The sequence below is a fragment of the Orussus abietinus genome, unplaced genomic scaffold (assembly GCF_000612105.2).
Source record: "Orussus abietinus isolate OABI.00-Male unplaced genomic scaffold, Oabi_2.0 scaffold78, whole genome shotgun sequence".
NCBI classification, from domain to species: Eukaryota; Metazoa; Arthropoda; class Insecta; order Hymenoptera; family Orussidae; genus Orussus; species Orussus abietinus.
In genome coordinates this window covers 278,004-344,965 of record NW_019394353.1, presented here as the reverse complement: position 1 = coordinate 344,965, position 66,962 = coordinate 278,004, and the positions used below count along the sequence as shown (strand labels likewise).

At 42.8% G+C, this 66,962-nt stretch overlaps 9 protein-coding genes across 18 annotated transcripts; 3 read left to right on the top strand and 6 right to left on the bottom strand.

The window, feature by feature from the left end:
* Positions 1 to 20,720: 20,720 nt before the first annotated feature.
* Positions 20,721 to 25,431, bottom strand: LOC105703523 (venom carboxylesterase-6-like). Of its 2 annotated transcripts, XM_012431977.2 has the most exons (9): positions 25,291 to 25,431; positions 24,907 to 25,189; positions 23,768 to 23,953; positions 23,491 to 23,690; positions 23,096 to 23,252; positions 22,412 to 22,726; positions 21,984 to 22,122; positions 21,470 to 21,667; positions 20,721 to 21,359 (listed from the first exon to the last, which is right to left on the bottom strand). In XM_012431977.2, the coding sequence occupies exons 1-8, from the start codon at positions 25,420 to 25,422 to the stop codon at positions 21,514 to 21,516; spliced, it is 1,566 nt and encodes a 521-aa protein (XP_012287400.1). In that variant the 5' UTR covers positions 25,423 to 25,431; the 3' UTR covers positions 20,721 to 21,359; positions 21,470 to 21,513. The 2 variants fall into 2 exon arrangements, with proteins under 2 accessions (XP_012287400.1, XP_012287399.1); XM_012431976.2 differs by lacking the exon at positions 20,721 to 21,359 and having other exon boundaries at positions 21,427 to 21,667.
* Positions 25,432 to 25,495: 64 nt separating this feature from the next.
* LOC105703522 (esterase FE4-like) lies at positions 25,496 to 28,779 on the bottom strand. Its single transcript, XM_012431974.1, has 8 exons — positions 28,605 to 28,779; positions 28,012 to 28,300; positions 27,654 to 27,839; positions 27,362 to 27,561; positions 26,997 to 27,153; positions 26,528 to 26,848; positions 26,196 to 26,340; positions 25,496 to 26,126 (listed from the first exon to the last, which is right to left on the bottom strand). The coding sequence occupies exons 1-8, from the start codon at positions 28,737 to 28,739 to the stop codon at positions 25,955 to 25,957; spliced, it is 1,605 nt and encodes a 534-aa protein (XP_012287397.1). The 5' UTR covers positions 28,740 to 28,779; the 3' UTR covers positions 25,496 to 25,954.
* A 987-nt stretch (positions 28,780 to 29,766) lies between these two features.
* LOC105703521 (peptide transporter family 1) lies at positions 29,767 to 37,392 on the bottom strand. The gene is made up of 10 exons (XM_012431972.2): positions 37,046 to 37,392; positions 35,490 to 36,545; positions 33,931 to 34,009; positions 33,464 to 33,692; positions 32,627 to 32,901; positions 32,372 to 32,454; positions 31,601 to 32,014; positions 31,272 to 31,497; positions 30,521 to 31,110; positions 29,767 to 30,345 (listed from the first exon to the last, which is right to left on the bottom strand). The coding sequence occupies exons 2-10, from the start codon at positions 35,514 to 35,516 to the stop codon at positions 30,160 to 30,162; spliced, it is 2,109 nt and encodes a 702-aa protein (XP_012287395.1). The 5' UTR covers positions 35,517 to 36,545; positions 37,046 to 37,392; the 3' UTR covers positions 29,767 to 30,159.
* LOC105703524 (E3 ubiquitin-protein ligase NRDP1) lies at positions 30,310 to 45,321 on the top strand. Of its 3 annotated transcripts, none has more exons than XM_012431981.2 (4): positions 30,310 to 30,370; positions 43,090 to 43,409; positions 43,806 to 44,393; positions 44,572 to 45,321. In XM_012431981.2, the coding sequence occupies exons 2-4, from the start codon at positions 43,320 to 43,322 to the stop codon at positions 44,839 to 44,841; spliced, it is 948 nt and encodes a 315-aa protein (XP_012287404.1). In that variant the 5' UTR covers positions 30,310 to 30,370; positions 43,090 to 43,319; the 3' UTR covers positions 44,842 to 45,321. The 3 variants fall into 3 exon arrangements, with proteins under 3 accessions (XP_012287404.1, XP_012287403.1, XP_012287401.1); XM_012431980.2 differs by having other exon boundaries at positions 43,806 to 44,396; XM_012431978.2 differs by lacking the exon at positions 30,310 to 30,370 and having other exon boundaries at positions 42,710 to 43,409; positions 43,788 to 44,396.
* On the bottom strand, positions 37,515 to 42,685 carry LOC105703519 (solute carrier family 15 member 1). 2 transcript variants are annotated; one of them, XM_012431970.1, is made up of 16 exons: positions 42,433 to 42,685; positions 42,209 to 42,290; positions 41,988 to 42,129; positions 41,819 to 41,905; positions 41,454 to 41,728; positions 41,256 to 41,338; positions 41,014 to 41,187; positions 40,809 to 40,886; positions 40,545 to 40,715; positions 40,025 to 40,302; positions 39,724 to 39,798; positions 39,419 to 39,559; positions 39,231 to 39,348; positions 38,859 to 38,987; positions 38,542 to 38,649; positions 37,515 to 38,121 (listed from the first exon to the last, which is right to left on the bottom strand). In XM_012431970.1, the coding sequence occupies exons 1-16, from the start codon at positions 42,487 to 42,489 to the stop codon at positions 37,870 to 37,872; spliced, it is 2,250 nt and encodes a 749-aa protein (XP_012287393.1). In that variant the 5' UTR covers positions 42,490 to 42,685; the 3' UTR covers positions 37,515 to 37,869. The 2 variants fall into 2 exon arrangements, with proteins under 2 accessions (XP_012287393.1, XP_012287394.1); XM_012431971.1 differs by lacking the exon at positions 38,542 to 38,649.
* Positions 45,322 to 47,045: 1,724 nt separating the features above from the next.
* LOC105703515 (roquin-1) lies at positions 47,046 to 55,074 on the bottom strand. 6 transcript variants are annotated; one of them, XM_012431965.2, is made up of 16 exons: positions 54,968 to 55,074; positions 54,217 to 54,379; positions 53,876 to 54,083; positions 53,561 to 53,773; positions 53,310 to 53,485; positions 52,853 to 53,186; positions 52,438 to 52,678; positions 52,087 to 52,256; positions 51,732 to 51,994; positions 51,523 to 51,630; positions 51,125 to 51,348; positions 50,786 to 50,895; positions 50,563 to 50,704; positions 50,382 to 50,451; positions 50,030 to 50,218; positions 47,046 to 49,828 (listed from the first exon to the last, which is right to left on the bottom strand). In XM_012431965.2, the coding sequence occupies exons 2-16, from the start codon at positions 54,376 to 54,378 to the stop codon at positions 49,712 to 49,714; spliced, it is 2,727 nt and encodes a 908-aa protein (XP_012287388.1). In that variant the 5' UTR covers position 54,379; positions 54,968 to 55,074; the 3' UTR covers positions 47,046 to 49,711. The 6 variants fall into 6 exon arrangements, with proteins under 6 accessions (XP_012287388.1, XP_023287731.1, XP_023287730.1 ...); XM_023431963.1 differs by having other exon boundaries at positions 47,046 to 49,825; XM_023431962.1 differs by having other exon boundaries at positions 51,125 to 51,345.
* A 179-nt stretch (positions 55,075 to 55,253) lies between these two features.
* On the top strand, positions 55,254 to 57,119 carry LOC105703517 (probable DNA primase large subunit). The gene is made up of 4 exons (XM_012431968.2): positions 55,254 to 55,725; positions 55,818 to 56,086; positions 56,185 to 56,753; positions 56,844 to 57,119. The coding sequence occupies exons 1-4, from the start codon at positions 55,547 to 55,549 to the stop codon at positions 57,084 to 57,086; spliced, it is 1,260 nt and encodes a 419-aa protein (XP_012287391.1). The 5' UTR covers positions 55,254 to 55,546; the 3' UTR covers positions 57,087 to 57,119.
* LOC105703518 (magnesium-dependent phosphatase 1) lies at positions 57,089 to 58,232 on the bottom strand. The gene is made up of 4 exons (XM_012431969.2): positions 57,989 to 58,232; positions 57,814 to 57,871; positions 57,477 to 57,698; positions 57,089 to 57,394 (listed from the first exon to the last, which is right to left on the bottom strand). Exons 1-4 carry the CDS (start codon positions 58,029 to 58,031, stop codon positions 57,229 to 57,231), a joined length of 489 nt encoding a protein of 162 aa, XP_012287392.1. The 5' UTR covers positions 58,032 to 58,232; the 3' UTR covers positions 57,089 to 57,228.
* Positions 58,233 to 58,373: 141 nt separating this feature from the next.
* On the top strand, positions 58,374 to 61,612 carry LOC105703516 (G-protein-signaling modulator 2). Its single transcript, XM_012431967.2, has 8 exons — positions 58,374 to 58,829; positions 59,029 to 59,397; positions 59,480 to 59,622; positions 59,693 to 59,932; positions 60,031 to 60,505; positions 60,614 to 60,819; positions 60,881 to 61,064; positions 61,178 to 61,612. Exons 1-8 carry the CDS (start codon positions 58,785 to 58,787, stop codon positions 61,376 to 61,378), a joined length of 1,863 nt encoding a protein of 620 aa, XP_012287390.1. The 5' UTR covers positions 58,374 to 58,784; the 3' UTR covers positions 61,379 to 61,612.
* Positions 61,613 to 66,962: the final 5,350 nt, after the last annotated feature.

Below are 66,962 nucleotides of genomic sequence, written 5' to 3'. Positions count from 1 at the left end.
AAAGCGTAACTACGCGATTATTAAAATCCGCCCTGGAGCGACGTACGTGATGGACAGCTTTGTCCGTCGCCATATTGCGGATATTCGAGGAAAGAATTTCCGCGACGATTTATCGACAAGGAAGACGAACTGGCGCAATATTCATAACCATCGGTGTAACATGCGTAAATGGCGACGAAGGGAAGAGGGATTTAGACGGGATGTTACAAATGGTTCAGCGATTGCGATACATGGCGCGGTATCTCCTTATACTACTTCCTGAGTGGTACTTCATTTTTTCCTTTCTACGGTCTTATTTCTATGTCAGGGAATAACCTCCACAATGACTATTCAGATCATTGCAAACATTATTACTGCCGGGAGTTAGGAACAATGGGAACTTGAAGTTGCTCCTGGGGAATCCTCTGGGGGGTTTTCAATGGTGCCCTTTACCGATTGTGCCGAATGACAACAAAGTGGAAATCTAACAGGAAACCGGAACGGCTCGCTTTACAATTACATCGAGTGGCGGGAAAGTGGAAGAGAGACCCAATAGGAAAGTTGAATGGACCGGTGCACTGTTGGGGATGAATGGAACCACCCTAGGGAATTTAATAGGAAAAAAAGTCGATGGTAATTACCGAGCAATGAAGAGGTATCGATGTTGGGCATAAGAGACCTGGTCTTTCCCTGATGCATCGTAGTTGTTTAAATAAATAATAAACAACACGATGCATCGTGGGAATTTGGGTTTCCTCGTTGTTTGTGGATTATTGCAATATGACAAGCATATATGCATGTGCATATGGAGATGGGCAACGTCACATAAACTGGGGATTTCCAAATGTAGACCTTTGTAGATGCATCGCTCTTCCTGGTCTCAGCCAGGAGAGGATTATGGTTGACATCGAATCCCCATCAATATACATTGTAAGCCCGCAAACTTGATCTAAAGGAGAGACATCGATCCCTTATCATGTCCTTATTTGATGTGCCGGATTACACCACTGTGTCGGATCAGCCCGGCCGAAGTATAGAACTCATGTAGGCCGAGGTACGCGACAAGTTCCTAAACTCTTCTGGTGTGAAAATGCCAAACTATCCATGAAAGAGAAATAGCTTTTCTAGCCTCCATGATCCCTGTCATTAAACACTAAACCACTTGGACTTAAGGTTTACTATTAAACTATAACTAAACTCTAACCATGACACCATCAGGTCCTAAATTGTGCACCAGGAAGGAACGGGATTCCCATCCCGCTAATCCTCGATGTCGATGGATAAAAAATAGAAAGTCAAGACAATTTCGTGGACATTCCACCTTTCATGATGAATGAGTCTATAGAGAAGGTCCTGAATTTCATTCGGCGAGCCCAATTCGGAGGAAGGTTTCATAAACGAAACCCCTTCGACGCCACCTTAAAAAATAGTGTCTTTTTCGAGTCGACTGACTTTGAGGGAGGTTTCAGTTCAGCTTAAGGTATTCATAGTAGTCGGGGGTTGTATTCCCGATTGCTGGATAAGGGTGGAGGTGGATGTTCCACCTTCTAGTAGGTTTTCGCGAAGGTGGAGGGTACCTACCTATGACTCACGAGTACCTTCCCCTTTACGAGGTAGGTGCCGGTTAAACCGAGTCTCGTCGGCCCACCTTAGGGGCGCCAATCTCATATTCAGCTCTCGTAAAATTTTATACGCCTATCCCACTGTACCGCGACCTATCTATTTGCATACACCCTCCACAGTGTGTGATTCCACGGCGACGCACACCCAGGAAACCCACCACACATCAACGTCAACCCTATCAGGGCGATACTTTCGAGTTCCTGGCAAGTTCCTTCAGCCATTCGGTCGTCGTGTAAGACATCGGGATGGTTTTGCGGCCATTCCGCCTCGGATTCCCCGCAAGACGGTAGACGTAACGGCAGGTGCTTCCGTGGAGATTTCCGGAGGAGCTACTAGGTTAGGAGGACCCGTAAACCGAAACTTAGGATGATGAAGCCTCGTCAATGCATTCGGGGATAACTTGGGCTTCAAAGGTGTTTATTTGATGGCCAGCACTTAATTGGAAACTACTCGTAGGAAGTGATGGTGCTCATGGATGGGTTTACTGATGGTGCGAAGGGTTAGGGAGGTTAGGAACCCCTTTAGCTTTGACGAAACTCTTTCCACAAATTGGGTGCGTCGCTTTGAATCTCTTTTCTCCTAGAATTTGTTTACGGAAAAATTGTTTGAAAATATTCTGGATTAAGAGAAATGAAAATCCACGATCCAAGTCCATAGGGACTTTTCTTATGGCCTCCATATTCACGTTGTTAAATTTTAAACAATTCGGTACACCCAGTTGGGAGAAAAGCTTCACGAGCGATTGACTCTTCACATCCCCTTAATTCCTCCCATAACGCTGGCGATCTTTTTATGGTTCCTCTCGCAATCTGCTGTGTAAACTGCGAAGGGCCCATTATTCCGGAAACCTAACCTCACTCATTGTCACGCGGACACATTCGCTTAACGAATGGTTTACGATTATTAATATACCGATCTCCCCTCTCCGACCCTTCAGCATCCCCTCGTAATACCTCGTTCTATTTAATTACCGTTTGCGTTCGCTTCCGAAATTACTTTGCGGCGATAACTCGGCCTTTATGAGGACCTAAAGTCCACCTGTTTCGCATTTTCCAGAGGGCGTCACTAGCCATCCTCAGTGGCGCTACCTAGGTATATAGATCAGTGTCCTTTGCCCGGATTTCCACTGCGGAAAAGCACCGAAAGCTTTGATCTCTCGATCTCGTAAAGCTCGACTGAGTTGGAAACGAACGATTAGAGTTTTACTCATTTCCGCCCGGCAAACGGAAGGGATGTTCGGAGGTGATTTTCAATTACATGCCACGCGGCGCCATCTTTGAGCCGGAGTCGAGAAGCTATCGACGCGGAAATCGTTTCCAACAATTTCCTACCTCCATAACCGATTGCCATTGATTTCATGCCAATAAATAACAATGACTACGTCTTGATAAACAATATTTTGATAACTAATGTCTTTGGGAATATCCGGTTGTAGATGTATTTCAGATGTAGGGCCTCGTTACGCTGGCGAAATAGGGTCGGATTTTTTTTTCCAGCTCCAGTCAAGGGTTAACCGTGCCCGATCCGAAAAACTACTTCCTATGAAAGTTTCGCGAAACGGTCCACGGAAGAACTTTCGTCCCAGCCATTTTTCGATATCGTGCGTCGTAACGACAAGAATTGCAGTTGCAACTGTTGTGCGGAGCGGTGATCGTTCTCGGTACCACTTATACTTTACTGGGCCCTTCAACAGTTATATCTTTTCTCTTTTGCGATCAGTTGCAGCGAGGAAAGCCCATTCGCATGGTAAACAATCGTAACCGAAGCACTTGATTTTTCTCCTCGAGGAGCAAGGGTCGTAACCCTGCGACCTCCTCGCTGCTACCCCCCTGGCGGCGGACATTTGCATTAAGTGCATCAGTGCGCTCTGCAATTTGTCACCGTCTGCTGAACCAGAGTTCCGAAGACGTTAAGTTACGTAAAGAATGACGAGAGATACCCCAAAATTTTTCTCTTCTTTATTTCATAATAAATAAAATTAAATATCCAATAATTATTGGGTTTAAGCAGAAGTAATGGCATTTTGTGCTTCACTTAACCTTAAAATCGCCCGTCGTTTCCCGGCTTCGTGGGGGGTCCCCAGCAGGATGAGACGGTTTTTCCCCGTGCGGAAAGTTCCCCGGCGTTAATTGCGAAACTTTTCACCCCCTTTTTCTTCCACCCTGTGGTCTTTAAGGGAAAACAGGGCCGCCTTTACGCGGACTGAGTGAATCTTAAGCTGGGCATCTTACGTTTTCTTTTTTTTTTTTCCCAGTTTCTCCTCTCCGATTTTCTTACCCCTTTTTTTTCTCGCGGCTTTTCTCTTCCCCACATTGGCCAGTCATTTCCTCGTCGGTGGGGAAAGTTTTCCCCAGGACAGAAAGGGAAGGAGACAGGGCGAAGAGGTCAGCGCTCTCGAATCGACGGCCGCCATTGGACGCCATTGAACGTTGATCGATTTACCGATAATTAGCACTAAAACGGCAAGAAAATCCCCGATTTATTAAGTGCACTTCGAAATACTTAACCGCCTGTGCGATTAAAACTTATAAATTAATTAAACCCTCCTTGGAGAGACGCTGGAGGCTTCGCTTCCTTTGGGATTCCCCTTGGATTTAAATTAACCACTTTCATTTCATTAACTAATATCCGATCAACCGGGAATGAAGGTATCTTCCTTTGGTCGAAGAGACAATTAACGTTAACTTCACGCATGGAATTTTTTTTTATATAACAATTTCCATTTCGTAACACCTGATCTCTATCTTTCGAATCCTTCCCATGAGGACCCATTTATGTACATAATGAAAAAGCGGACAGCAGAGCACCCTTCCGGGCATCAATTTAGAAAGAATTTTCCGCAAAAAGGAAAAACAAATTTAAACAATCGAAATAGCAGGAAAAATTTGGAAAAATCCCAGACCGATGATGGTTTTTATCGCGATAGCGAAGTGTTTGGAAATTCGAAATTTGGAATTTTTTCCCGCCAGGCCGCACTCGGAATCGCGGGGGAAACTGGAAAAATGAAATTTTCGGGAAAGCGTGACGGGCTTGGCGGAAAAAACGGTGGACCGAACGAAGTGGGCAGGTTGACGAGATCGGGGGTGGTTATTGGCACAAGGGGCGAAGGGGTTGTTCGCACGTCGCGTGCCAAAATGCGGACGGCCGGTGCCGCTTTTTTTTTCTCTCTCTCCTTTTTATCTTTTCTATTTTCTTTTTTCTTTGATTTTCCGGGAGAGGGGAGGCGCAGGATTTGTCGGGTTTCGATTCGAAGGCTGTGACGCGACGCGGGATTCCGATAAAGCGGTATTTAATCCTCCACAATATTTGTTTGATACCATTCGGTGGACCCAGTTAGGTGGAAAGTTTCATGAATGATGAACCACTCTGGTGCCACTTTCATATCCCCTTAAGGCAAGGTCTCGGTTCAGCTTTGAAGCCTAGGAAAAATCAATGACCCTGCTCCCCCGTCCATCAATCCACTCCGGCACCAGCACTGAATATGGCGAAGCGACGTCATGGCTTGTAGATGCAGTCACGGTCAATGAAACAGCCGTATGCAAATCCCCTGGCGTAACAGCAGAGCCGGGGACCGTCATTCGCTTTTCCAAATTCGTCCGTTCGGGTCCAACTACGCGGAAGTAGTCCTGGAACTCGTCCTGATTGGGATTCATTGTGATCGGTGGTCACAGTCCAGAAAAAAAAGAGCTACGAAAGGACCCATCAATGGACTTTCGTGATTGTTCCTCATAAATGGTCTTTACGGGGTGATTAAAAAATGATCTGTTTCCTTTTGAAACACACAAACCTGCACCTGTATTTCCAGATTAGGCCAAACTCAGTTCTTGAAGCCCTAATGAGATGGACGTACCTCATTTCTTGGTTTGGCATGATAAATGCTTGTGGTTATTCGCTATTCTTATCAGCTTTCTTAAAGTGGCTGTGCATGTAGATTTCTGAAATAGCAAACCAGTGATGTTGCGCCTGCTACTGAAGTTCCTTCACTCGATTCCTGGATTCGCAATAGCAAACCAGTGATGTTGCGGCTGCTACTGAATTTCCTTCACTCGATTCCTGGATCCGCAATAGCAAACCAGTGATGTTGCGCCTGCTACTGAATTTCCTTCACTCGATTCCTGGATCCGCAACGAAGAGGAGCATCGAAGGATGAAAAACCACCACCAAGTAGGATTCGTGAAATGCTAGAAGAGCCCTTCCGCGTTTTCCCGCCCCCTCCTTTAAGCTCCTTATCGATTCCGTATGAAGCCTTCCGCGAAGACGTACAATGCGGAATTATTCAATCTTCCGCAAAGGGCGCGGTCTCCTTTGACGTTTTAAATCCGCTCTTCTCTCTGTCCCTTCAATTCTAGCGACCTGTACTCGTCTTTCTCCCCCATCTTCCCGGTTTCCATCCCCTTTCGATTTTCTCATCTTCCTCTTCCTTCCCTACCCTTTGTCCGACTTTCCACGACTTCAAGACGCGCTCTGGTACCGCAAAAAAAAAAGAAAAATGCCAAAAAATTTTTTTTTTATTCAGCCTAGACTTAGTCCAGTGGTAGACGAGTCGCATATTTTTTTTCTTTTATGAAAATGAAATTTCTTGAGCATCGCGTTCTTCCTAGGAGCTTCAAATGATCTCATCCATCTCGACCGATAAGAGCGGGGCTTCTTTTTCTTTTTATGGTGAAATCGTTACGGGATGAGATTTCCCTGACACGTCTCTCGTCTCCTTTATATATCTCCGTTTCTTCTAGACTTTCAATGTCCATTGATTTCGTAGCGATTCGCACTCGAGGTGGTGCAGGAAATTAAATTTCTCGAGGCCGGGAGCGAAAGTGGGCGCCATTTCCGGTAGGAAAGACTCAGTGGACGAATCACGACAAATCGCCCGCTTTCTTTTAAAGCTGCCTCTGATAAGAAAGTACAAAGATATACGGAAGTGGAAGAGAAAAGCGAGTAAAGTGAAATTCCCGGCCAGACTTCTCGAAGTCAATTCCCAGGTTACGGCTGATAAGCCTTGAAAATCGATGATAAGGACCCTCATTGATTTTTAACATCATTGTTTATATCCGTAGCATTTCCAGGAATTTAACGCTGATCTCCTTTCTCATCAAGGGCATTTATTGTCGGATTTATTCGGGAATTTAAATATCACCTGGAGAAGAGGTTCTAAAAGCGGAAAAAAGCTCAGGGTCGAATTAGGATTCTGCTGGACCGTCTTCCGGGAGCGAACGGAAAACACACAGAAAGATATCGGGAAAGGTGGAGGCGCCGCTCGCGCCGCGCGGCGGGTTTCGGCGTTACTACTCGGCTGCGCCACCTTTCATCCCGGCTCGCTTCGTTAAACCTGAAAGCTCTCGTCTGAAACACTGAATTTTCAGTGGACCCGGGGAAAAACCAGGAGTTAGGTTAAGGGGTGCCAGCAGCGACCTCCTCGCTTCTCCTCGTTTGCCGAGCTTTCCTTTTCTGCCGTCCGAACGCATCTTGCATTCCCTGATCAAGGCTAATGGTCCGCGTGCACTCTGAAGTCGGCCCCGTTTCTTTTTCTCGGCCCCTCGTGACATATTTACCTCCTACGCTTCCGGAATACTTCCTGAGATTTCATTATTTTCCGCAAGTGTCGCTAACATCGCTGCTTCGCTTAGGTCCCGGGGAAATGGGGATTCATACCATAGTTCTTTTTTTTGTTTGTAGCGTCCTTATATTTTTTGGAGCTTGCCTCTATTTTTTTCTAGCTTCCCTATACTTTTTCCAGTTTCCCTGTATTTTTTCCAGTTTCCCTATATTTTTTGCAGGTTCCCTATATTTTTTTTTCTAACTTCTTGGCATCCTCGTAAGGGGATGTGGAAGTAGCAAGCGTTCAGGATGTCTTTAGAGTTAGGGGTGTAAACTTTGTTGTACAAAGAGGAACTGAAAAAAGTAAATGGTCGCAAGGTGGAATTAATTCTTCCCCTCTTCGAGTCTCCTCTGCCATTTCAGTCGACACTCGAGGCTCAATTATCCGGCCAAGAAGCGCCCTCTTCGTCCCCTTCTCGACACGTTCCAGGATTGCACTTACCCCTTGTCACTTTGGTCCACTCCCAAAACCTACCCCTTATTTTTCTAGCCCCCTGAATTTCCGCGAGAGACGACCCTCCTGGCAAACAAAGAGCAAATGAACATATCCCGAGTATTAGAAAAATATTGGGGCCCGTTCTATCCTCCTTATGGAGGTGACCATTAATTCCCATAAAAACACAAAGGGAGGTAAATGGAAGGAAAGCCACGGGAAAGAGCGCCCCCGGAGTCGGACATAACCTCCAATTCCGGGAATTTATTATTCCCTTAAATATTAAAACAGCGATGTAATGGAATTATTCCATATCTTGGGTTTTTAGGTGCAACGCCTTAATGGGTGTTGCTTAGTTCTTGCTTTTTGTTGTAATGATTACAACAAAAGGACGGGTTAAGGCGGGATAATGTCTCGCTCACTTCAGTGGTCAGTTATTACCTCCTATTTTACGGGAAAGAAGCAGGAGGGATTTATAAAGTTTTAATTATCGCCCCACCGTGACGGGAAACGACGAAAACTTATTAGCACGCTCGACGCGCTTTGTCTTGATTGTCCTAACAATCCCAATGTGGAGGAAACAAAAGGAAGGGACTCGAAATGGCGAAAAGGTAAAAGTTTGAGTGCCTGCATCGGACAGGACTCGGCGACACGTGTAAACCGTGTAATTTCGTGCAAATAGGTCAGGACAATTAAATGTTAAATCTCGGAGAGGCTGGGAAGAGGTGGAGGACGCCGACGGTGGCGCCGCCGGTGGCGCCGACGGGAACAAGATGGCATCTAGGGTGCAAGAGCCCTTTCGTATGCACGCAATTAAGTGCGGACGAACCGCGCTCTTGGCGTTCAACCCTTTCTTCCATCCAGTTCTCATCTGCACCTGGATTTCTCCAGAGATGGTTGTCGTCCCTCAGAAAATCCCCAGCTAGGAGTCCTTCCCCTTAAGGGTCCCTCCGAGTGGTGGTTGTTAATTCCACACCGTGGGGGAATCCTCGGTGGAAATAAATCCCCTTAAACATTTGTCTCACAGAGGGAGTGGACACACGGGACCTTCCTTCTAGCCTCCGCGTTCATATTCTAAAGTTCCAAACGATTCGGGGATTCCAGTTCGAGGAAAAGTTACACAAACGAGGCGTCTTTGACGCCACCTCGCCTTAAAAGTGCCATCAGCTCCCTAACAGGCGTATGAAACGCGAAGTGGCGGGAACTTTGAAATCCGAGCCAGCTGGAATCGCGGAGAGTTTCCGGAGGGCGGAAATGAAAGTTCCCTTTTTTTTTTTTCCCGGCGTCGAAAGCGTTCACCGACGGAGGGACGCCTGACGTCGGGCCGCCCATGGTCAATTTGTTCCCTGGGATTAGCATTTTTGCCTCATTGGATTTATTAAACGGAACGGCTAGGAATTTCTTTCATTAAGCCGCCATCCCTTCCCGGGGCGTCGGCCTGACTAATTGTCGCAGGAGTAAAAACGAACGTCGCCGCAGACGTCGACGTCGCCGTCCAACCTGGGACTTCGACCCGAGTTAACCCTCCGAATTTGTTACCGACCTGGTCGGTGCTGCGGAAAATGCACCACCGAGGTTCACGTCTGGGACAAAACCACTAATTAAGGCCGGCGCTTATGAAAAACTGCAATTAACGGCCGGACGCCATTCTGAAATCGGAAATCCCCTCAACACTCCGGCATGACTCTTCCCAAGGGTGGTAGTTTTTTTTTTCCCTACGCCATTTTGAAACACTGTGAGATCATTTCTCATCTCCTGGATCCTGGAAAACTGGGTAGGTCCCTTTTCCCCCGGGAAATCCACTCCTTCGATCTTTTCCGATTCGCGACACGATAAGCAGAATCGAAGGCAACAGTGCCGCCGGCATCTTCTCTTTTCCAAGATGGCGTCGAACTTTTTTATCGAACTCGTATCGAAAATAAGGCGTCACTGCTATCGAGTTAACTAACTTTCAAGGTGATAGAGTGGACAGTGTCCAGATTCCGGAATTGAATTAAGTTAACACGGACGGATGGAGATCAGTGCTCCAGGGCGAACGAGACAATCCTTGCAGGTACATGTCTTGGCTGATTAATTAATTCATTGATTAGTGGTACATGTACCAAACCGGAAGCAGCTGGTGCTATTGACAATTAGTTGACCACAAGACGATTGCCAAGATCCTCGAGGGCTGTGTCCTATTCCGATTAAGTGGCCAAAGCTCAGATTTTATATACGCAAGCTTATATAGGGTGCAAGCCCGAGCGCCTGGGGCCAGGCTACCCGACGTACACGGCTCCCGCAAGCGAGTGGAGCCGAGCACACTATATAAGGCCGCGAGTTGAAATCCAAAATCGAACTCTTGGAAGAGGAAAATTCCATCAACTGTGCGAAATAAATGCAGAAAAAAATCGTCACAAGAAGACCACACGCATGGACCGCTGCATAGGAACACCAGGATATCTAGGCATCAATTAGGGAATAAAACTAGCCGTGCATTACTCACAATAGTCACTAGTTCATCGTACATCACTAGCGATAGTTACTAGGATACTTTACATATTCACCGCAGACCTAAAGACGTTTTTTTCCGCTTTGTACATATTCCGCATTCATCTGGTCAACCCTACAGTTTCTACATTCGCTTTCCTAGATTTCGTTGATGATACATTGATAGAGGGGGCGCGAAAAAAATAACGTCCGAATGTATTCCCTTGCACGTAGAATTTCCACCAATTTAATCATCATACATTTTAGGCTTTCGCCGTGTTCATCCCTAATCCTGTTTTTTATGGTTCCTTTTACGACGGTCGGAGTTTAGAAGTCTTCGCACGATTCTCGAAATTATTCAGCCCTGATAAAATGCCGGAGACGTGGAAAAATAAAGTGGTCGGATGTAAATCCGCTAAGCAAAAAGACTACAGCATCTAAAAATCAAAATGGTTCATGTCTGATGAAAAATTGTACTCCATTCCAGTCCAAGATTCTTTTTTTACGTGCCGTTTATTTCTTCGGGATATTATATTAAACGTCGAGTTGTTTTATGCAAATTGACCTCGCGGGTATATATAGGTTCTTTTGTATCCCCTTAATGCCCGTAAAATTCAGCATCAGGGAAACATGGCGGCCCTAGAATCGGGAAGAACCGAGGGAACCAGAAAACCGAGTTTATCATTCGCAGGAATTAATTACGACTTTGGATTGACTCGCGGCTCGTAATAGGAACTCCATCGGATCCCGAGTTTCGAGGGGAACTTTATTATCCTGTAAACGCGATATACTCGACGAAGGTCGGTGTATTGGAGGATTGAAACTGTGCAAGGGTGGTGTTTCCACGAGTGGAGGGAGCTGTAGGGATTTCATTGAAACCTGGAATGGACGAATAGGAGGTGCTCTTTATTATTTTTATGCTTTCTACGTCTACGCCGAGAAAAGGCGTTTCACTTTACCGGAGAAATATTCCTTCGAATAGCAGCTAAGGAGTACATTATCAATTGTGGTAATTCTTAATGTATATATATAATAAGTAATATCTACGAAGAGAGGGAACAAGGAGGGTCAAAGGCGTTCCCTTGAGAAGATGAAAGTCGTTTGCCACGGTAATAGGCTCGTGATCAAATTTTGAGGAAGGTCATGGACGCACAATATGACCACTGGTTGACACAATCATCTCATAAGACCTGGCCAAGTATTGGCCATTGGATTTTAATTGGCGACGTTTCTTAGGAATTGTGACGTGAAGGATATCATCGGTTTGGACGTTTTGCTTTTATCGTTATGCAGTAGATAACGCGGTTACTGTCCTTTAGTTCAACATGGCGGAAAATTAAATGTCCTTGAATCGAAATCGCACGTTACACGGGAAACGAGGGTCGGTCGAAATGAGGGAGGCCGATCTAGATAGGTTTTATCTCCTGAAAAGTAATCCCCTTTCTCGAAAAGGGTCAAGCGACCGTCGCCATACTTCCGAATTCCTCGTATTGCGCCGCCATCTTGTTTTGATAGTCTAACAGGAAAAGCGAGATTTCTCGAAAGCGCAGACATTATTTCTGCAGTAATATACGCCTAATAATTCACATTCAACCAATATTCAGAATTATAAAGTCGTAATGAAACGTATAAGCATGAAAAATCACGGAAAAAGAAAAGGCTGATCGAAATAAATCCTGTTTCTAATTCCTCGTATCGCGCCGCCATCTTGCCTAGTCGGGGTTTAACTGGAAAAGGGATTTCCGAGGGAATCGAGCTATCTCCGGCTTAAACGAGTGGTCGAAGTCATCGGCATGGACGAGGGTCGCCATCTTACATAAATAATGGATACTCCGAGAGATTCTAGGAGTTACACAGAGGGGAGCGTTCGGATTAGCATAAAAGGGGCACGAGGGGAAAGAGAGGAATCGAGATAACAGGATTTCAGTTTTCTCTTTCGTTTAGGTGTTTCCAGGGGAAACTTAGGCAACTTTTCCGGTATCGCTTTTCCCTTTTCCTTCGCCATCGGAAGCTGGCTGATGTGTCGTATCTCTTAAGTAACGGTCTCCTCTCTTTCCTCTTCCTCTCTCTCTCTCTCTTCGCGTTCAGAGGCGGAAAAACTTTGGATTAACTCGAAAAGTAAGGAAATCTCGACTCCCAGAGAAACGAGCTTGCAATTTATTTATTCCTCATACCATGCGGAGCTCCGCTTTGTTGGAAGTCCGAGTTCCACTTTGCCGGACTCGTTGTTAATTTACATCGCACTAAGCATGTTCTTATTAAATGCTTAATAGAGACAGGTTAAGGCCTTCTTAATTTAAATTTTAATTCCTCCTGGTACTCATGGAAGGTTACGAATGATGGATTTTAATAACAATTCCACTACAACCTTGTATACTAAAAGTGAATGAATTTTATGAATATTTCTGAGGATGTGTAATGTACAAACACGGCTCATGATTATCCTAAGTACACCTTGGTGTCCTTGGTTCCTGTTTATGATTTTATGATTTATGTTTATACATGAGACTTGTCCATTATTCCATGTTATCCATCATGGTGTCCTTCCTTGGGTCCCTGGTATATTCAGGGATACGATAGTTCTTACTTTAATGGCGATAGAGAGTTCTTATCAACCATTGTACGGACGGTATCGTCTGATTAATGGCCGGGAAGCATTTGTTAAATGGCGCGCATAAATGTAAAGTGCTCACTGCATAATGTAGCCGCTTTTAACAGTGGAAACAAGAGGAAAAATCCACGGGGAAGACGTGACGATGCACGTAATTAACACCTCCGAGGGTTTGTCTCCTTCTCCCCTCCTTTTCGGCGTCTTATCCATTCAAGAAAAGGCGCAGAAGGGACAAGATTAAAATAATAGTCTCTTATTAATCCGGCAATGGCCGCGCAATAAACTCCCTGCATTCTACCTGCAACAATAATGAATATAACTTTTTTAATTAAATTCCCCGATGCCTTAACGACGAGCTACAGTAGGAAAAACGCAAGAGCGAAAAGTACTGATGGTTTTAATCAGAATTCTTCATCACCTTAAGGGGGTACGAAAGGGTCATTCTATACAGAAAGAACCTGAATGTATTTATGAAGCTTTTCGCAAAACTGGGCAAATCTAATTATTGCACTAGGATGCCACTTTCATATCCCCTTAAAGAGGTCCTTATAGAATTTCCAATGAGCTATTTTCATTCCCGCCTTCCCATAGACTCTCGTTGTCAACCATAAACCGATTATCGACGAACCGTCTACTACTAACCCTCTAAGAGACGACCCCCCGTCGACTCCAGTTTGCTGTTTCCGCGCGTTTGCGAAGCTGCAGTTCCCTCCCTCGTATGCAATTAATTACCGACTAAGTGAAACGGGCAGTAACGCAATTCATTGAGCACTTAGGGCCGCCGGAATGAGAACCGCTGACTTCTGTCTTAGGGTTAGTTGGACTTACAATTCGTAATCAAGGATTACTTAAGGGGATGTGTATTGCCATCAGAGCCCTCGCTTATGAACCTTTCCTCTGAATTGAACGCTCTAGAATTAAGATAAACTTTGCGATACAAAAATGGAAGGTACAGGGATGGTCCTGACACCCGTGGAATATTTTTCCAACAATTTAAAAAAAAAATCCATGAACAAGTGACATGAAAATTTGAAATTTTAGGGGCGTCGGGACCTTCCTTGTAGTCTCTATGTTCGTGGGTTAAAGTTTGAAACGATTCGGTACACCCAGTTTGGGGTAAAGTCCTGACGATTCACATCCCCTTAAGACCGCTTTAGAAGGGAGGGCGTCCGCCATTTTGGTTCCGGTCTTTGGGCTAACCCGTAAGGCGGTTACCGGTTAAAACGGCTTCAACCAGGAGGTCCATCCGCTTGCATAGGTTAGGTTAGTCCGTCTGCAAAGAAAGCCCAACTACCGCACCACCAATGGACTGGGGGACTCCAAAGGTGTGCGCCGGTAAAGGCCAGTAAGTTAAGCCAACCGCAAGGCGTCCCAAGCGGCGAACTTGGCTATAGTTAGGAAAGCCAAGTTTCCTTGCCACCCTTCTCGCCACCTTCCCTCGCTCTTTCCCCTGTCTATCAGAGCCTGCATCCACCCATCTATTCCCGTGCACATCTCCGGATCCGCAACCCCGACTGCGCCCTCTTTGTCTCCAAACCGAAGCGGGAGGACTCCCGAAGGTTAATAAGGAATTCACCTAGCAGAGACGTTAGACAAAGGAGCCAGGGCGTGCATTCGAAAGGACTTGTGCATCGTTTGAAGGAAAATGTTTCACGCTACGATGAGTTCTTCCTGGTCCTGGCACCTGATGTTGGTCCTGCAGCGTGGAGGCCCCTGCTAACGCCATTCAACTTGGATTCAAAGTGACTCTATGCGGAAAGCTTGGTGAAATTTGCTTGAAGAATCATTCTGAGATAGGAAAGGCGCTGGGAAATTTAGTCTAGGTCGGTTAATTAATGTTCAGCTACTCCCTTTTTGCTGGGGACGCCGTTTTGGGTACTCCAGTGCCAACGTAAGCTGACCCGCCACTTTACCGGCATTTGTCGCTTATGGTGACGTTGGTTACAGGTTTACGTTCTGATGCTGATGGAAATTATGAATCAGAGAAATAAAAATGATACACCGAAGGCCGCGTCGTAATTCGGAGCTTGTCATGACCCACCTAGGATGCCCAAAGTACACCGTAAAAAGTGCATTATTCGACAATAATGCACCTTTGCGTGCTTCATCTTTTGTTAGACCTGACCCCGTTGAAGTCCATTGGGTACGCGAAATGTCGACAGGTCTTCACAAAAGCATACGTGAACACGGCACGGTGGTTTAATTATCCCTGGCCCAATTGTCTCATTACCTGCAGGCACGAAACGTCATATAGACTTGTATGCGTAAGTTAGATATCTATCTTCGGTATAGCTAGGGTATATGAAGGATATAGACCTCCTATAGATGTAGGGATGTTAGGTAGACCTTTAATATACGTTTGTTGTACCTATCGGTGATCGATGCCTAGAGTGACGACCCAGGGACAAGAAACTTTTGGAAAACCGCCGTCGTCATTATTCCTTCCAAGTTCTACGGCGAGGTCGGCGATAACGAGGGCGGAAAGCGCGAAAGGGGAAGTTCTTGCAGGAACGAAGGGGAAGAACGGCTGCGGAAGAGAGGAAGGCGTGACGCGGCCATTTGTCACGATTCGCGAGAAAAGTTCGATTCATCTCCTCTTTATGCCGGCGTCGGGCGCACGAGTTTGTCAATGTTAAGGACTTTATCGTCATCGGCGTGGCTTTATCGGACTACTGGCTGGAAAGAGCGAGAGTTAGGGGAGATCTCTTCCAGCCCAGAAGTCAGCGGATCCTCTACCCGAGTAGAAATGAAAAGAGAAAAATCCAAACAAATCATACATGTCCAGACTTACCGAGGAAATTCATTTATTCCAAGCTGAGAACAGTTCTCCATTGAAAAACTGTTCTTGTTCGAGAAAAAGGATACACCGTAGCGTCGCACAATACTTTCACTTATTATATTTTAGGCGCGAGACGCTCTCCTGATAACAATGGATGATCAGGACCTGACTTATACAAATGATCGTACCTTCGCCGTGGTATTTTTCAAAATCATCCCAAATTTCGATTCGCCTGACCCCCAAATCGCAATGGGAAGGCCACTTAATCCTCGATCGTTGGGGCCAAAATGCCAAAGTGTTTCGGAACAGGGATGAATTATGAAACGGCGTACACCATCTATCAGCTATCGGTGTCAGGTATTGTTGCGCGTGGAATGCGCGGTCGCGTTACGCGACCAGCGAATTCGCCACGAAATATTGACCCATACGGGGACACGCAACAACGGCTTTGTCGCACTTTTGCGATTGTTAGGATTTTACGAGGGCCGTACGTTACCTGGTCGCGCGTTATGTCCTCAGGCTTGGTTCAACACCTCCCGTTTTCCATCCCTCGTCTGACGCTAATAATCGAAGGCAGTCACTTCACATCCTGAGAAAAAAGAAAAAAATCATCGAACCAAAGAAACATTTTGTTAATACGGAAAATAATTGTTTGACTCAAATCAACTCGAATAGGCTGGACGCAAGATTTATTCGGCAGTGTGACCATTTATTTGAGGGAGAATCCTTGGAATTAACACGATATCTCTTTAATACTAATTAAAGAACTGGGATTGGTATCTTGGATTACTAAGTAACGACCATCGGTTCCCTGCTTCGTCCCAGGGTAAGGGATTTCCGTCCAGGGGGAACCTGGAGCTCTCCCGGAAGCCCGGCACGCCTCTCCCGAGGGACGCGCGGAGTGACGGACCGGCTCTAACTGGCAATGAGGAAACTTCCGGTTTAATATCATCCTCCGGGGGAGTCATCCAAGATCACATCACGGATCCCATCCGACACTTCGTTACGAAGTGGTTCCGCAGCCCAAGTCGAGGAAGAGGTGACGACGGGAAGTTCCCCAACCCCTGGTCGTGTATCTGCCCAACACCTAACGCTCGACACGTAACGCGTCCTTATAGCCAATACCCTTCGACCAGCACCCAACATTTAATACCCAGTACCTAACATTTGATGCTGAACACCCAATACCTAATGCCCAACACCCATGCGTGGTGGATGTTGGGCATTAGGTATCTCCATCGCCCTGTACTGATGATCCCAACATCCAAAACCCAGTATTCAACACCGTCAGTCGTCGACTGCCGTCTACCATTCATGACCTACCACCCACCATCCATCGCCCATCACCACCCACCACCCACCACCCACCGGCATCGAGGAAATGCCAAACTCCCTGCAGCATCCCTTTCAGAATAAGCGAAGCCAACGCTTTGGGGTCGCACCCAACTTCCGGAAGCGAAGGTGTCGCATCCCGGCAAACTTCCGCCTGTACTGCAAGGAGCAACTGCAGGCATCTAAGCGCATTATCCGCCTCCACCGTGTAATAATAGGATCCGAAGGATCATCCTAGGACCGAGGTTCCTGCATCCGCACGTGGCGTCAGCTTCCTTGAAACCGGAAGACGAACTCGCGATATTCGACGGTATCCTCAGACCAAAATAGGCTTAGTGGTAGTTGCTTCGACGTTTCCGTTCATCTGTACACCTGTTCGGGTTTGCGGTGTTCGGGCGACCTGTTGCCGAGGTGGTTCACTGTTCGGTTTGATCAGTGAGTCCATTCTGCCGTGGCGTTTCTGCTGATGAACATTTCTAGATGGGTGCTTCCCATTCGTGTCCCCGTCCCTCCAAAGCTTCTCCAGACCTGGACCGATCAATCAATAGTGCTGGACTCTGCAGAAAATAGCGAAAGGTCATGGACGAACCCTTTCCCGATTTTTCAGAGTCATTAACATTGATCCAAAAGAATCGTAAGGCGGATCATGCTATCGTGGGAATTCACCGAAAAAGCACCATTGCTCGCGCTCCCTATTCTCGTTTTCATCAGGGCGAGTGTTTTTCCATTTCAGTACGCGCATCTTCGTGGACAATGGTGCCTTCCGGTCGGCCGTTCCGCCATCTATCGGCGAATTCGATTCGGAACGCGCGGAACGTGCGGAACGCGCGGACCACTCGCGTCCCGACCGGACACGTGTAAACATCGACCAGCCAATACGACCTAACCCCTTCATCGGACAACTTGTCACGCGTGCGAGGTATCGGTGCCGGTGTAAACAAACGGCGAACTGCGACGACGAAACCAAGGGGGACCAACCCCCACAATTTCGCGTAGCACAATGAAAACCCGTCACCGCCGTTACCACATTTCCCGGCGGCGGTTACATCGCGCTAAATCCCGCGCTCCCTCTCCCGACTAAGTTCCCCGGTCACGTGACACCGCGTTGTAAACCCCGGTAATAAACAGCGCTCGCGAAAATCGAATTACGCCCTTCATCGGGCATGCGAACGAATCCGCTTTGCTCCCTATTAAGCGAAACGAGAGAGTGTACGCGGGTGTTTGAACGACCTCTCCGTGACGAACTGGTCGATGTTTCCACCGGCGTAAACAGCGTCGCCGCCCTTAAAATACCGGGGATTAAGGTGCTCGATTGAATTTAGTGGAAAATATACACGTAGGTGGAGTCGTTCACTCGTATTCATTCGATTTCCGTGGTTTGGGATGAATATTAACTTCATTTTTGATCATTTATTGGGGTCCAAAGTCACGAGGTGGGGCAGCTTAGCTTTAGGGATTCCCAGGGCGTTGTTTCGGGTTTTTATCACTTTGCTGGACGCGGTTGGCTCTCTCTGTTTCATGAAGTTTCATGAACGAATGGTCCCTCGGATGCCACTTTCACATCCCCTTAAGACAGTCAATTTCATCTAGGGATTATCACTAGGATATAGAAACCCGGCGAAAGGATCTTGTCGCTATGCCTGCACCACTGGGTGCTGGCGACAGTCGTGTAAATGCGCCCTAAGTCCGTAAATTTTCCCGGCTGCATTGTTACATACAAAGCCCCGAGGGCCGGGTTTTGGTGCACTGTCGCTCAGTTGCATTATATCACCACCAGGAGCGCTTGCAGCGCGCGGAGCCCTAGTCGTTGGTGGTTTCCGGCGCCTTAGGCCGAGTTTCCAAGACCCGCGGCGGTCCGACCGCCGCGGTCGGCCTAGTTTCCGGTCTGGCCTTTCCGCTCGACTGAAATTTTCATCGGTGCTTTCATGGAAACGGAAGCTTGCCAGAAAGGCCAATGGGAGGGAACCGCAAGCCGGATTTCTAAGGACGAGCGTATTCATTTAGGCGACATTGATTTCTTTGATGCGGTCCAGATGTAAAAGACGTCAGCCTTGTTGAAAGAGCGCTCTGGAATATTAGCTTTGACTTGTTTATTCCCGTTTTTTGAGGTTATAACTATTGCCGTGACCTCGAAATTATGAACAGTCCGTGTTAATAAACTAAGCTGGAATTTCCAACAAACCCCTACGTCAAAAGTTGAACAAGGGTCCCGTGAAATCCGTCTTATCTCTGGTCTTCAAGAACCTAACCTCGAAAAGTTCCGAAGTGGAAACTCATGCTCACCTTCCTTCAAAATGAGGAACCTAGCTCGTGGAATTTTATTTCCCGTGGAAATTAACTCGTACTTGTATGAACATAACCTCTTGTTAAACTTTGTTTCAACGCGTTAACCTAATTGACGAGATTTATGCGTTTGTTTTATAATAGACGTAATGCACGATATATTCGGGGAATGGTTGCATTACTCGTCGTTAAAATTTTCACGGTAATTAGGGCGAGAAAAAAAAAAGCAATACGTCACGGTACTGGAAAAGTAAAATATTAAAACAGATGGCGCCCTCTCGTTGTCAGTCGTGGAGAGTGGTTAACATTTTACTTGTTAGGGGTTTCTGCGTGCCGGAATAATCTTTTAATCAATTCGGAATTCAACCGCTCTCGTGTTTCGACCTCTATCTCTATCCCTGCCAATTACATCGCTTCCATTGGAAATAAAAAAAAGAAAAATAGAGAGAACTTTCCGAATTTCCGGTTCATGGAATACATTCGTTTGAATGGCCCGCCATCATTTTGATTAGGCTGTTCTAGAATGCTTCGTTTAACGGTTTTGTAATGTTCGAATGATTCGTCAAAGCCTTTAATTAATGCCCATGGAAATGGAGCTTAACCTTTTTGTTAGCAAAATCTCTTAAAGTAATATAAAAGGGTCATACTGTGTATGTAAAACCGAGAGTAGATAGTTTTTTTTAGAAATGAAACTTTATGTTACTTTCGGAACACACCCGAGTTGTCGAACGCAATTTGAATGTGGCGCCAATCGGTCGAACGTTTCGTTTAACGTTTCCGTAGAATTTGGGGGAACGAATCGCTCGGGCTTTTTATCGTCGGTCGTGAAACTAAAGAATATAAATCTTGGAAATCAATTGGAGCATGGAAGGGATTCCATTAACAGGATTAAAGAGGAGCTGAATTTTGAAAACGTAACTCTCGGAGGACGTCTAGTGGAATAATCAAGCTTGATTTCAAGATGGCGGCGCTCGGTCCCTACACGCCTCGGCAATTCGTTTAACGTTTCTGTAACGAACCACTCATTCAAACTGCCGTATCGCCCGATATTCGTTTAATAGAAAATGGCAGAATGGAAAATCTCGGCAATATGTAACCGAAAAATACATCCAGTTGAATAGCCACGTTTCTGTTTAGAAGTACTCATCCAGACACTACGAACGTGCTTTGATAAAAATTCCCAGGTAAATTTACATACTTATTGGCTGTTTCGATGCCTGAATAAATTCTGGAATAATTATGTTATTCATGGTGGGAAATCCCGTAAATGGATCCAAGATGGCGCCTCGTCTTTCGGAAGTAACGCCGTGAATTCCCGCGCTCGTACGCTCGTTAAGCATTGCGGAAAGGGTCGCCTTACAATTAGCGTTTCCTAATTATTCTACCAGAGGGCGGCATCTCCATTGCGCTCTTTTTTGCCGGGCTAAATCGTCCATTGAGATCGGTTCTTTGCACCGAAGGAGCTTAAAGGAGATCCGCTTACCTCACCTCCTCTCTTTCCCTCTTAGAGAACGGATTATGAACTTGAACTTGAGCCGCGTCCGACATTTTACACTTCGAGTACTACATATAAAAGTCGCCATAAAAATCCGAACTACTAGTCTGTAAATTTCCAGGAATTATGCGGCAGCGTTCCTCTCTGCTTTTATTGTTTGTCGACGATTAGTATTTCCAAAAAATGGTAGATGATACTCGCGTATAGAACCTTCTTGAAAGATCGACCTTAAGAACGCAAACTACCAGTCTGGAAATTTCCAGGAATTATGCGGCAACTTCGTGAACGTTACCCTGTGCTTTTATCGTCCGTAACGGTTGGTTTTCCCAGAATGTGGCAGACGATATTCCCGTATAGAAGCTTCTTGAAAGATCGGCCTTAAAAATGCGAAACGCTAGTCTGACGGGAAGGTCTGGAAATTTCCAGGAATTATGCGGTAACCTCGTCAACGTTATTTCATCTTAGCGTCATGCCCATCATGGAGTACATGAAAATTCCAGCCGCCTTCTTCGTATGCAGCATCGCTGCAGCCTGCGCGGAAAGAAATCCCGAGAGACCAGCTCTCTCTCTCGCGAGTGTTGGCGCATACGTAGGGTGAATTTTTATCAAGTGAGAAATATTTTTCGAACCCTGCCCTCGGAATCCCGGGAAGAGGGACTCCTTTCTCGAGTAAATCGACTTCCAGCCGCCGCGGGGCGCCACTTGGTTATCCAGGAATCGCGTGCCTGCCAAGCCTTCTACGCGTCTTCGTCGATTTCACCTGAATGATGTATATTATATATTATTTCATACATGCCGACGGTAGGAAATATGGTACACAACCTAGCTCCCAATTTACACGGTACTTTATTTACACGGTGGGTTCCTAACCTAAGATACGGCATGTTGCGGTGAGTTCCTAACCCAAGAATCTTTTACTCCAACAATGGCTTCCATTTCTTCCACATATCTCCGTTGGGATTAATGCCAGGGACCAGCTGTTCGGAAATCTCCAAGTAGTTCTTCGCCGAGCTCGTCAATGGCGGCCATTTTCTCGTTATTACGTCGTCAATCTTCGGCGTCGGTGTCCTGCACAACGAGAATCCATAAATCCCATCGAAAGATGACCCAATTCCTTCCCAGATGGATCGAAATCATCCCGCCTCGTTCAATTTCATCCTCTTTTTATCTTTTTCTCATTTCCTTCCATACTCCTATAGGTTAATCCTTAAGAGGGTACCGAACCTTTCTACTGTTACCGACTGACAGGCGACTTCGAGACAAATACATTTTCGAGCGAGAAATAATAAATAAACAGACATTTACATATCGCTTAAAAAAATATCGCAATAGCTGATTAGTCGAGTATGTCTTTTTATTATTCATATTTTTTTTTTCTTCATACCCTGTCTTGGCAAAGTCCGTCCACATGCGAGTCATTCGCTCCGTGACAAGGTAATCCATTGTGCCAGATTGATAACTCTTATCGCCCGTGAATTTCGGTATATGAAATAAGCAGCTGAGTTCATCGCCGTGAGTCGACTCTGTAAAATCGACAATATTAACGTATTATGAAATTTTCGTTTATATATATATTTTTTAATTCATTTTTTAATCAGGCGCGCTGAACAACATTCAAACTCGCGAGATTTCATTTTTTGCTTACATTCTTCGAAAAGAAATTTTCTTCTTTGTTTCATTTAATCCGGAGAAGGAACGAAAAATGAAATTTCATGAGTTTGAAAATTATTCAACGCACCCGGTTTAAAGATGAAATTAAAAAATAATTCGGGGCAGTTAGGGAGATATGAACATTGGAATGATTTCATTTACCATTGACTTTGGTTTTTGTGACGGTCTCGAGGATGCTGAATTTCGGAACGTGAACAAATTTATAAACAAAGGTCGGCGTCTCGAGGTCGGCTTGCAGCTCAATGACTTTCTGTATGCCATTATAAATAGTCACGTCTCCCATGAAATGGAGATATTCATTAACATGGGAAGAGGTTACAGGACCCCCCTCGAAGTACATGTCCTTGATAATCTTAACAATTTCCGGTTTTCCGCAGACATTACGTACTTTGGCAACGGTCTTCAAGATTTCCTCAAAGTGGTCCTCTAACCACTCGTGCCAGTTTTCCCGATGGTCTGGAAAAGATAAGGTCCCTCCCTGAAGGTGATAAGGCATTAAAAAACCCTCTTTTATGAAATTTCCTCCTAATCCGGTGTACCGATTCGTTTCAAACTTGACAGTGTTAATGTGGAGGCCATAAGGAAGCTTTTGACACCCATGAAGCTTGACTTTTTACAAATAATTTGTTTATTCATGTAAACATTTTTTTATAAACAATGAAATTTCAAGAAAGCCAGGACCTTGCTTATGGCCTTTATAGTCATTTCCTGGAGTTTGAGACAAATTGGTACACCCAGTTTGGAGAAAAGTCTCATAAACCATTTAATTTCCTCAAAAGTGTCATTTTTTCGTGGAGTTTTATTAATAATAGTTAATGAGAGTACTTATTAATTTAAGAGCTCCCTCGAAGGAATTAAATCCGATTATTAAGGGGACACGAATTCCTTGTTTTGCTAGTTCCATCCCAGAAATCGCACAAAATGGAGTTGGACTTTTGTCGTCAATGGACGGGCCTACTGTCATCTCTAAGTCATCTAATGTCTGAAAGAAATAAATAGTTATATCCACCTGCGAGACATTAAAAAACAGAATAGAAATGTTAAGAATCCATCGACGTTGGAAATTATCGCTGACACTTTCTGTGTTCCCTATTATTTCCATTTTAAGGAGTTCATCGCCATATTGGATCTAACGATACTCTCTGACCGCTTTTGATATTTCGGATATTTCAACTAGTAGAATGGACCGTATAAATAAATGTAGGTACAATAAATATCACCAGATTGGTTGTTATCTTGCTCTGTGCCTCCATGAGTTCCTTCAAGGGTAAGGAACGAAAAAAGGTGACGAGTTCCTCGACGTCGGAGGTCTCCTTTTCCAATATGGCGGCCATCTTGAACCCGAGAGGCAAACTATTCTTCCGGAAGCTCGGGGGATTAAAAAGGGAGTGACTTTGCATGATGGCTTTGTGGAAGAGACCTGGGGAAGTCCAGAAGAAATTTTTCAAGAGCTTAATAAGTAATGTCTTTGCGGTTTATTCTGAATTTTAATGTCACCTTTGGACGAAGGAGAGACACAGAGATAATGGACACACGAGGATCCTGCACTGCCCCCGAAAATTGTGACGTTTTCAGGATCACCGCCGAAAGACCTTATATTTTCCTGTACCCACTGCAGTGCTGCCTTCAAATCCTTAAGGCCTTGGTTTCCCGATACCAATGGGTGATCCAAATTTGAAAAACCTGTATAAAGATTATTTTTACTATCATTATCCCACTTTTCAGAGTACCTGAAATTATTCAGTACTTTGTACACAACCTAAAAGTCGAAAAACGTATGATGTGGTATTTTCAGGAGGAACATTAAGGCCGTAGATTTTTTTTAATCGGTTTATAGCAGATTGTTCATCGAACAGCCTGTTTTCGACTGCAGATATATATATTTAAATCCGAAATCGGATGACAATCGACCAATCAACGCGCGTAATTAAAGCCCCAATTGAAGTAAACTCGAGGTAGGAGATTTTATTTCCATTTAGGAAAATCCAATTTGTTAGGAAATTTGGGGGGGTAAAAAAAAAGAGTGGAAAACGGGTGAGGTGTAATAATGGGCGCGCATGAAACATCGAACGCCATTTAAAAGGCAATCAATGGAGCAATTTCATTGACCGGTACAGAGGGAGACGGCGCTGAACATTATTCCTCATTTTCCCCCGGGAAGGTCTAGTCCGCAGTTTTAATTATCAAAAGTTCCATCACCGTCCCGAATTTTAATTACTCCGCGGCGAAAACCGGGGGATTAACAATTACCGGACGGATTAATGAAATTTAACGGCGATTTAAATTACGCGGGCGCGGTAATTTGAAATTTCGCGCTCCTGTTTTCTCTCGCTGCGCTTTTAATTACTACGCCGGAAGTGCGACGGAATTGAGGCTGACGACGGAGATAAATATTAGAAAGACATTTCACTCGAGCCAGTTAGTTGACAAGACTCTCATTAAACGAGAATTAAATGCAAAAGTCGAGGGAAAACTGCCGCGGGATATTTTCAAGATGGCCGCCTCCTCTTCTTCGACCTTGCGACATAATCCTCGCGTTCTATGTCTTAAATTCATCGATAGGTCCGTTTTAATCACTGATTCAATATTATCAGAATATAGTTATGGAGCTATATCGAGGGAGAGTCAAAACCCACCTAAAAAGCCAAGTCTGTAGTTGGTTGACACAAAGACGACGCCATGTTTGATGAGATAATCGGGCCTGAAAATCTCATGGCTGTTGGACCCCACGACAAAAGAGCCCCCATGGATCCAAAACATGACGGGCTTCGGTTTGTCGAAAGATTCCGTCGATACATTTAAATAAAGGCAGTCCTCGCCTCCTATAACCTCTTTGGAGACAATGTCCTGTTGGACGGATTCGCCGCCATCTTGAACGGCTTCGCGAATTCCCTTCCAGGACTTTGCCGGCTGGGGGTCCTTAAGAGGTTATGAAAGAGTCAGCCTATATACGAGCTGTCCCTTTTTCAAGTGGTATAAGTCCACTTAAAAATAAAAAAAGTGTAAAAGACAGCTCTCACTTGGAATCTTAACTCGCCGACTGGTGGCTCCGCGAACGGGATTCCGCGGAAGCAAAAGAACTCTCCACCAGCGACATTCCGCTCGACATAACCCTTCAATAGGCCCTGCTTCACTCTGACAATCGGCGCCATCAGGATTTTAACTAACGTTGTATCTTCTTACACTACTTCATGCCCACAACCACAAGAAGACTGACTCTTAAAATCATTTCTTTTAGTATTTATACCTCGCAATGCCGCATTAATAACCCCTCGGTTATCAGGAATTAATTATCGCGCTTTTGTTCTCTCTCTAAGTTTCCACTTTTCCGTCCATTTAGCGGGTAATAAGTGATTGCGAGTTTCTAATCACTAAACATGGACATATTGTAATCAGAAATCGGAAGAAGTACAACAGAAAGCGAATATTTTCATTCCTGGAAACAGTTCCAATGAAAAATATCGCATTGTTGCAAAGTTGCGTCGTTGGTCAATGTTCAAAAGTCGTATACGAAACATTATTAATTTCCCACGCGAAAGTTGATAGTATGAACGGTAGAGTCTTGCGCCAAGTACGTTTTAAACCCTGCGCGAATCCATTCCACCGAAGGATTCTTTTTTTTTCTAAAAAGTGATTTTTCTCCCATGTTTAAAAAAACCATAACACCAGTTAGGGTGGCAACTATCAGGCCGAAATTTTGGATTTCTTTCGCAAACGTTCCCAGGCGGCGTATCTTTCGGAGGGGATGTCCACTTTGTTCTGAACGTCCTCGCCGATGTCGAAAATATTAACTTCCTCTTCTGTAATCGGCTTCCAAGTCGTCCCTATCAGGTCGTCCTGCCTTGGGGTGGGGTCCCTAGAAAGTTGAAATTCGAAAACTCGGCAAAATCGCTCGTCCAGGTCGAATTCGAGGAAGTATAGTTACCCAGTCGCTGCGAAGTTGGCCCAGAGTCGTAAAAGTCGTTCCATCGTTATCCAGTCCCGACTTCCGGGCCTGGGGGGTTTCAGGTCTTCTGATAAGAAGTGCGGCATGTGAAACATGTACGACAGTTCATCCGCGTGAGAGACACCTGGAATTATGTTAATATATCCTAATTGCAGCTATCAGAGAGGTATCACGCCGCGCATTTATACCCTGTCTCTCTGGCCCCTGTGAGTGATTGCCATTCTTTACACAGGTGTAAGGAGGGTAGAGGGCACTGAGGGGCCTCCCTTTTAAACCCGCGGGGCCAGTTCGTATTTATTTTTTATATTTACCTTTTGCGTAATTGCCCTTGCCCATAGCCTGCGTAATGGTGGGTTGTTCTCCACGGTATGAAAATAAATAATAATAAGTAGGTGTCGGCTGCTTCCTCTGTGTCTTGATAATTGCCTTAATATCTTTAACGAAGTGAATGTCACTTATCAACTCCGACAGATTTTGAATTAAGTCCTTCCCAATTGGTTTATCGTTGAAATAAGCCTTCCTAATTGTTTTCTCCAACTCGGACACGTATTTCGGATCCTTCCAGCTCACGTTGTTGTAAATAAATTGTTGCAAATGTTTTTCGTACAAGTCGAGCGAGTGTTCGTCGATTCCTGGAAGGAATATTAAAATATTTAATTCCATTGGGAAAGTTCGCCAATATATACGTATATGTGTATAGATAATATTTAATATTAATAGTCTTCGTATGGAAATATGTCTTGAATTTGTAGTAATCAGGTCGACGAAACGTCTTATCACCTTTTAGGAACATGATGCCTTCGTTTGTGGTATGGCCAATCACAACGGGCACCTGGATCCCTTTTTCCGCGTATTTTTCCACCGGATGCGGAAGAAAAGGATTTTCCGACTTATCATCCACCCCCGGACCAATCGGTAGATTTAAAAACACATTTTCCTGTGCACATTGAACATCGGATAAGAATTAATTAATTAAAATAAATCCTCACAGAAATCCTCAAAAAATTTAGTTCCGGCTAAACGTCACAGACGGCGCCGCTGGTCGATTAGGGTACAAAAAATCCCGAATCCGCGGGAATATCGATAGTTTTACATCGATCTCGTAATTACTTTACGGAAATTACATTTTTAATACTGTGCCGTACCTCTGGAGTGATAATCTTCGTCTGCGCCTCCACGAGCTTGTCCACGGGAATTTCTCGGAGAAATTCGACCACTTCTTCGGGATCCGTAGACTCCGATCCGAGGATCTTTGCAATTTTGAAAGATCGCTCCGGAAGTCCTTGCCCATGAGCCCATTCGCATGTGGCCGTGCCACTTTGCATAATTGCTTTATGAAAAAGACCTGCGGGTCGTGGAAACGAAACTGTGCATCTTTCCTCTTAATTTTCGAACTAACCTAACAATCCAGATAATGGTGATAAATCTTAGTACTACCTTTTGCTAGTGGCGATAGTGTTAGGTAGTGCACGGAGGCGCCACCTGCACTTTCCCCGAATATAGTAACATTTTCAGGGTCCCCACCGAAAGCTGGTATATTTTCTTTAACCCACGACAGTGCTGCCACCTGGTCCTTCAGTCCTTGATTACCGGGAGCGAGTTTATGGTCCAAATTTAAGAATCCTGGGGAATAAAGAACAGAACTTCGAGATAGATATTAATGTCGGTAATGGGACGCGTCGTTTGAGGATCCAAAATGGCGTCGCCGGGAAAAACGGTACAGATGAAATTCACTTTATCTACGTCGATGAAATCTCCCCGCGCCTTTCATATCACCTTAATGGGGAACACTTACCAAGGACACCGAGGCGGTAATTAAATGTAACTAGGATGACGTTTTCTTTGATTAAGTAATCCGGTCCGACGAAAGTCTCGTTTCCGGATCCGCCGGTGAATCCACCGCCATGGATCCAAACCATAACCGGTCTTTTCTCATCCAAGGAAGTCGTGTAGACATTAAGGTAGAGACAATCCTCATCCCCGAAAAAGCTGAAGGGTGGAAGTTGCATCTGTTGTGCGCAAACATCCCCAGCATGTTTCGATGCATCTCTTACGCCACTCCACCCTGCCGGAGGCTGCGGGTCCTTAATCAGAGAAATTTAACATTTAAATTTCAATATTTAATGACAAATTAACATAGACTATTTTCTGTATAAACTTCTAGATACAGGCGAAAATGTGTCGTGTACGCTTCTGTGCTAAAACGAAGGAAACAGAAGATTTAGTTGGCACTGAGATCACAGATGGCGCAGGGGGTCCCTCTGCAGTCAATAAGGGCCTCAGAAATCTCATAAATTGGGTTTCTTTGTAGTAATCTTTCACTTTAAATGGGAAGTTATATTAAATATGCGTACCCTGAAAGAAGTTAGGTTAGGTGCGCGTGGTTACCTTAAATCTGAGGCTGCCGACAGGTGGCGCAGCGAACGGTATTCCCTTAAACGCGAAATATGAAGGGCCTAAAACGCTTTCCAACGTCGTTCCTCGCAATTCCCCTTGCTTCACTTTAATAACAGGAGAACTCATGATTTGCTCTCGAGCGAGTTAGATTAGATAACTCCACGGCGACGATTCTCCCTCGTTTATATCGGGCGTTTAGAGAGCATGCCTGATAACGAATCGCCGTGGCCTTGAAATCTGTCTTGGCATTTCTTTTCCTTCGGATTGTTGCTGACTCGTAATTTTTCGAGTATGAAATAAAGTGATTACGAAATCGTTTATCGGTGCTTAAAGAGATTACGCATTGTTTCCCGATAACTGATACTGTTTTTATGTAACGCTCCTGCTGCTGCCCATGGGGAGGATTTATTAATCCCAGGGAACTAAATTCTCGGGAAAAACCAGATCGACTCTCGGGAGTGGGAAATGAATTTTCTCACCTTTCGATTATTGGGAAATAGATTTCATGATTTATTGTCCATGTGTAGATGTTTCAGGAAACTCGATACAGTTTTGCGCCAAGTACGTATGCATCGATTTCTTCTTCATTGGGGAGGTCTTAAAGCCTCGTGGCGCCATCTAACAATCACTGAGAGATATATCACGACCTGCTCTCTTGATAAACTCGATATAAACGCGGAGCTCCGCGGATATAGGTGATACCTAAACCATTTCGAGTTACAGATTCCTAACAATGATAAGTGAAGGATTTATTTACTTTGCGAACGGTTTAAACTTTCAAGCCAATTATAATAGATAATAGATTATAGAATAATAAACAAATTTCGAGCCAAATCCGTTTGCGAGAAACGTCAAAAAAAAAAGCGTAAAGACAGCTCCCACTTGGAATCTTAACCCTCTAACTGGTGGCTCCGCGAATGGGATTCTGCGGAAGCAAAAAAACTCTCCACCAGCGACTTCACTCTACAATCAGCGTCATCTGGATTTTCGCAAATTAGCTCTTACGAATCTGCACATTTTTTAGTTCGCTGTTTCAAAACCACTCTTAAAAAACAAAATTGATTTCCCACTCAACGCCTGAATTTTCGATCTGTTCATAATAATTGTTATCGGTGATAGTGAAAACAAAGTCTAACAATAACTGAAACGTTCGAAGTTTTTAACAAAAATATAATTACGAAACTACTGGAGTTCGTTTCGTGAGAAAAGTAAGTTTATAAACAGGTTATACCTCGCGCATTCATTCTAATATACTCTTAAATGCATAATCGTCTTATCAGGCTCGATAAGTGGCATAATATACAAATAATACAAACTAAGTAATATATAAGTAGACTATATACAAATGCAGAAATTTACAAACATGATTCTAATGGGAAAGATCAATTTCCCAAGGTGCGCAAATCTTCGACGATCCTTAGCTGCTTTGTAAAAGCTCGACTGGCAATATTAAATCGGCTCTCGTTTTTCACAGCGCTTAATATAAATTTCATTTGCTTCGGGTGAAGTCAAGCTCCAAAAGTTTATCGCAGTCAATTTAATCTCGTCACTTCTCGTCGTCTGATGCAAATGATTTATTTTCATTCCCTTGTTTACTCTCCAGCGGGATGGGGATGTCTCCGTTCAATTCATCTTCTGCTGGCAATTCCACATATTTATAAGCCATCGCCATCAGACCGAATATTAACATGTCCACGAACATGAGACCGGCGAACAAAAAGAACTCCATGGCCTGAAACGTCAAATTTTAAGTAGACGTAAGTAGTTTTCGATATGGACTAACCTCACATTTAACATATTAGTAAGTGACAATTAAATAACAATTAACTATATGCATCGAAGGCGTTATGTTAAAACTTCAATTTCATCAAACGCTGTACTTGGCGCTCCGCTCTTTTATTACTCACCTGACTACTAACGAAAGCTCCTTCGGCAATGATAACCACTATCAAATTGCCGAAAGCTACCGTCAATAACCATCCAGCTTGCAAAAGAGACTTCATGCTAACCGGAGCTTGAGTAAACGCAAAAGCCAGTCCTGTTACTGAGAACATAACCTCTCCCATCGTTATGATCACGTACTGAGGCAGTAACCACATCATGTGTAACGAATTGGGTTGCGTAACAGTAGTAACATTTGCAAACATTGCTTTATCGGACATATATCCAACAATGGTGTAGACGCCTCCAAGTTTTAGCGAGACAGACTTCTTCACTGCGGCGTTGTTTAGATAAATATCATAAATCCCTGGATCCACTTCCATGATATGGGACGCCTCGAAAGTGGGGTTAACTTTGAAGTCCAGTATCGACTGTGCGTTTGACTTTATACTCAGGTTATTAGGTTTGCCTTTGAGACTTTTGTCGACGTACACTAAAACTCTAACTCCAGGATTTCCTGATCCTGTTTTATTGACAGCGTCAATGTAATTGTAGTCGATACCAGTGCGAGTAACAGCCCATGACGTTGCATTTGCCTCCGTTCCACTAAGAACTCCTGAAAGATTTTTAAAAGTAAATATTAAGAGAAGCTATTGCAATGAAATGCTTCTGGATAGAACCATTATTAACCCTTTGCGCTTCGTTGTAATTACTTAAATTAGTTAGCCAAGTTATAGAGTAATTATCCGTGGTGGGAATTAAATTAATTATGCACACCGTTAACTTTTCCGGACAAGTCGGAGAGTCCAGCGTAGCTACAGGCTGCGAAATTGGCAGTGTAATTCAGGTTGACTGTATTCTCAGTCTCGACGTGTCTTTCGTGGAAATTCAGAGCTTCCAATGTAAAACTCTCGTTGCCAATCATGATCGGGACGTTGCAGTTGAGAGGATTGAAAACCCTCAGCTGAGCCACTCCTGGAGAAGGCATTATAGGATAAGTTTTCTGCAAGAAGAGGAAATAAACTTATTAAGTGCAGCTTTAAGTGAAAAATATTACTAAAATATATATTTAAATCTTGTGGGCATGGGATACGTCGAAGACATACCTCGAGTTGAAGTTCCACAAGTGCGGAGACCACAAATGCAAGTCCTGCCAATAGTCCACCGACGGTCATCTTCCTTAACGGAGTGTTAATAAAATGAATTTTCGCGCATACTGGATAAAGACATGATTCGAAGATTGGGATGAAGATGAGAATAAGCAGGGGGTTAGCCATCTGCATCTGATCTGGCTTTAGAACGAAGTCTCCCATCTGACCATTCATCTTCGTAGCCTGGATGGTCCATCTGGATCCTTGTTGATCGAACAAAGCCCAGAAGAAAGGCAAGGGGATGAACAACGTCAAAACCCGAAGAGACTCTTTGATGTCTTCGATGAGCTTCGTGTCATATTCGTCATCGGCATGATCCAACCAGTGCTGTCTCACCTTCTTCGACTTGAATTTCTTATATATTCCATGCTGAAAATATAAACTCATCATTTTTAAGCACGCTTAACAAAGTGAACTTAACTTTGATGGAAGCAGTGTTTGTCAAGAGATGCCATTTATCGACAAATTTATTTTATATCGAAGTAACTCATAACAAATGAAGTGTATGCAGTTTTACAAGTCGAACGGTCTGGTTAATACCTATCGATATGTTCATCGAGAGACAAGACAGCATCTCCGACAAGTACATGAAGTGCTGCGTCTCATTACTCCAAACACAGCCCTACCAAGAATATATATTTTTTAAACAAGCAATGGTGCTTGGAATCTGATCTTGGATTAAAGAAAAACCTGACGATGGGTTACAAATTCCCTGAAAATACTCACCGAGATGCACTTAGTTACATTAAGCACGACATTCCCTTCGGGGGCTTTGATAGTGTACAAGCATTTTCCCAGTACGAAGGTAACTGAAAGAAAGAAATTAAAATTAAAGAAGAGACATAGGGAAGATGGAAAATAAATTTACAAGAATTCATCGTTAGGCATTTCTAATACACCATCGATATGCATTTGGTGCGAAACTCAATAGACCTTCCTAGTAGTACTGGACATTTAACAATGTTATTAATTGTTCCTTACCAATTGAGCATACCATAAGGACCGCAGGCACAAAGAAAGCCAAGGAGTAACAACTATTGTCTCCGAAGCATGCCACGTCGTTTCTGAATATCGGAGTGACGAAAGTGGAGAGCAAAGAGCCGGAGTTAATGGCGAAGTAGAAGAGCGAAAAGAACATGGTGAGCTGTTGTTCTTGTTGTGGGAGAACAAATTGGTCTCCTCCAAATGCCGCCACGCAAGGTTTTATGCCTCCGGTCCCAAGAGCTATGAGGATCAGGCCTAATATGGAGAATTCCCTGAAAAAGCCAGGAATTTAACATATTTATCAACCTTAAAGAAAAAGAGACCGCGCTCCTTTCCGCTAAACATTAATCTTTTGTACACGGAGCTATGTCGACGTATGGGCGAAATTCCCCTGACCGTGCAGGCGATATTCGACCAAACGTCGGGCGCTCTTAGTAGCCAAAGTGTTAAAGTGACACTACGTATATGAGGCGTGAAAATATTGATAAAAAATCTAATAATTCCAGCACATAATTATGGAGATTTTAAACGGATTTTATTAATGAAACTCTCTCTTTTTTTATTCCCAGAACCATTTTTACCCAGTTATTAATCTTTTTGGCGTACAATGTGTTCGTTGGGACGTTTTGCAATGAATCATTTCTGAACGTGTTAAAATACATAAATAATAACCAGCACGCTTCTTCATTGTCCTTGGAAGCGGATAACTTTATTATTATCTATAAAGTTGATAATTTCATCTACGTATCAACATATTCCAGCGATATATGCAGGTATAAATGTGCAGAATACATATTTTCATTCATGATAAAAAAAAAAGATTAAAATACCAACCTTGCTGGGATTCCCAGAGGAGGAGCTGCACTTGCGGACAAAAGAAGCTGCCCAATTGTGTAGACAATGCTCAGATACATTATTGTCTTGAATTTGCCAAGTACTGAGTCGGCTAACATAGCGCCGATTAATGGGAAAAAATATACGAGCATGGAAAATGCATGATATATCACGGTGGACGTGTCGTTGCTATATTTGAGAATATTGACGAGGTAAAGCACCAGGACCGCTGAAAAAAGGGAAAATTAATTAATAATTAATTTTCAACAATGTACCTCGAGTGAAATTAATTAGAAAATCCTTAATCAACGATCCAGACATTGTTTAATATCTGCTAATATTGAAACGATGAAATTATGCCTCCCACTGTTAGGCGATGAAATTATTCAAACATGTCTGATTAATTAATACTACGTTGGCGGTAAATAATTAAAATAAATTGTAATATTAATTTGTTTCTAACTCACCTCGCATGCCATAATAAGAGAACCTTTCGCAGAACTCATTGCCAACGATGAAAAATACGGACTTGGGATATTTATAAGTCTGAAACAGAATATGCGTTATGTAATACATCCATTGTCAGTTGTTTCGAGCATTTCAAGAAAGGATTTAATTTAAACAATTTTTATTACAACTTTAACATTAAATAGTGACAAAAAAAAATTGTCACTTATCAACATTTATTCAGTGTAACTGGTATTTTTTTTTAAGTTTTTGGAGCACTCATTGTTAGAAAGCACGGAAAAACTTCACGTGTTAGGAAATGCTTTGTTTCACAGGAGACAATGGGTTAAAAAATTAGTATTCTGTGTCGTTGCAAGGTAATCACTTCCGGCGTTTCAATTACCACTTCAAGAAGAGTTTAATGCTCACAGCGATTTTTAACTGACCATTTTATACCGCGATAAAACATTATGGTGATATGAAATATGCTCAATATACATTCAATATATATAAGACGTCAAAACACGTGGAGCTAACATTGAAAAAATATTTAAAAAAAAAACAATATTCTAATGCAAATGTTTTGCAAATCTTTATAAAATCCAGGATATTTATTAAATATATAAGAAGTATAAGAAAAATATTTTTTACTATAAATAAAAAAAATATATATAAAATATTTTTTACTACTAGGGATATCGAGGAATGATTTACACCTTCGAACAAATTAAACTAAATCATCCGAGTGACTTCGTTGAGCCGTTCAATTATTTATTTATAGACAACTTATGCAAATTTAGCCTAGAAGTCAACCTTGTGTCTTTAAATTAGTTTCGGCCTCGTCGATCCACTTCTCGTGCTGATTTCTCTTAGAAAGTATTATTTCCAAGGTAATTAATGACTCTCCACGGAATTATCAAATCAACCGAAGTATTGCGATTTTTTATACGCTGAGAAAAAAAATATTTAAGTAATTAAAGAGTAATTTTATTCGAATTAACTCATTGATTAGTTATAATTAGTGAGATCTGCTTTGGCAAATTATCAGTGATAAGGAATGCGAGGGTACTTATCATTTGGTAATTTTTTTTAATTCCCTTGATTACCAGTGACTCCATCTCGCGGATAATTGTCGCACTACTTGGCGGTAATAATTAATCTCCGGGAATTCCGCAGAGCGAGTTAGGCTTAAAAATGTCGCCAATGAACGTGAGAAGATGGATATCATTTTAATCATAAGCAATTCTTGAGTCTCTCAAGGTATTCCGTTGCGCAACCGACCACTTAACCTACAAATCTGCAAAACTTGCCGCGACCTCGAATTAAAACCGAGTTTATTTCCTCACGGATTGTTAAGTTAAAATAATAGAATCTTCGTAAGGACTTTTAAAATAATAGAATCTGAACGAAGTGTCTAGTTTTAATAATTTAGAGGCGCGTATGAGAATTATATTAAATATCTATAAGAGAAATATTTTGCGCTAAAGTTGAATTAATATATTGATTGAATAAACGTTATTAAAATAAATAATTTTCGCGGTGTAGCTGCGCGTGAAGCTGAAGGAAAATCTCTTATCACCTTGACTTGGTTTCCGCGTTCCACCATGACGTGTCCCCTAGGCACGAGGTAAAATAACCCTAGGAAAAAACTAGACCGAAATATTCCACTGACACTGGGGGACCCAATGCACTTGTTAAAAACAACTCGAAACACAACCACGAGGCGGAAATTAATGCGGAATATGTTCTTGCGGGAAAACGAGCGACGTTGGCGACATCTGGCGCAGCCCTTGCGGGATTTTCGGAAAGAACTTTTACGCAGCGCGACTCCTTCGACTTTAGCTCCTCGACTCGCAGAGAAGTAGCGTCGGTGACGAGCATTCGGAACGACGTGAAAGTAACTACGAGACACAAATACCAACGTCGGAACCTGATTTTAAAAGAGGGGATATGTCTATCTCGAGTAAACGTACAGTGGAAGGATCTCCGAGATGTGCATTCGGGTCACTGCGAGGTACATGCGTGGCGTTTAGTAATTCTTCGGATTTTTTTGCATTTCAATCTTACCGAGAATCTTACGGTCATTTAAAGGAAACCCTAGAGAATTTAAGAACATTTAATTCTTATTTAAGAGAATTTATTCCATATCGAAACTACTCACAAGGAAACACGGCATATTTTCAACCACTCTAAAGTAATGTTTAATATTTATTTTTAACAAACAATTCGGGAAAGTTTAATTTTCCACGACTTGTGCAGTTTATCAGCACTGTTTCTTATCACAGCTAAGCGGAAATACTGAACGTTCGAGTCGAGGGGAAATACTTATAAAGAAATCGCTCATGGCCGAACTTTTTTTGTTAAACATTTTACTCTTCTAGGTCGTCGAAAAATGTTGGAAATGTCTGTTAACATTATTATCTATGAAAGTGGTATATTTAAAGTATTGCAAAAGAAAGCTTTATCGTAACGCTTATAAATAATTCTTACTTAAACGTGCAAAATATATGCAAAGTATATCATACGTATATCTTACAGATATATTCTGTAATTTCGACAGATCTATTATTTTTCTTTATCTTGCAAAAACTTGCCTTATTCAACGACTCCGTGTCGGCCTCCGAAATCGGGTGACCTGAAAAAACATTGAAATTTATATTGCAAAATAGACATAACATTACACAATGTGCAAAAAGTACGAAGTGGTACATTAGTTTCAAGCTTTCTCTCCTTAAAAATCGACAAGTGGGCACCTGGCTTTCCTTGTCACCAGAAAGGACTGTCTTGCATAATTTCATTTCATTTCGGAGTATGCAAATTAAGTAGAAGAACAATAAACTAAGAAACCTGCAAAAATGCGTGCAGTTACGTTCCTTATGCAATCAGGCCGAAGACTTTTATTGCCTTCGGGAAATTACCTTGCAGTTAAACTACTTCTACTAAACTTCACGTTTGTAAAGTCTCAAGTCGACGCAAGAAAAAAAAAAGAAACGAAGTAATAAGTATCAGAAAGTCTCGAGCGCTAAGGGTCATTTTCCGGAGACCGGTCAAGCGAATATAGACCTTACGCCTACCTCAAAGTGAATATTAATCTATGTATAAATTATGTTAATTGTGAAATGAGACAATTAGTACCTTCACCATTGTTACTGGATGTCGTTGGCTCATTTGGTGTCAAGTTTGACATGTCAATAAGACAAGTTTTCTTTTTTTTCTTATACTTTACACTGTGGCTACAACTCGACGACTGATTAGAGCGTGATAGTACACTCGAGTTATTAAAAATTTCCGATCTTATCTTCGGATTATTGCTCCCTGACCGGTCTTGTCAACTAATCATTGCCGGTATTTTATCAGATCCAAATATTAAGGACATTATCGGTCTATCATCTTTTTTAGCCGCGATATGCAAGTTACGCACTAGTGCTGCCCTCTGCGGCGGGAAACGGAATTAAACGGACACTCTTGAGTGTACCAGTGACGTAGTAGCATAGAATAAAGAGTAAAGAAAACGTTTTGCAAATACTTAAAATGTCTGGTAAATATTTAAAAAATGTATGATATTTGTTAAATATATATAGAAAATATTGGAGAAATATTTTGTTCTGCTATCGTCGGAAAATCTGGAACGACGGTGTTTCCCCGCAGGAAATAACTCGGATTTCATTTACACAGATTGATAAGTCATATCTCGAGTGGAATCCAACACGTAATAAATATTTATCGCCGCTTGTAGCTTTATAAATATTATAACGCTTTGTATACATATACAATATCGTTCATGCAGTAATTTGCAGGATAATAATTACACATAGCAAAAATGCGATAAATAATTATCGCCGATCCCTAGCCTCGATATACAAATTTCTTAAAAAATTTGTCAATAGTTGTTGGCACTTTGTCAAGGAGTTAACAATTGTTTATTGGGACATTGTTGGGACATTCTCTGGTATGAAAATTTATCTCAACGCGTTGGCCGCCGATTTTACCGAGGAGGAAGAAGACGTAGGTGATAACGTAGTGAGTGGGCCTGATAATCCACACGCGCAAGTTTGCAACAATGTCGGCTTCAACAAAGGGAATTCTTCGCGACTATCTGGAGCGACGCTGGAATCGGCCTCCAGAACGACGAAACTATATTTCCGCACCATTATTGCGAATATCACCATATTGATAAGGATCAAGGCTGCGAATAAGAAGAACTCGTGCGCCTGAAAGAAAAAATTAAAAATTAAAATCCTTGGAAATTTTCCCAATTTACATGATTAACTATTATTTCTTACAGAATGAACTCCTTTCCTAGTCGTACAAATTAAAATAAATAATATAGAGGTCTCTAGTTTCCACGTGGAACTGATATTTTTTTTTCTAGATATGTTTATGTTCCTCAGAATTTATTTAAGGTGGGTTTCGCGTACTTTTTCGATAGATTCGGAAATTCTCCGCTTTGAAGTTTACGAAACGCGGAAGAATCGTTTAATTTGATTAGTTTTAGTGCGTTTTAGACGCGGAGGAATATGCGAGGTGGGAGCGATCTTCTAGGTGGGGGCAAAATGGCCGACTAGAGGGGGAATTGCACAGCGCTGTACGCGCAAACTGGTTAATCAGCTCCATTATAATAAATGACGTACTTGGCTCCTGAAGAAGCGAGCTTGCGTAATTATAATGACCATTAAGTTGCCTAGCGCCACGATGACGTACCAAGCAGCGATAGTGACCGTTTTCATACTATTAGGAGCCTGAAAATAACCATAAATAGTTTCTAAAGCGATTTTGTGGATTACTAAAGTCTTCTAAATTCTTGTACAATTCTCCTGAGTTTTTTATTCATCGTATCAGAACGTTTAATGATTGTATGCCGATCGAAGCACCAAACGACGCCATCTTGGTTCCAGTCTAGACTAAGGAAATGGTTGTATTAATTATTGTTTGATTAATTGGCACGCACCTGAGTAAAGGAGAACTCTAGACCGGAAATCGCAAACATTACGTCTGCTATGGATATTAAAAGATATTGCGGGATCAGCCAGAACATGTGAATCTTATTTGGTGGCGTCATCGTGAACAATTTGTGAAACTGCAAATTAATTATTAAATAATTAATAGAGCTAAATAATTAACATTTCTATCTTACAAAAATGTTCTTCTATGAATGTTCATAAATTTAAAAAACCAAATGTTGTCATTGAGACTCTCAACAAATCTTTCATGTCTTCGACATCTTGGAAAATTCGTCGCTTGAGATATTTAACAAAGATTACTGCGTAAAGATGTGGAAATTAATATCTTATAAATTATAATTGTTTTAAGTAAGACCCACGACAATGTTGCCTGCGTGTTCTCTCACTACGAGTAAATAAACGGCTCCTAGATCGAGGTCAACAAAGTCTTTGTGCCGTGCATCGGGGTCGTCGCCATTTTGAACGGTGTACTGAAACCTAAATAAGAAATTAGGATAATTGCACCTGCAGATACATTATAAATAAACTTGCACTCATTGTCTTTGACCTTCCGGGTTCCAATTCCATATAAGTAGACTCGGAAAGTGATTTTTTATCCGGCACGAAGTACTCGTCTTGTAGTCCACTTTTCCCACTCAGAGTAATTGTTACGTTCTTCAAACAAGATGTGTCCCTCAGGAAGATCACTCTGTAATAAATCAGTAATGGAATTAAATACCCCATTGAGATATTCAAGAAATATTTTAGACACCAGACAATATTTTAAAAATTATTCCATGCTTTTAGCAGTGTATGTATTTGGTGCGAAACGCAATCGAGTTTTGTAGTACATTAATTTTTTTTAATAATCACCGAAGTTTTGGATTCCCATTTAAAGACTTCTTGTAGTCGTCTGGGTCCATAGCAAAAAGAGCAAGATCTCTGCCCCTTAAGAATGATATGAAAGTGGAGTTTTAAAGGTGTCGATCCTTCGGTTTGACACTTTACTCCGAACTGAATGTGTCGAAGCACTTCGAAGCTTATAATATGAACATGAAGGTTGTAAAACTCTGGTTAATTATCTACAGAGAATTAAAATTCATGGGTGCGAAGACTTTACATATAGCCTCCATATTAATATTATAAACAATTGACCCTGCTACTTTCATATCACCTTAAGCCTATCAACAAAGTATCAACTTTATATTCCGTGACGTTGACTTCTATTGTTAATGTTGGATTAGTAAGTTGAAGGTCCCAGCATCCAGGAGGTGCGACAAAGTACAATTTGTATGTCGTGAAATTGTGTACGGAGACATTAAACACTTGTTTGTCCCCTGGACCGATGGACAATTCAGATTCGAAGGGTGCCAAAAAACCAACATCGCAGCCCAGAGTGTTGACCAAGTTCAACGTAGCTTCTCCTTTATCGGGCAACACTGGATAGGTTTCCTGAAATTGTACATACAGAATGTTAAATAGAATTTCAATTAAACATTTCTCCTATTGCAAAAAGTGCTTGGAAAACACTCATCCAGACTTTGACGATAAACTGTATCCCTCGAAGCAAAGAAAATTGACATACGATAAGTACCTATCGCAGACGAAAGGAATATAATTGCAGAAAAGCATACCTTCTGTTTTCAGAACATGCTGTTGTATTAATAGAAGCTTAAGTAGAGGTTTATAATTACTTGTAACTTCAATTCCAACAATCCGCTGGCTATGAATGCCAGGCCTGCGAATACTCCTCCGATAATCATTCGCTGAAGTGGCGAATGCAACAGTCTTAATTTCCCAAGCGTGGGATAGATACTTTTATCAAAAAGCGGGATCAGAAAGAGCACAATTGCCGGATTAATCACCTGCAGGGAAAATATATATGTTGATATATAAAAATAAATTGTTAGGGGAAAAACTTAGAAGCTTAATATTTTATTAATAATATTAATTTCTACCTGCATCTGGTCTGGCAACATTTGAATTCCCAGAAATTCTCCGTTCATTCGCGAAGCCTGAAACGTCCATCTGGATCCCTGGCTCAAATAGTAACTTATAATTAATTACGATGAATTTTTTCTTTTTAATTTGTTTATAAGTGCTTTTTAAATTTTGTCGAAGGGAATAAAAATGTACTTATGTAGTGATGTGCCGATATTGTACCTGCTGATCGAAGAGACTCCAGAAAAGGGGCAGCGGTATGTACAGGAATAAGATAGCGAGTACTATCTTTATGTCAGCTATTAATTTCAATGAATGTTTCTCTCGAGCATAATCCAGCCAGTGATTGTATACTCGAGAGGTGTTACGAGCAGTCAATTTTCTCCTCGCAGCGAACTAAAAAAGGAAACATTAAGAACACTTCGATAGAAATACTTGAAGGAGCTGTCATCACCTGGACTCACCAGAATGCAGTTAATAAAGTTTAACATAATATTCTCCTTTGGATACTTCAGACGATACAGTGGTTTCCCAAGTGTAAATAATACTGGACGTAGAAAAGATATATAACCTTACTTATGCATCAAATTGTATAAATGGAATTATATTAAAGGTTAAAAAGAGATAAATCTCTTTGGGAATAAAATATCTTCAGACATTACGTAAAGCAGTGACCATCAGGGCTGCGGGAAATCCAAATCCAAGAGCGTAGCAAGTGTCATCGCCGAAGCAAGTGAGAGCCTTTCTCAACATTGGTGTTAATATCATCCCAACGAACCCTCCGAAGTTGATAGTGAAGTAGAAAATTGAAAAGAATTGCTGCAGACGTTCCTGTTGCTGTGGTAAATGGAATTGGTCCCCTCCGAAGGCAGCTACGCAAGGTTTTATTCCTCCCGTGCCCCATGCAATTAATATTAGCCCAATGTATGTAAATCCACTGTTAAAGGGGATATAAACATTTAAATAATTCACACAATTCACTATTATTACACTTAGCAGAAAAGACATTAATGATCGACTGACTTACGTAGGGGAAATTGCAATCGGAGGAGTTGCCGCAACACACATTAAAATGTTTCCTACGGCATAGATTATGGAGAAGTATAAAATCGTCCTGGAAGAAGGAAAGAAATACAAGTGGATAAATAAATTTAACTCCTAAATATATTCTCAATTGATGATAAAATATGGCATACCTGAACCGTCCTAAATAACTATCTGCGAGAATAGCACCAACTACGGATATGAAATAACACAACATGATGAAAACATGGTAGATCACCGTCGCTTCATTTTCATGGAACAGTAAGACGTTCCTCAAATACAGGGAAAGAATCGCTGCAATTTTAAGACAAATACCTTTTACCATTAAGCGTATAAGTTAAAATTAATATTAATGCAGAGAAGTTAACCTTACTTCGCAACCCACAGAAGGAGAACCTCTCGCAGAACTCAGTGGCAATAATAAGGAATATCGATCGTGGATATTTGTCGGCATCCTAAAAGGAAAACAATGTTATTAAATTGCACATGTGTTAATTCCTATTTTCATTACAATTCTAAATTTCATTCTAATTCTATTTTAATTTATTTCAGTGTGTGCGTACAGTTTTAATATATTTTTAACAATTTAGAATATACCTGCTCTGCGCTTTTCTTCTCGGTCTGATTGTGGTCGCATACCTGTTTTCCTTGCATTTGCTTAATATCAGTATTTTTAGAAATTGCATTAATTTCAAGAATGAATAATCCAATAATTCTTTGTCACGTGGGCAGATATATACCTACGAAGTATGATTTTGACAGTTGACATCTCTAGTGACAGGAAGAACAGTTCTACATAAATTAAATATTCATAAAACATATATAGGAGAATGATAAAAGTCCAATTGAACATCGTGAAGTTGTAAACTGATCCTAAATTTCATTGTTTCTTTTCTTCATTTCACTCTGGATATAAAAAAAGTAGAAAGACCTATTCAAATTTGGCGCCACGTTTTGACATCGCAATATGGCCGCTCCCCACCTTGCGGCTAAACATGGCGAATCCACGTAATTCGACGAATGAACCCACGTGAGATGAAAGTGCGAGAAGTGAGCGCTCTCGTCGAAACCACGTAACGAACGCCCTACTCGTTTCAATGAATAGTCTCGGATTTTCACCAGCAGAAACGTTCGGTAATACCGCGAGCTCCTCATGTTTCACATTTTCGCTCGATTTGCTTTACGTAATAGACCCCATGCTCTGAGATGGGACTTCGGGCTCGTCCATATATTCTTACGTCATGGTTTACACAGAGGCGAGTGCGGCCACCGGGATGTCAACATTCGTGCCAATTGCCGGGAAGGAGGGAAAATAGAAAAAAGGCGCTGGCTTCGAAAAGAAGTGTCGAGAACGGCGACCCGGTTAGGACATGGCGGAGCCCCCGACCGAGGGCGACAGTTTTTCGGCCAGGGGCGGGGGCAAGGGGCCTTTTCTCGTATCGGAGTAAGTGGCGCACCAGACGCTTGATTTTGCGCACCGCGCGATGGGATTCGACGTGCATCGGTTTCAGGGCGACGTCGACGAGGAACTCCTCTGTCCGATTTGTTCCGGAGTCCTGGAAGACCCCGTGCAGGTATCCGTCGACCTTAAGTGCCCCGGCGGCGTGCCACTCCTAACCTAACCTAAACTCATCTCGACTGCACTCTTTTATTAACACCCTAGAACACGTATACTCGATGTTGCTCACGTTATTCCATCCCTCCCAGGGCGTTCCTAGGGCTCTTTGTTTTATCCACCCCTCAGCGTTATTTAAATCATCACGATAAGGAATTAATCAGTTATGGTTTTTATTATTCCATTTTAATGTCTTGTTTTTGTTCAGCCAAATTGATATGCAGCGGTTCATAAAATGTTACTACAAATCGTTATTCAAAGTTTTGAATCAGGGTTCCCGACGGAGAAGTTTTAGGTTAGATTAAGAAACCGCCGGGCAGAGTCTGAGGACTGGTAGGTGAGCGATGTGTTACAGGCCTCGGCGTGCGAGCATGCCTTCTGTCGAGTCTGCATCAACGAGTGGATCAACCGACAACCGACGTGTCCTTTGGACCGGACGCCGATCACATCGGCGCAGCTCCGAACGGTGCCCAGAATCCTGCGGAACCTCCTATCCCGGCTGTGTATCAACTGCGACAACGCAATGTACGGCTGTCAAACGATGGTCAAGTTAAACAGCTTGACGACTCACCTGGAGGAGTGCGAGTTCAACCCGAAGAGGCCGGTTAGTTGCGAGCAAGGCTGCAGCGTCATCATTCCGAAGGACGAGCTGAAGGACCACAACTGTGTGCGGGAACTCAGAAAGGTCATCAATGTCCAAAAGCAAAAGCTGTCCGACATGAAACGGGAGCTGACCGAGCAACAGTTCCAGATGAACGAACAGAAACGAGAGATCAACCTGTTGAAAGACTTCATGAGAGCCATGAGGGTGTCCAATCCAGCGATGAGAGCCATCGCCGATCAGATGGAGAGGGATGAGGTTCTCCGGTGGTCCGCTACGCTACCTCGGGCAAGAGTCACCAGGTGGGGCGGCATGATCTCAACACCTGACGAACTTCTCCAGGTAGTGCTATCTATCACCATCGTCTTGACATTTCTACGCATCGCTGCTAAGATACATTGTTTCGTACCAAATTCCATATGAAATGTCTTCGTGGCTCGAAGTGCTATTTCGTTTTATCTTAAATTTGAGGTTTTATTAAACACGTTTGATTCTAAAATGCTGCTTTAAATGTCCACAGACAATGATCAGAAGAACTCTCTCGGAGCACAACTGTCCACCGAACATAATCGACGAACTGATGGAGAACTGCCACGAGAGAAAATGGCCACCCGGCTTGAGCTCCCTGGAGACCAGACAGAACTTCAGGCGACAGTACGAGAATTATGTCTGCAAGAGAGTCCCCGGGAAACAAGCCGTCCTGGTGCTTCATTGCGACAACCAACACATGCCCGAGGACATGATGGTGGAGCCTGGTTTAGTGATGATCTTTGCACACGGGATAGAATAAGGACGATATAAGTGTACTATAAGGTGGCCGATGACTACTATGTAATTGCGCAAGAAACTTTCTAGTATTTACAACGCGGTCTTATGGTGCCGTGGAATGAAATAATTCCCGCGACATCTGGTGACGTCCGATTCAAATAACGCGCGCGAAACTTGGAGGCGATAGATGCAACCTCTGGTGGCGTTCAATTCAAATAACGCGCGCAAAATCTGGCGGCGATCGACGCGATCTCTGGTGGGGCCTAAGCGAGGCGGCACGGTTTTCGCCGCAATGGCTAAATCCGACAAAATCTTTCGTACATTCACTGTGATATGCGTACACCTTTTTCGTTTTGTTCGATGGTACCGCAACTGTGTGATAAATAGAGAAACAGTCAACGTTATTCCGATATATCGGCGAGGCCTAGCACACTATCGCGCGTTTCTAACCCCACGGACTTAACCTCAAATTTGGGCATTTTATAAATTGGGTTGGTTACAACGATCAGTGTTTAATATATATATACATTCAAAACTGCGTTTACTGTCGCAGGACTTTTGTATGTGTATGTGTATATTTAGGGACAGTTACAAATACGTTCCCTGTGCGACTTCGTAACTAAAAGATAAAAGATAACCTCGTGGAGTCGCCTCGGTTCGTACTTCGTCCGTTCTTTCTTTCTTTCTGTTCTTTTCTTTTGCTGCGAGAACTTTCTATTGGAGGTGCACAAACGGGAATTAGTTCCAGGTTAGTCCAATAGAGCGTTCAGGAAAAATTGTATTGCTGCACAAACGAGAATTAGTTCCAGGTTAGTCTGATAGAGCGCCCAGGAAAAATTGTATTGAAGGTACACAAACGCGAATTAGCAACAAATTGAAAAGCCGAACAGACAGGAAAATACAAAATTAATCCTAACAACGTACTATAATTAGAAATAATTATTAATTCATACTTTTCGTGTATAGAACGATTTACCGGGGTTTAGTTTTGTACGTAATGTTTGAAACAATTTACAATAATTATGTATTACTACGTAACCGCGGTTGGAATGAACTAAGCTACTATTTTTCACTATTGTAGCTAAATTGTATATCATTCGTTCGATAGTGTACTGTTGACTGCTTTTGCGTCGGGATTGAAGTAAATAATAAAAAGGAATGCTTTTTTTCCGTTTCAGGTAAGTATAGAGGTTTGTTGGTATAGTATAGTATAGTATAGTATAGTATAGTGAGTTGGCTTGTTTAGTTGCGTTCGACCTTCCTCACATTTTACCTCCTCTGTAATGATTTTTTGGAATTTCCAGAGAGTAGCAGAGGGGATCCTTGACTTGGACTTTACATCGAGCCCCCAGGAGGTGGCAGGATGCTCTACGAGGACTCACCCTGGAGAAACGAGAGAAGGAGCTGGCGACAAGACTGGACAATTTGTTAATATTCTTTTAAACGCGTTCGAGGACTTATGTACTTGCGGTACCCGAGGTATAATAAACTGTAAAACAATTAATGCAATAAAGCAACTTATTGAACGATAACAATGAGTTTAATTAGACGAGCATGTCTAGCGAACCCTCTAATCGCCTGTTCCTGATCCTTGACAATCACTTGTAGACCTAAGTTAATGTTAAGTTTAAACTCCTGAAAATTTTGCTCGGGAGAATTCCGTGCCACCTCCTCGGTTATCCTATGTTCCTGTTACAAATCGAAAATTTCCACCCCTAAAATTTAACCGTGCCACCTCCTTGGTTGTCCTATGATCCTGATCCATCGCTGGCGATTTGTAACAGGAACATAGGATGGATAAAGAGGTGGCACGGTCTTCTCCCGGGCTCAATTCTTAGGGGTTGAAATTTTCGATTTGTAACAGGAACATAGGATAACCGAAGAGGTGGCACGGTCTTCTCCCGGGCTCAATTCTTAGGGGTTGAAATTTTCGATTTGTAACAGGAACATAGGATAACCAAAGAGGTGGCACGGTCTTCTCCCGGGCTCAATTCTTAGGGGTTGAAATTTTCGATTTGTAACAGGAACATAGGATAACCAAAGAGGTGGCACGGTGTTCTCCCGAGCATAAATTTTAGGGGTTGAAATTTTCGATTTCTAACAGGATAATAGGACAACCGAGGAGGTGGCACGGAGTTTCGTGCCACCGGATCTGGAATAGGCATGGGATACCATTCACTCAACACGTTTACCGAACAGCCAACCAAATCAATAACTAACAATTCAACGTGTTCCGTTTCATATTTATTATGCAATTTACACGTCGAGTATAAAGTATTTGCACATTTGTACAGAGAAACATGCCCGGCATAAAACGTTCTATTAAAAGCGAACAGTCAAGATCCAGTCTTTAATAAATCCAGTAAAGTAGCGTAACCTCCACTCGAGGACCGTTCAAACGGGAAAATTTTCTTAAAAAATCAAGGGGAACTACCGATTTCTCTCTTCCTAAAAATGTGAATTTCGTGGCCGATCCCTCTCAAAGTTCCGTCAATCTTTTCCTTCTCCTCACCGACTTATCGTCTTCGCATCCGCACCGAAGGAGCCGAAAAGAAAAACAAATGCCCCCCTCAACGTGCTACGGTTCTACCACGAATTAGTATAAGGACGGCGACTCGAAACACGAAAAATACGGATTCGCATTAAGTGCAAGAATCAGTCTCCACGATTCAGCCTCGTCCAAGAGCTGGCCATTCCTCTCAACCGACCGATGACTTATGAGTTAGAAAAGTCAAAAAACTGGACTTCCGCAAAAACACTCGATGAAAAACCAGGCTTAGAAGACACGTAGAGAGAAATTAACAGTTTACAAGTTTCTCGATTTTTTCTTTAATTAATCACCGTTCAAAAGCGACGCGAAACTCGATCCGGAGTTCGCAGATTCGTTCCCAAAGTTCATGGGTCTAAACGAGGATATCCAGAATTAAATAAAATATATATGTAAAACGTAAAATCGTTCGAATAGGCGGTTTAGAAAATTCCCCCTATAGACCGAACGTCGCTTGAGCTGTCTTTCTTTTTCCTCAACCCCAAGTGTCCATTTTTTCCTGCGTATTTTCTCTCCGACTCTCGGGAATACGGTTTTTCATCGGACGATTTTGCGCAAAAAGTCGCGTGTGTGCACAGTGCTAACAATGCGCGCAGGATGTGCGATGACAATTAACATACAGCTTTTAATAACTATACAAATCCCTCGTGTAAAACTCTCGTCTTAATTGGGCTAGGTTTTCCAACAAAGAAACGCACATTCGCTTCATCCATCCTCGAAAGATGCGTCCTCCGCTTTGTTAATAAAAAAAGAAAAAAAAAAGGGAGAGAAATTACTCGATTCCCAAATAAAAGGGAAAAACAACTGACGACCTCGCGATTGTCTGGTACGCACTTAAAAACGTGATATATCGAAGGGGAAAAAAAAAAGAGCAGTGCAAGTAACGATAAGGGAGTCCTTGTTTAATTGTTAGAACATTTAGCCCAATCGCGACTGCCTTGTCTATTAACATATCAATATGCGTCTATATACGTATTTAGGGTGTAACCTCTATCCAGGTTAAATAACATCCGTCCCGAATATCGTAGTAAATATTAATATATATATATATATACATATATTAATATATATATATATCGTGCACTTTGCCTCACTGCGCAAACGCGTATATAAATAAATACGACACGCCCTGGCATGTTTATAAAACACCGACGTTTAACCTCTGTTAAATTTTAACAAATCCGCCTCCCCCGTGTTCAGCTGCTCTCGGAAACAATTTGCGAAGTCGCATGCAAAACCATTGTTTCACGATCGCGGGTAAATGGCAATATATTTGCATATATTCTTCCTCCTCTTGGAATTAACGACAAAGTTGAACCCATTTGCCACGAGAATAATATGTCGCGGACGTTGCGAATTTCCGGGAGATTACATGCAACGCGTAAATAATAAATTCTTAAACCTTCGCCGTTTAATATTAACCATTGAACTAATTTACAAATACGGGCAAACGGTGCAAATTCGCAAAGTCCCTGGATGTTTAATTCTATAACTTCTAACTCACCGTCGAACTTGTTTGCAAAAAAAACAAAAGGAAAAATATGGCAAATTTCTGGCCACTGTTTCTCGACCACGTTGATACAACAGTACATTGCATATACCTCCCCTCTTTGCGTATAATTCGGTTGGCCATTTCCGGTGGTCAACCTGGTCTGCAGAAGCCGAGGGCGAATGGTCTTTTGCAGACGTTGCACGTTTGCAAATTAAAGTACACCTCTAGATCGAGAGAACGCGCCGCTTTTCGTTCCTTTTTCTTTCTTTTTCTTTCTTTTTTTCTTTTCCTTACAAGAAGTCCAAATGTCTACCATCGATTGGCGAGGAGATTTCAAGGATCTACGAGTCCGATATCCTTACTTCGAAAGAAAATTTCCAAGCAACTCCACCGAGGAATTTTGACGACCAAAGGTAAACGGTAAAAACGTACATTGTACATTTTCGTGTAAGCACTAAAAACCATTAAGGTGCACATAAAAAAACTGTGCCCTGCAAGTCCCACACTCTCGCGATCTGCGCTTTAAATTCGAATCGCCCGCTCGAATGACTCGTGTGAATTATTCACGTATACGTAAAAATATACATTAACGACTCGCATGAACGTCAATCGCCTCGTCAGATATTTCCTACTTAACGATTCGCAGATTCCAGTCATACGAAAATGATTCTAGCTTAGCTCGGTCGTTGATCCTTGAAATGCGCAACAAAATGTGGCACATATCGACGCATATATATGTACAATACATACCGAGGAAGAGTCAATCTAATTCATATCTCACGCGGTACTGGAAAGGAGACTGCCCTCCTTCGGTTTCCCTCTTCTTCCCGTTTACCGACACCCTCCAGGCTGTCATTTCTTGGTGTCCTCTTCGCTGGACCAGCGCTTCTCCTGCTCCTGAAGTTCGTACTCCCATCTCAGCTCCAGCTCGCGCATATCATTCGCTAGGCCGGCCTCGTACGTGTCCTCCTTGTGCACATTTACGTTCACGTTAAAACACGAAGCAGAGGAGGTAGGTATCATGATTTGGGATGGAAAATTCCTTGAGTAAATACCGACGATAAAATAAAATAAAGACAGTCGTCAGCGGTCAGTTTCACATTCTACTGAGATAATGGTACTATTGGCGTTTTAAAAATTGATAGTAGTGTAAACGAATTGTCCGGTTACCTCCTCTGATTTGTAATCCCGACCCACTCCGTGACCGGCCAGTAAATTGTTCGGGGGCTGGATCCACGGTATGCTGCCGTAAGGACTCCAATTGCGGACATCCTTCTCCTTCTCGCGGATCCCCGCTTCGACCATTTGCAATTCCTGGGTCAATCTCTCCCCCTCCGTAAACGGTCCTTGGGTAGCGAGCTGAAAAGACCCCGACATTCATTCGTTAAAATAAATATAAACATACGACGCGCATTAAATCATCTAAATATAAAATTCCATTAACGCTCAAATGCCAAACGAACGTCTATTGCATTTGTCTACTTTTCCTTCCCAAAAAGGAAACTTTGCAACATGTACGTACTTTCAAATCGTTGATCTTCTTCTCCAAATGTTTCAACTGCTGTTTCACCTTCTGCGACTCCAGGATCAAGCTGAAAGTGCGATTCACTTATCATAATCAGAATTTCTAGCCTAACCCACTTCGGAAATTGTGGTTCAAGCGTTAATGCCGAAGATCGTTTCAGGAACGATTTTTCACTTACTCCTTGGACATTGACTCCTGCCTCGTCAACTCCACCTGCGAGGGGGTCTCGTTAATCCCACGACCAACCGTGATGAATCCATCCCCAAGACCAGGGTTGGCTACCGGTTGCATTCCGCCGTTTCCTCCCAGCGAAGTAAAGGCTGCAGAGGAAAAAGAAATTCGTCTCCTATTTTCTATCCACGTCTTTCCATTTTATCATGTAATTGGAACATGTCGCTTACACTGGTGACCGTAGTACCAGGACGTTACTGCATTGGCTGCAGGAATCGGTCGAACTGCTGGCATGGGTCCTTCGCTGTACAATCCGGCAGGTTGCACGCCATTGGCTGGTCTGTGATCGAGATAAAAAATGGAACGTTCAAGAAAAAATGTTCAGATGTTACGAAATGGTCATTCTATATACGTACGTTCATCACCTGACCCGTTACAATATATATATATATATATGTATAGAATGACCCTTTCGTACCACCTCAAGCCCTGGAAGGTTCAAGAAATATAATCATCGAAAGGAAAAGTAAATTTATCATCTCTTGAACGTTGGATACGAAGTACCGTACCTGAGTAGCGACTTCGAGAGTCTGGAGATCGGTCCGTATTTGCTGGCCGGAGTCGCCTCGAAGGGAACGAACTCGTCGTCCAGTAAAATGGAGTCCGACCGTCGGAAATTTCCTCCGTAATTTATGTTCCCCGCAGGAGAGAGCTGGCCTCCTGGGGCGTTCGCCCAGATGGAAAAGCTCGGGGACAAAGGGTCGCCTTGGGAGTGGTGGATATCACAGTTCTGCTAAAAAGAAACGACATGCCGATTACATAAAGTGGCGCCATCATTTGGAAACGAGAGGAATCACAGGCACCACAATTTAATGCAAATATATGCAAGAGTACGCAGAGTACTTGTCATTCGGCTCGATCGACGTTTAGTTTAGTATAATCCGAAAGATCAAACGGATGAACCTACGGTTTTGATTTGCTGCGGGGCTTGTTTGCTGACAATGTTCTCCAGCTGGCTTATGATCTCCATCCTGCGTTGCAGAAGCATGGCCAGGGTCTTCGCCACCGACCGCTGCTGTAATTGCAACATAATTTTACAAATTATTAACAATTGCTGGTCCATCTTGGGAGCAATTGAAAATGGCCGACTTGCCTCTGCCAATGTCATTTGCCTACCTTTTTCCCGTTACTCGGCAGGTTGTTCTGCACAGAGGGTATCTGCGAGTGATCCCAGAGGTGCATGTTGGCGGTTCCGTAATCCAAGGGATTACCGGAGACAACGTAACGAGGACACTGCATGTCCAGATTTTTCGCCGGAACAACGTGGGCCAAGCCCTGAGGCGACGGCATCACGTAGCTGGTCAGCGATCCAACCAAGTTGTTCTCGTTGGCAACAACCGGGTGCTGAACCGCGCTCACCTTCCCCATCGAGTTGAAACCTTCGTCAAACGTTTATTACAAACTGGCAAATATTGGAGAGTAACGAGTTCCTTTTAAGTAGAGCGAACACTTGGGTTCTGGCCATAGTCACCTTCTCTGTAAATGCTAGCTCGAGGCTTGCCAGGGTGGTAAATCAAGTCTTCGCATTGTTTGAATCCCTTTCCATTTGGAGTTGCCGCAGGCTTTTCTATTTTGTTATCCTGGTTGTTGGTCAACGGCAGGGATGACCTTATGTTGAGTTTCCTACTCTTCGATCGATATCTGAAGCAGAGGTTTTATGATTAAAAGACTGCGTCAGCCAGCGCCAATTAACACTAAAAGTCAACTCTGGTTTTTAGCCGTTGCTCGAGGGAAAATACACTTATAACTGTTTACTTTCTCCTTGCATATGTCCATAATGTGTTAAAAAATCTTGTCGCGTAATATCGAGAAAAAGACGTACTTGTCGAGCTCCAGGTCGCTATGGGCGAAGGTGCAGTTTGTAGCGCGCGGACATGAACCTCGTAGGGCAAGATCGCGACACATGCTGATTTTATATTTCGGCTGTCCTGGTCCAGCCGGATGCGCGCCATCTTGATTCTTGCGATTTCCGTGTTGTTGAATAAATTCCACCAAGGCAGCCACGACCGTTCTAACCGCTTCCAAAGCTGCTCTGCATTCCCTCCACGAAGAAGCTTCGGTCTCTGCAAAGAGCAAAGACAAGGGAAGTATTGAGCAGACCGAACGTATAAAGTACTTCATCTAAATTAAAAGCGATGGCTAAAATAATTCCAGCTTGCCTAGGAAAATGTTCTTCGCGCGAAACAATGCCAAATCTTTCAAGATTCTAGTTAGATCCTAATTTTAAAGTTACGCACCTGGACTAGGATCGATAGCTGCCAACAATTCCAGTTGTGGCCTTAAACTGCTGAGCTGGCCAGGATCCGGGGTACGTTGAAGAGCTATTACGAGTTCTTGGACACTCTGGGCAAAGGACTGGGGTGTTTGCAACTTGTCGATGATACTCTGCATCTGGGATTTGTGACTCGAATCTCCGTAAAGCAATGCGGACCACTGATCCGGGGCAATTCTCAGGCCCGCTTCGGTAGCTATTTGCACGATCTGGGCATCGTGCTCCCTTCTTAAAGCCTCGTAGGTTCTAAATTCTTCCTTCAATTGCATCAGCGAAGAGTCTGCTTCGCGCTTTGACACCTACCAAGGAATAAGTGAAACCTTCGTGTTTTAAATGTGGCTATTTAATAAAGCGTAAGAGATTTTAAATGGAGCTACAGCTAAATTGTTCGTCGGCCAATTTATCTTATAGTGTCACGTTACCTTAAAACAACTGGCTCGGTAGAGAAGTTGTACGACATGACCGATGCTAGTTTTCGAAGCTTGAGGAAAGTGTGGCTCTAAGCGTTGCACCACGAACATCACCAATACTTTTCTGGAAAGAGCCGATCCATCTTCGAGAGCTAACAGAACGAGCTTGAGAACTTCTTCTTGCATCGCTATTGAATGAACAATTGATCTTGTTAAATTAAGCACTTTAGCGTAGGAAAAGAAATTTCTTCGACTCTTATTACCTGGTCCAAGGAACTGGCAACCACGAGCCCGAACCGCAGCCCACAAGTTTGCACTAAGTTGCTGTGGATTTTGATGTTGCAATATTAACTCCGTAACGGAACGCTCTCCTAAGCTCCTCGCTGCTCTTACGGCACGAGCTCTGCCCTCTGGCTCCATCAACTGACATCCTACCAACATTACAAGCTTGCGCTGCATCGCCCGAGAAACGAGTCCTAGAAATAATTACATCCAAATAATTTACTATCGCTTTGGAGATTGCATTAAAATATTTACCAAATAATTAATAAGAATTGTAATACAAAAAATATCATTACCCGTAGCAGAGGCAGGCACCGCCTGACATGGTTTCAAGTAGAGAGCAAGCTCCTCGATACATCGCTTAGCCACTAAATAATGTGCACAGTCCTCAGGTGGTAAAAGCTTCAGGTAAACCGAGCCGGTATTCGGTGGAATGGGATTGCCTACCAGTTGCAACAAAGCTTCGTTCACTGGTAATCTTTCTATTTCTGTATTTATACCACTCTGAAAAAAAATGCCTTTGTAGTTGAAATTACATTAATTGTGCACTAAAAAGGAAGTGAAACTTTAATTATTAGCTGCGTCATTATTTTGTCTAAAAGAAGAAAATACAGGTGTTTAAGCTTAATCGTTATACCTGATCGAACGGACATTGCTTGCGATGAAGATTTGCCAGACACGTCCGGCATATGGTGTGTCCGCATCCTAAGGATATGGGCCCTCGTATTGCTGCATCAAAATTATTACAGCATACAGGACAAGAAAGGAATTCAGTCCACTGTGGACCCTGTATTGGCATTCTGGAATATAAAACTAATATAAGTCTACCGAGTAAGCAAAGCCAACTTCCAATAGAGCAGCCCGAAAGTACATCGACACTATTTCAAATCATCTCTATTCACAGGTGTTCTCATCGAACACGACAGTCAGAAAAGATCTTCCTTTGCAAGGCTCTGAAAATAGCTCTAAAAATATTCCTTATGCATAATGATTAAATTTCAAATTCGGAGGTCTTAAAATTGGCCGGAAAAAATTGTTTACTGCAACATAGGCTTCGATTGTCATTAAAATGCATGTAATGCGTCGTAGGATTAGGCGTTTTGCGACCTAATTTCCCGTATCCCCAAGGAGCTCCAATTTTCCCCAAAAATCGGGAAACGTCTTTCCTTTCCTCGACACTGATTACTATTTACCCGAGAATTATCTCATTAAAATCTGAAGTACGTGCGTAAAACGTGCGAAAATCGAGAAATTGCGGAACGTTTCCTGACGTTCGTTTTCCGAACGCAACTTTAACCACGCCGAGGTGTTCTAGCGATGTTCTAAATCACTGGAAATTAAATATGAGGAATTAACGAATATGATCCACTGACTTGCCTTGTAATTACCTTCAGAAAACATCACATTACTTGATAAATCACTCGAATCGTAACTCTGCCATCGAAGCATGAAACGAACTGCGAATCGTCACGAACGGTCACGAACAATGACGCAAATCGAGATGCTCGCCTACGTCTGGATGTCGTCATCAGAAAACAATCTAGAAGCATTGACTTCGGGCGAATGCCAGCAGGTGGCACCACGCGGTGGAAACACTCCTGTAAATGCGCAGATTCAATCCTAAACGTCTCGTCTCGACCGACATTTAAATTCGGATTTACTGGCTTTAGACCTGATAAATCTCGGATTTCGAGTACGATGGGAACGTAATCATGTAGGTTATACCGAATGAAAAATTGTATTGGTTTTTAATATGATTGTTAAAGATAATATAGAACGATTTATGCCATTACTTACCGATCTTCTCGGAATAAGAAGTACTGATGATGAAAAGAATAGTAAAAACAAGTTGCCGGCACTGTGTTCTTGTCCAAAATGTTTAGATTTTTAATTGAATATATTCATAAATGTAAAGTAAGAATGCATAACTAAGCCACGGTGTAATTATTGAATCTTGTTGTTTCAAGATGTTTTATATTAAGCCACCCAAAGGTCAGATAGATTTACATACACTGGAAAGTTGTGTATTTTCAAGGTTAGAATACTTAAACCTTTTATACCATGGTAATAGCAATAAATTTAGCGGCAATTTGGAATATATGATTGAAAACTCTATTTACGATAGTGTTGGTCATTTTACGCTCAGGTCAGTGAAAAGATTATCATTACGTTATATCGTCGTCTGACTATATCAATTTAATTACTAGAATACTTATCAATAAATCAATTCCGTTTTAGACTGTTAGTTGTAAATTCTATCGATCTATGGTCCTACTGGATTGGAAGAGAGACATTACTGTTTAAACACAGATTACAATGTATTTCTCCAAGGCATTTGCATCGATTACTTTCAAATATATTAAAACATGTAAACGAGCGGGAAAGGAAAACAAACCTTGTAGATATAAGCTTAAGTCAAGTAAGCACGTTTTTTCTGCAAAGAGAAATTTTCAAACACATTGTTGCAAATGATCACCCCCTCAAGTGTGAAGCATTTTATTGTAAATGTACGTACATAAAATTCATTGGTGAATAGTGCTAGCAATTCTTTAATTTTGAACAAATAATTCTTTTTCCTTGCGTTAACTTAGCTTACTTATTACAGTAAGATTTGAAGTTGTACCGGATTTAATTCGTTGCCGAGCCATAATTCTAAAAGGTGGATATGGATTTATCTTTTGCTCGCAATGGAAGCAAGTACTTTGTTCCCTATTTGAAACTCGTCTACATCAGGAACAATCGAGAGTAATAGGTCTTAATTTGGCAGACAAAATATCGAGGCATCCTCACATGAGTGTACTGAACCAAAGATTAAGAAATCTCATCCTGAAAGTGGTTCCAAATCTCTCGAAAATCACAATAAATAATATTGATAACGAAGCAAACAAGTTTCCACCCTGCATGCGACATCTGCACAAGACTCTCAGAGATCGACACAGGCTTAGTCACTATGCTCGCCTTTATTATTCTCTTTTTTTGAAAGAGTGTGGTATGAATTTGGATCATGCCATAGCATATTGGAAACAAGAATACTCAAAGCCGCATGCTTGTACGTCCACTTGCGAGCATAACTGGCAATCGGGAGAGCGAAAATTTTTGTACAGCATTAGGCACATTTATGGTTTGGAAGGTTCTCGGAGGAATTACAAATCACCCACTTGTGAATACCTTTGCGTAAGTAACCGTTACTGCAAACCCTAATAGTTTACATAGGAGAAAGGATAAATTCAGAGATACTTTAAATCATATATTTCCATATTCTAGAAGGAAACCGTAGGACCACGATATGAGGGTGGTTGTCCATTCCGATGTTTTGAAGCTACTGCATTGAAAAAAATACTTTCAGAAATGATAAATGGGAAGAGCTTAGAGGAATTTTTAAAGACTGCACCTGTACAAAATCCAGAAGCAGCATGCTCTTTGTTTCTTAAACTAGCCAAAGGGAGGAGCGACGACAGAACTGCTATAACTAATCCTATACAATATTACTCGGCAATGATCAACTGAAATTAATCATTCTATATACTACTTTTATGTACCGTTTCTAGTTATGTACATATTATAATGTATATACGATTTATTTTAGAGAGTTGACAATTATACTAATAAATTCTACCTCTTTTGTACTTAAGGAATTGTATGTGAATAATTACTGCTTGGAGAATTTTTCTAGACCATTTTTAACAACAGAATGATTCACACCATTTTGAACTAATATTGACATAACTCCTACTTTTGTTAAATCCTGTATATTTCGATGTTCATCGTCAAAAAATAACATTTCTCTATAACTGTATCCAGAGTTTTTGTGAAATCTGCAAACAGCACTTGCTTAACGTTATCGTTCATTTTCATTGAGTCGTATGATATGCTTAAAGTAAATTGGTAAATGCTCACCGTTCGAAATGTGTAACTTTTGAACCAGGGTAAATTTCTTTATATTTGAAGTACTTGTCCCATCCAAACAGTTGTAATAACTGATTTGCCCCTTGTATCTCGGATGTTCTTGAAGCAACCCCGAGCTCAAATTTTTGTTTTGTTAAATCTTCAAGAACATCAGGTACCTCTTTGTAATACCTTATTTTTTGGCCGTGAGCATCGACAACTTCATTTCCCTTCCTACAAAATTTCTTTAGAATTTATTATGAAGAAATAAAGTCTATGAACTTTTTGTTTAAGAATAAAAATTGTAAACAATTAATATATTTGATCGAATCGTATCTTAAGTACAAACCCTTTTTGAAAAGGCGGAGTTACATGTGTGTCAACCCAGAATGGCCATAAGGTATAATCTGAAAACATGTTTTCCTTTTTAACATTTCCGTGCAATTTATCTTAATGATACAAAATTGTCAGTGATACGTAAAGTGATACAATGGCATGCAGAAATTATCTATCCACATTCTAACCTAAATCGAAGACTATTAGTTTCGGCACTTTGCGCTCCGTCATATTTTAAATCTCTCTTATACTTGCTCTTGACTTTTGACTGGATTTTACGAAGAAGCAATGTTTGTTGCCGAACGTGGATTTGCAGTTGGTAAACAAATTTTTAATCCATCACAGAAGAAACCTAAAGCGGAATGACACACTGCTTTTTCTTGAAATTTTTATGGCCTGCAGTATCCAATGGGATGGGACGCTTTAGCCTATTTGAATTGGGCCGCCATTGTTAAGTGTGGCAAGCGTTCGAGCTTGTTTGTATTTCCGAGTTGTATTCCAGTGGATCCTACTCATCTCTGGTTCCACAGGTTGCCGCCAGAGCTCTCTAGCGACGATCAGCGGGACTCGCTCGCCGTTTCTACTTTCACCTCGGTTCGTCTAGAAGCTTCGGGTTGACCGCGTCTCGGTAGTGTGCGGAAGTGCTCCACGTTCCTCGACGCTGCGCGTATAATTATGGTGTTTGTGGTTAGGTGACGTGTTTCCAGGCATTTTCTCGATTGGAAAAAAGCCGCCCCCCGCGTCGTTCTCGAGAAGAATCGCGAGGAAAGAATGCCGAGCTGCCAAGGGTCGAGCCGCGTCCCCCGCGAGCAATGACCTTCCGTGAAGCGATGCGGGCGTCAGTGATCCTTTGTTGACGCATTCTTCAGCATTCTTCGCCTCGCCCAAACCGAGCCGAGCCGAGTCGACCTGCCGGCCGTCACGGGAGTGATCTACCTTTGTTTAAGAGCTCATTCCAAGTTTCATTCACCGCACGAAGACGCGATGTCTCTCAGCGCGAGCGCGGAGAACCTCACTGTGGATGGCCATGTAAGTCCTTATGCTTTCGATCATACGCTGAACGCCTTTCTTCATTTTTTCGGATCTGTACCTCAAAATATAATAAATCTTAGCTATTTTATGTTTTTTATTATTTTTCCTTAACGTTATCTCTTCATACTTGGATGCAAGGCGTGATTTTAATTACTACAAATAATTCTTAATATACCTGTGGTTATGTTTGTTTTAGAATGGCAAGAGCGACAGCAATATGTGTCTCGAACTAGCACTGGAAGGCGAACGGTTGTGTAAGGCCGGAGACTGCAGAGCAGGAGTTGCTTTCTTTCAAGCTGCAATTCAAGCCGGGACCGATGATCTGCGAACGCTGAGCGCCATTTACAGTCAACTAGGAAATGCCTACTTTTATCTAGGTGATTACGTCAAGGCTATGCAGTACCATAAGCACGATTTGACTTTAGCAAGGACCATGGGTGACAAGCTGGGTGAAGCAAAGTCGAGCGGTAATTTGGGAAACACTTTGAAAGTTATGGGAAAATTTGACGAAGCAATGATATGTTGTAAACGACATTTGGAGATCTCGAGGGAACTAGGCGATAAGGTAATATTAAACCTAAGTTAGCTAATAAGCACTGTTTATATAGTTTTTGATTATGATGCCCATTGTTAAACGTTAATTTTAGCTTAGCGAAGGCAGAGCTTTATATAATCTGGGCAACGTTTACCATGCTAAAGGTAAACAAGTGGGAAGAGCACCGCAACAGGAGCCTGGAGAGTTTCCAGAGGATATTAAACAGTGCTTACAGAAGGCAGTCTATTATTACGAGTAAGAGTAATATGTTAAACAGTCACGAAGAAGCTTTCAAGTGCTTAACATATGTAATGCATTATTTTAGGGAGAATTTAAGGCTTATGAGGGAGCTGAACGATTCCGCTGCACAGGGCAGAGCTTGCGGCAACCTGGGGAATACTTTCTACTTGCTCGGTGACTTCCAGCAGGCGATCCACTATCACAACGAGAGGCTGAAAATTGCTAGGGAGTTTGGAGACAAGCCCGCAGAGAGGAGAGCCAACAGCAACCTTGGCAATTCGCACATATTTCTTGGAGAGTTTGAAAAGGCAGCGCAACATTACAAGTATGGTTGGCACCAACGAATACAAATCTCCTTTGAGATACCAAACGGGATTCATTGCAGTGCAGTGAATGAATCGAGTGATTTCTGTGGTCTTTTAGACGGACTCTGGTACTCGCACAAGAGTTGGGGGATCGGGCAGTGGAGGCACAGGCCTGTTACTCCCTCGGTAACACTTACACTCTGCTGCACGACTACCCAGCTGCTGCGGAATATCATCTCCGTCACTATGCCATCGCCCAGGAACTGATGGATCGCGTCGGAGAGGGTCGTGCGTGCTGGTCTCTTGGCAATGCTTACTCCATGATGGGAAATCACGAGAAGGCTTTGCATTTCGCCAACCTGCATCTCAACGTGTCAAAAGAGCTCGGTGATCCGACAGGTCAGGCTACGGCTCAGATGAACGTGGCCGATCTGGAGAAGCTTCTTGGGATGGAGAGGACCACTTTAACGGAGGAGAATGGAAAGGGCGATGCCAGTCGACTCGGTGCTGCACCCATTCTGTCGGCTGTTGCTACTTCTCCGGGGAGGTATAGGTTACGTCGACAGAGCATGAGCAATCTGGACTTAATTAAGGTTAGTATTTCGTACGAGTGTTTGGATTCAAGTAGTTGCACTTGCGTTCCGTGGACAGTAAATTGTATCTTTTGTGTGGAATTTATTTGGAATAATTGAAAATTTCAGTTGACACCGGACAGTAAGCAGAGGAGTCAAAACGAGCCGGTGCCAACTAGAGGTCCGATCGCCCCGCAGGTGTCGCAAGAGGAAGAGGAGGAAAATTTCTTCGAGCTCTTATCTCGCTTTCAATCCGGCAGGATGGACGATCAGCGATGCGTCCTTCACGCGAACCAGGAGACCGTCGATAAAACGACCGTCCCGCAGAAAGAACAGTAAGCCACGATTCACGAGACATACATATTCGTATGTATAATTCTTCCCTTCGTGCAACAGGGACGACGATCTTCTGGAGCTGATCGCCGGGATGCAGAGCAAGAGAATGGACGAGCAGCGCGTGATATTGCCCTGCTTGCCTGGACTCAATACGCACACAAATAATCAGGCGACTGACAAATCAACGTTACAGCAGCCGAAGGACACCGACGACTCCTTCATCGAGATGCTTCTTCGTTGCCAGGTGTGTCTAGGTTTCCTGTCGCTAATGATTAATCACAGGCTTACCCCTACGTAACGTTATCAGTCGATACAATAATGAAAGAATATTCAGAAATGAAAGGGACATATTTTTAGGGCTCACGGTTAGAGGATCAACGCAGTCCTCTACCAAACGTGCCAAAATTCTGCGACGACGATAAGCAGAGCCAAAGATCGAACGAAAACATTCCGTCTAACAACACCATTCCGGAGGAGGATCTGCTCGCTCTGATTCAGAGGCTTCAGTCGGGTCGTATAGAGGATCAACGTGCCTCCGGGCCTGGTAAGACTCATTAATTTATATAAATAACAAAGTTTATAGATGCGCTCCCCATACATATCAGGCTCGAATATGTAACGATAACCCTACGAGTGTTGCAACTGCCGGCGTAATACCTTATCCGAGAAATTCCGCAATGGCTTTAAAGTATTACGTTGAGTGCCAAATTCTGTACAGACGGCGGTGATTTAAGTTACGAAAGTAAGTGACTATTACGCAGTGTACAATAATAAACCTAACCTAACATCTGTCGGCAGCGTTGATGTTCATTTCAGTATTATGACTGCGCGGAGCACCATGACTCGTTAAAATGATAACTGCACTTGTTCGTAAAAGAGTGTTATTTTGTTTTAATGACTCTTCCTATCGTCTTAAATAAAATTTGTTACACGTAACAACGGATTTCTGAATATTTCGATAACACTCTTTTCGAAGCTAACGTGTTAATTGATTAGAAAAATGTGTAGTGCTTTTAAATTCTCGAGAATTGCAATGCATCTTCGAGTTTTGCCTGTCCTTTTGTGCCCCTTTCCAGGTTTACGTGGATCACTTCACGGGAATATTATTATTGGATATATTTTTCCTCGTGTATTAAAAAATATTAAAACGCCTATAGTACGCGCGAATGAAAAATAAAGAAAAAGTGAAAGTGTCGATTCGCGAGAAGGGAGGTTTACGTCGGGGCAAGGAAGAAGCACTCGTTGCTCGTACTTTCAGCAATAACAATTTTATTTTACGTAAGTTGCAAAATTAAATAATGACAGTGATACATGGCGTATTGGACGGAAGGGCCCAAAACACTACGCAGAGGTAAGAAATTATGGTAAATCTCGTCGACGTGCAATTCTCTTAAGTAAAACTCCATTTCGCCGCGAACAAATGAGTCTGGAACTCGGAAAGGAAACTCGGAAGAAATTTTGTTATAAAAATCTATCGAAGCACGCCCAGTGGATCCCGGACAAATAGTTTGATATGCTCCTACTTGTTAGTTTTATATTACAATAATTAACATCATCACATACAGACTTATACACTAAGGATATGACTAGAGCTCCAAACCAGCAGAGCATCATCGACGGGAATGAGAATTTCTTTCTGTTAAGCAAAGTCTCGAATGAAATATATCGACATGGCAATCTCAGATCTATGAAACGATACAAAGGATGGATCTGCTTTAGCGATATCGAGTCGGAAAGTGACAGAAGAGTTTCCGAGTTTTTTTTCCCGTCTTCTCGGTCGCGTTTTCTTTTAAGCCCGGTAGTGTTTTAACAACCAAATAGAATGTCAGGTACAACATATCCCTCTACGGCTCTGTACGGCTCTGTACGGCTCTGTACGAGGTCGAGATCTCTAGCGTTTCTCCGCCCCGAACGGAGCTGCGATTCGACCGACGAACGCTTTTTCGATACCGATCATAGGAAATGGATAGGATCGCGAAACACGTCATTTCCGGACCGAATGGGTTTGATACAGGTCAACCCAATAAATTTACTCTAGGACAGGAGGATCGAAATGATCGTATATGCCGGTAGGATGAAAAAAACTCGACATATTGAAATATTTCGATGAAAATTTGGCCTGTGTTTAAAAAGGAAAGGGAATGCGACTCGACGAGCATAAATGTCTTTACGAAGAAAATGAATTCTAGTTTATTTCCCTGGATCGGTGTCGAAGGATCGATCGTCCGAGACGGTGGAGTAGCCGTGCTCTTTGCGGGGTTTCGTTACAAACAAGGAATGTCGTGTCGTACATTATATCAACATTTAATAAAGTATCTGAAACATTAACAAACGGACTATGCGATCGCTATACGACTGGCTTAATGCATACCTAATCGATAAGTAGTAATAAGGAGTCAACTAATCGGCAACCATAATACGCAGTAATGCTCGAATTAATTGCGCCCGATAAACGATAATGTATATGCATGCTTCGTACGTAAGCAATTATCCTGGCGGTAACATTCAATTAATTTTACGTTAATCCCTTTAAGAGTATCATTGGTGTTGGTATTATTGGAAACACTTAAGGTGATACGATAGGGTCATTTTCTATACGTACGAGACGTCGGAAGATTTCTCAAACTTTTCTCCAAATTGATTCGATTCACCGAATGATCTGAAACTTGGGCATAGCATTATGGAGGCGCTAAGGTAGAACCGGAGTGGAACCAAGGATACGTATCTTTGGGAAAAATGAAATTTCACGAGCATCGCGCCTTCCCCTAGGTCCTCCATAATCACGGGTATGATTTGGATTTATGCCTTTAGGAGCTGACGCCCATGGAATTTTAAATAAACGAGTGCTTTACGTTGCCACGAAAACCACGTCGCAATATATATATACATATATAATATATATAAAATGATCCTTTCGTATCGCCTTAACGAAGTTCCTCGAGGCGGTAACACGCATGTACCGCATCAACAAAACTCGTCGATGCTCTCGCTCGCACACCTCGGGCCTTTTTTCCTTCTCCCTCTACCTTCTTCACCCAGATTTACTTTTTCCACGCAAGTAGTCCCGGATTGTTACTCCCCGAAATTTTGTTTCCGATTTTGAACAGAGGCCCGTTTCACCAAAAGGGTGATTTTCAACCTGAAAATCAGCCTTTTGGTGAAACGCGGAATTTTCTTCTTAAACCACTGAGCGTTACCGGACAATGACGTCTGGAGCGGCTTTCTTTTTATTCCCTTTACAACGAAGACAAAAAATCCATCGAATTGGAATCTTCCATTTTTCTTAGGTTCGATAAACGGCGACGCGCGATGGGTAAAGGTTCATTCCTACCCTTTGTTTTTTTTTCCTTTTATTGTTACCGTTTGAGAATAATTGGATTTGGAGCCCGTGTCGCACGTACAATGGCGGACATGAATGCCTCCCTTGCAGATGCGGCATCGCCTGTGCAGGATGGGAGGGCATTGATGTCTCCCAGTGTACATTGTGGACATGAATGCCTGCCCTGCAGGTACGACATCGCCTGTGCAGGATGGGAGGGCATTGATGTCTCCCAGTATACCTAATGGTCGATGAAGGGTTTGGAAAAAGGAAAACGCAACGATTCGCCTTGAGACCGAGTCGGTTACTTTTGGGAGTCGGGGCTGAAAATAAAGTGAAACCGAAAATCCGAGAAATATGAAAAGGGAGATTTTGGGGTTTGTCGCCATTTCTGGCGACCACTTGCCACACCGAAACGGGGAACGTTCGAGAGGTAAAGAAAAGTGTCCGGGGCGGTCGCGATCCCGCGATTCCCGTCGAAGACCCATTACTCGCCTGCTAGAGAAACGCAATTAGGTATTTCGTACCTAGAGAATTATGCCGGAAAATTTGGTTAACGCGATCTCTGGCCCCGCTAGAGGAGAGAGAGGGGAGTCTCTCGCGGTGGTTTTCGACGAGCAGAAAATCGGTGAATGACTACAATTCGATAAGTCTTGGTTCAATTGTGTTTAGCTTACGATTGCGTACCCGTCACGTAGAGGGTGTCGACGGAATAATAATATCAGGTAATGCAGGTACAAAGCGACCGCTGCCGACAGAGAGATCGGAAAGTGCTTTCGAGGGACTCCTCCGTAAAAGCTGGGCTCCGATTACGGCGAATGCGTTTTAGCGTTTCCGGTCCCGGTTTCCGGACGTCTCGTTAAATCTCATTTTTCCTTTTTAACCCGGTTAAGAAACACCCCTGTATTTCAATTATCGACGGCTTCATTACGAGTCGCCATTAAAGGTGGCTTTCTTTTAAATAAAGATATCGGATACATCTCCGGAGATGTAATCGACGCGAACTAAATTCAACGCGAGTTTTGATGAAGAAGACCAAGGTTCATTTTGAGATCGGTTTTTTAACCACTTGCGCTACGATTTAATTTTCGGTTGCCGTGCCGCGCTCTACAATATAACATGCGGTATAACATCCGTACAACATACCCTATCGATTCTGAAATATTTCCAAGATATCGATGTCGTGCACTCTGGAACTGTAGCTCGAATAATGAACGATCCAACTGTTAGCCGACGTGCCGGACACGTCGATTTCGTTTCTGCGACAAATGCCTAACGACGTGGTATACATGTCGCTGGCAGTTTTGGAACAAAAGTATCTCGACGTGTGTGGCACGTCTTTATACCGCAAGTGGTTAACCGGGGGTTAAAACGGCGTTAACTCGTGGACGCGCAACGGTAGAGCGAGCGGAGACGGGACCGGAACCGAAGACATCCGTTGTAAACCGGGCTTTTCCTGCGGTATATATGTATCATATGTATCGTGTGTATCAAACGGATAATATCATACACAGAGTGGGCAGTTTAGCAATCACTATTTGATCGAACTTTCCTCTGTAAGCAGTGGCGAGATTAACGGCGCGTAGCGCATGGACGTATGGACGCGGCTACGCGTCGGATTTCTTCGAGCTCGCCCAACGCGTCGTTTCTACACTGGGTTTAACGACGTCGAATATACGGTTAAACTCTCGGTAGAAAGTTTGGCGAGGTGCGAGGAGAAGATCTCCGCGCGCGTCCACCGCTGAGAGGGGCGCGACGCCTCGTCTGCCTTCAAATCTGAGATTTTTATGCAACGTTTTGTCCAAAGTAGTCCGCGTGGAATATCGGTGGGTCTGTTTTTCTTTCCTCCACTTTTCAAGCAATTTAAATAATCGGTCGCCTTTCCGCGTCTTTCCCTTTATAAGAGTCGGTGCTTTCCCGAGTACTATGGAGTCTCCGACGTCGCATAAAAATCCCAAATGCGCAGGTACCCCCGTGACCCAGCTGGTTTTTACATTTTTTTCTTTGCATTAGAGCGTAACTTGGCCGGATTCTTGTGATTATGTAGATGACTCGCGTCCAAAACTATGAAAAAGCATCTCCAAAGTGCGCCCATATTCGTTCCCTAAGATCCTCGATTAGCACTCGTGACTAGACTCGCTGCCGTTCGCATCGTCTTTCCCGTTTGTCGGACGAATTTCACGGGGAATTTCACCAGGAATTTCTCTAATTATTACACGAAGCCGCATGCATCTTAAACGTTGCCACCGGTCGCGTCTTTGCTTGGTCAAATATTCACACACCCGGAAACGAGTTGTACCCTGAGGGAAAAAAAAGATCAGTCAACTCAAAGAAATAGCGGATAGAAATGAAGTGCTTACAAAGAAATGTCCAAAATTCGATCAATATTAGTTTAACTCGTCGACGTGAATTTTTCTTCTCGACGAAATCATTCTTTCGAACAGTATTACATTTCTTTCGGTCAACTAATCTTTCGTTCTCAGGGTAAGCACTTAAAACAGTGCTCGGAACGCAATGTACACAAGTCGCGGGATGATTGTATTAATTTAATTAAAACCGATTCACTGGAGTTGCGCAAATATCCAAGTGCACGGCATTGAGCTCTCGCTCGGACGGAGTTGTTGCATCTATTTCGGAACCAGCTTCACTTTTGGATCGACACCCAAAATAGGGTAAGGTAGGAGAAATCGTCGAATTGTCCCATCACGGTATTTAATCGCACCGTTCTAAGGAATATTTTAATTGAACGTGTAACGCGATGCACTCGAGACAGTAGTTAAAAAACGAAAAGAGACGATGCAACAACTCCGCTTTCAGCTGGTG

What these genes read in the sequence shown, in the direction of transcription:
- LOC105703523 (XM_012431977.2), bottom strand. Translation starts at nt 25,422, where the DNA reads ATGGCGCCGATTGTCAGAGTGAAGCAGGGCCTATTGAAGGGTTATGTC. An exon ending in TGTCTCTCCTTCGTCCAAAG is followed by an intron (nt 23,691 to 23,767) that starts GTGACATTAAAA and finishes GGACTTCCCCAG; the next exon opens with GTCTCTTCCACAAAGCCATC. An exon ending in CACAAAAACCAAAGTCAATG is followed by an intron (nt 22,123 to 22,411) that starts GTAAATGAAATC and finishes TCGATTTTACAG; the next exon opens with AGTCGACTCACGGCGATGAA.
- LOC105703522 (XM_012431974.1), bottom strand. Translation starts at nt 28,739, where the DNA reads ATGAGTTCTCCTGTTATTAAAGTGAAGCAAGGGGAATTGCGAGGAACG. An exon ending in TCGGCAGCCTCAGATTTAAG is followed by an intron (nt 28,301 to 28,604) that starts GTAACCACGCGC and finishes TCTCTGATTAAG; the next exon opens with GACCCGCAGCCTCCGGCAGG. An exon ending in GCCAACTTCGCAGCGACTGG is followed by an intron (nt 26,127 to 26,195) that starts GTAACTATACTT and finishes TCAACTTTCTAG; the next exon opens with GGACCCCACCCCAAGGCAGG.
- LOC105703521 (XM_012431972.2), bottom strand. Translation starts at nt 35,516, where the DNA reads ATGGTGGAACGCGGAAACCAAGTCAAG. An exon ending in CTCTTATTATGGCATGCGAG is followed by an intron (nt 33,693 to 33,930) that starts GTGAGTTAGAAA and finishes CCCTTTTTTCAG; the next exon opens with CGGTCCTGGTGCTTTACCTC. An exon ending in CCTTATGGTATGCTCAATTG is followed by an intron (nt 32,455 to 32,626) that starts GTAAGGAACAAT and finishes TCTTTCTTTCAG; the next exon opens with TTACCTTCGTACTGGGAAAA.
- LOC105703519 (XM_012431970.1), bottom strand. Translation starts at nt 42,489, where the DNA reads ATGCAAGGAAAACAGGTATGCGACCACAATCAGACCGAGAAGAAAAGC. An exon ending in TGTTGGAATTGAAGTTACAA is followed by an intron (nt 40,303 to 40,544) that starts GTAATTATAAAC and finishes GTACAATTTCAG; the next exon opens with GAAACCTATCCAGTGTTGCC. An exon ending in AATGGGAATCCAAAACTTCG is followed by an intron (nt 39,560 to 39,723) that starts GTGATTATTAAA and finishes GATTTATTACAG; the next exon opens with AGTGATCTTCCTGAGGGACA.
- LOC105703524 (XM_012431978.2), top strand. Translation starts at nt 43,320, where the DNA reads ATGGGATTCGACGTGCATCGGTTTCAGGGCGACGTCGACGAGGAACTC. An exon ending in TCCTGGAAGACCCCGTGCAG is followed by an intron (nt 43,410 to 43,787) that starts GTATCCGTCGAC and finishes GAGGACTGGTAG; the next exon opens with GTGAGCGATGTGTTACAGGC. An exon ending in CTGACGAACTTCTCCAGGTA is followed by an intron (nt 44,397 to 44,571) that starts GTGCTATCTATC and finishes AAATGTCCACAG; the next exon opens with ACAATGATCAGAAGAACTCT.
- LOC105703515 (XM_012431965.2), bottom strand. Translation starts at nt 54,378, where the DNA reads ATGCCAATACAGGGTCCACAGTGGACTGAATTCCTTTCTTGTCCTGTA. An exon ending in AGCAATGTCCGTTCGATCAG is followed by an intron (nt 54,084 to 54,216) that starts GTATAACGATTA and finishes ATTTTTTTTCAG; the next exon opens with AGTGGTATAAATACAGAAAT. An exon ending in CAGGAGTCAATGTCCAAGGA is followed by an intron (nt 50,452 to 50,562) that starts GTAAGTGAAAAA and finishes TCGCACTTTCAG; the next exon opens with CTTGATCCTGGAGTCGCAGA.
- LOC105703517 (XM_012431968.2), top strand. Translation starts at nt 55,547, where the DNA reads ATGTTTTATATTAAGCCACCCAAAGGTCAGATAGATTTACATACACTG. An exon ending in TGAAGCATTTTATTGTAAAT is followed by an intron (nt 56,087 to 56,184) that starts GTACGTACATAA and finishes TACTTATTACAG; the next exon opens with TAAGATTTGAAGTTGTACCG. An exon ending in CCACTTGTGAATACCTTTGC is followed by an intron (nt 56,754 to 56,843) that starts GTAAGTAACCGT and finishes TCCATATTCTAG; the next exon opens with AAGGAAACCGTAGGACCACG.
- LOC105703518 (XM_012431969.2), bottom strand. Translation starts at nt 58,031, where the DNA reads ATGACGGAGCGCAAAGTGCCGAAACTAATAGTCTTCGATTTAG. An exon ending in ACTAATAGTCTTCGATTTAG is followed by an intron (nt 57,872 to 57,988) that starts GTTAGAATGTGG and finishes ACATGTTTTCAG; the next exon opens with ATTATACCTTATGGCCATTC. An exon ending in AAAGTTACACATTTCGAACG is followed by an intron (nt 57,395 to 57,476) that starts GTGAGCATTTAC and finishes TGCTGTTTGCAG; the next exon opens with ATTTCACAAAAACTCTGGAT.
- LOC105703516 (XM_012431967.2), top strand. Translation starts at nt 58,785, where the DNA reads ATGTCTCTCAGCGCGAGCGCGGAGAACCTCACTGTGGATGGCCAT. An exon ending in AAGGCAGTCTATTATTACGA is followed by an intron (nt 59,623 to 59,692) that starts GTAAGAGTAATA and finishes GCATTATTTTAG; the next exon opens with GGAGAATTTAAGGCTTATGA. An exon ending in GCAATCTGGACTTAATTAAG is followed by an intron (nt 60,506 to 60,613) that starts GTTAGTATTTCG and finishes TGAAAATTTCAG; the next exon opens with TTGACACCGGACAGTAAGCA.